This window comes from Coregonus clupeaformis, unplaced genomic scaffold (genome assembly GCF_020615455.1).
Source record: "Coregonus clupeaformis isolate EN_2021a unplaced genomic scaffold, ASM2061545v1 scaf1105, whole genome shotgun sequence".
In the NCBI taxonomy this organism is placed as follows: Eukaryota; Metazoa; Chordata; class Actinopteri; order Salmoniformes; family Salmonidae; genus Coregonus; species Coregonus clupeaformis.
The window spans coordinates 103,193-175,281 of record NW_025534559.1 but is presented as its reverse complement, the minus strand read 5'-3'; the positions used below and the strand labels follow the sequence as shown (position 1 = coordinate 175,281).

The 72,089-nt window shown below is 42.1% G+C and overlaps 1 long non-coding RNA gene across 1 annotated transcript; it reads right to left on the bottom strand.

Annotated features, from left to right (window-relative positions):
- Positions 1–31,476: 31,476 nt before the first annotated feature.
- On the bottom strand, positions 31,477–41,346 carry LOC123486293. Its single transcript, XR_006659326.1, has 2 exons — positions 41,301–41,346; positions 31,477–33,152 (listed from the first exon to the last, which is right to left on the bottom strand). It is a non-coding gene; the product is annotated as an uncharacterized LOC123486293 (long non-coding RNA).
- Positions 41,347–72,089: the final 30,743 nt, after the last annotated feature.

Here is a 72,089-nt window from a genome sequence, read left to right as displayed (position 1 = left end):
GGGCGGTGCACAATTGGCCCAGCGTCGTCCAGGGTAGGGGAGGGAATGGCCAGCAGGGATGTAGCTCAGTTGGTAGAGCATGGGTTGTGGGTTCGATTCCCACGGGGGGCCAGTATGAAAAATTAAAGAATTATGTATGCACTCACTAACTGTAAGTTGCTCTGGATAAGAGCGTCTGCTAAATGACTAAAAATGTAAAATGTAAATGGTTCTACGTTGTGAAATTCATTAAAATACTCATACAACAATGTTAAAACATTGTGACATTATTTAATTGATATCATGAAACAACTCCTTCATGTATGTACTTTCTGATGTTTAATCAGAGTTATTTTACCAGCGTATCTCTTGCCACATTGATCACAGCTATAAGGTTTCTCTCTAGTGTGTGTTCTCAAATGTACCATCAGGTTGCTTGATGCACTAAAACTCTTCCCACATTGATCACAGCTATAAGGTTTCTCTCTCCAGTGTGCGTTCTCAAATGTACCATCAGGCTGCTTGATCGACTAAAACTCTTCCCACATTGATCACAGCTATAAGGCTTCTCTCCAGTGTGTGTTCTCAAATGTGCCATCAGGTTGCTTGAATCACTAAAACTCTTCCCACATTGATCACAGCTATAAGATTTCTCTCCAGTGTGCGTTCTCAAATGTACCTTCAGGCTGCTTGAATCACTAAAACTCTTCCCACATTGATCACAGCTATAAGGTTTCTCTCTAGTGTGTGTTCTCAAATGTACCATCAGGTTGCTTGATCGACTAAAACGCTTCCCACATTGATCACAGCTATAAGGTTTCTCTCCTGTGTGTGTTCTCTGATGTTCTATCAGGCAGCTTGATTGAGTAAAACTCTTCCCGCATTGATCACAGCTATAAGGTTTCTCTCCTGTGTGTGTTCTCTGGTGACTAGTCAGATGGCTAGATGTAGTAAAACTTTTCCCGCATTGATTACAGCTATAAGGTTTCTCTCCTGTATGGATTCTCATATGTCTTTTAAGGTCTGCTGAAGAGTTGAATATCTTCCCACAGTCAGAGCAGCAGTGAGATTTCTTCCCTGTGGGTTTCCGCTGGTGTTTCTTGAGGTGTTCTGATCTGGAGGGACTCTTCTCTGCCTCCTCAGCTTCATGATGTTGTTGAGGCTCCCCAGAGGATCCACGATAGTCACGTCTCTCTTCTGTGTGAACGACAAAGTCAGACAGATGGTTAAAGGCCCACAACAGCAGAAATACTGTTTATTTGAGATAAAAGGTGATGCCCAGAGCGTACCCATGAAGCTGTACAACAATTGACATCTGTTAAATTATTTGACAATTGTCTTAAGACAGTCAAGGGAGCAATAATAGTAATATTTTGTCTTGTTTTCACATTAGTAGTAACATCGATGATTGTAGGCTAGAAATATTAATACGCACAAAACATATCAACAAAATCATCCACTGTGAAAGTTGATACTTGCAGGCCCTTCGTAGGCTATGAGCAGCACTTCGTTAAATTGATCAAATCAGTTATTGTTTTCTTGATCAAACCGTGAGCAACACCTGTCAAACTAATTTCTCTCAAAACACAGGGATGTCGATTCCCACGGGACTAGTATTACCAGAGGACCTTGGAGTTCGCCAAAAAACAGTAGGTTATTCTGGCTTGAATTGTTACTCTCCTGCCATGTAAAAATGACTGCCATGGCAGATTCAGACGGGACTAAAATTACAGATGTGGTGTTTTGTGCTTGTGCATATAATTACATTCAGAACCGCGGACAGCGACAGTATCCAAAGCGGGAGAAAGTACATTTGTTATAAAATAATATTAGATTTATTAGTGTTGCATCATTTTTTTGTACATAATATAACCATATAAAATTTATGTATCACATGTCTTAGAGCGATGGACTGTGCCATCACCGTGGCCTCCACAAAGTCTTGTGCACCAGCTGTTCCGGACGACTGTATGATCACTCTCTCCTTAGCCGATGTGAGTAAGACCTTTAACCCCTGTAAATCTAAGCCGTTGGGGGAGGTGGAGGGGGGCTAAACTGACATATGGAATTGTTTTAAGATGGTCGTACTATGGATTACTTCAATTACTTAGATTGAAGCAAATTTGCGTCAATTGACTCCAAGGGGTTAAACAGGTTAATCTTCACAGACAGATTACCAGGACGCGTACTCAGAGCATGCACTGACCAGCTGGCAAGAGTCTTCACTGACATTTTAAAACGTCTCCCTGACCGCGTCTGTAATACCTACATGTTTCAAGCAGAGGCATTAATATGGAGTTGTTCCCCCCTTTTCTGCTATAACAACCTCAACTCTTCTAGGAATGCTTTCCACTAGATGTTGGAACATTGCTGCGGGGACTTGCTTCCATTCAGCCACAAGAGCTTTAGTGAGGTCGGGCACTGACGTTGGGCGATTAGGCCTGGCTCGCAGTCGACCTTCCAATTCATCCCAAAGGTGTTCGATGGGGTTGAGGTCAGGGCTCTGTGCAGGCAAGTCAAGTTCTTCCACACCGATCTCGACAAACCATTTCTGTTTGGACTTTTGCTTTACGCATGAGCAGGGGCATTGTCATGCTGAAACAGGAAAGGGCCTTCCCAAGCTGTTGCCACAAAGTTGGAAGCACAGAATCGTCTAGAATGTCACTGTATGCTGTAGCGTTAAGATTTCCCTTCACTGGAACTAAGGGGACCGAACCATGAATAACAGCCCCAGGCCATTATTCCTCCTCCACCAAACATTACAGTTGGCACTATGCATTGGGGCAAGTAGTGTTCTCCGGGCGTCCGCTAAACCCAGATTCGTCCGTCGGAATGATCGCTCAAGAGAACGCCTTTCTACTGCTCCAGAGTCCAATGGCAGCGAGCTTTACACCACTCCAGCCGACACTTGGCATTAAGCATGGTGATCTGGGCCTTGTGTGCGGCTGCTCGGCCATGGAAACCCATTTCATGAAGCTCCCGACTAACAGTTATTCTGCTGACGTTGCTTCCAGAGGCAGTTTGGAACGCGCTTCCAGCACTTCGGCGGACCCGTTCTGCTTAGAGCTTGTGTGGCCTACCACTTCGCGCTTCAGCCGTTGTTGCTCCTAGCATCTCTGTCGACAAAACAGCCTATCGACCAAACAATCGACCAGTCGACTAGGTCAGCCCTAATAAAAATGAAAATACATTTGCAGAATATTATACAATGACTTATCAACAGCTCCAACAATTTCACCCCCCCACAGGAAAGCCTCACTGGCAGATATAGAAAGACCCATAAACTGTATAGCCATTGATTCTTTAAGAATATAACTTTTAAATGCCTCAAATGTTTCAACTGTCTTACCCCATTAGAAACCAAAACATGAGCTCATATAACGCCACTGTTTGTAAACAAACACTGTATTGCCTCAATTTGGTTAAAACGGTGATTTTGACCTTATGGATGGCCAGTCCTTGTATTCATAGTGTAGTGAATTCCAGCGGTAGCCCTGAGCTGGACTCAAACCTGGGTCCAGAGACTGTCAAGCCTTATAACTGTTATACCAAGATGTCTGAACTTCTTGATGAGGTCGCTAGGTTTTGGGTTAAGGTTGCTACAATAGCTTTCTCTATGAATTTGAGAGTGGTTACATTTCTCCAGCCCCCATCCCTCCGCTGTTTACAAAACCAAGTCTAAGGGCAGCCATTTTGTTGCTGTTTAAATCCTAGGTTGTCCTTTTAAAAAAGCCACATCAGTCAATCAACCAATCTGCAGTTCAAACAATAACAAAGCTGTCATTCCACCACTGTTTTGGTAATAAGATGATGATGGGGCTGGAGAAATGTAACTACTCTCAAATTCATAGACAGACCTATGGATGCAAGGACTGACCATCCATGATATCACCATTATAGTTTTAACCATGTTGAGGCGATACAGTGTTGGTTTACATTTACATTGTTTCTAAACATTGGAGTAAAAGCTTACTTTAGGTTCTGATGGGGTACGACAGTTGAACTAAGCTCATGAGGCATGTGTTATATTCTTCAAAAATCAATGGCTATATATAAATAATTTAAAAGTCCAAATATGGATGTAGCAACTGCAGATTTCCACTTTAACACCACACATCAGCTCAACAACTGCAGAGTTTGTGCCTCTGTTTTTAAGACAGTACTTACTAGTGTTAATCAGGGCCCGGTTTCTCAAAACCATCTTACTGCTAAGTTCATCATTAGAACCATTGGATGCCTTAAGGTGCCTTTGGGAAACCGGAACCAGATATCCAGTTTCCTCCTCTTCTTCCTCCTCCTTTTCGATGTGACAGTCATCTCCTCCTCCTCCTCTTTCACTCCAAACACGGAGCCTCCTCTTCTTTCACTGTAACATCCTCCTCCTCTTTCCTCTGAACGCGTCTTCCTCTTCTTTCACTGTAACGTCTTTCTCTTCTTCTTTCTACGGTAACAGCCTCACCCTCTACTTGTTTTTGTATTGCGCAACATCCTCCTCTTCCTCCTCCTCTTTCACTAGAGCTTCTTTCTCCGTCCAGCAGACCTCCTCTTCTTTAGCAGGAGGAGAGTAGCTTAAGTGAGCTCATGGTCGGGGATGTTAGCTAGCTAGGCTAGTGCTAACTTAACCAGCCAGCTAGCTGACCAATAACAACAACATCGTAAATATTAAATTAAATGGGATAACTAACTAGACGACAGAAGTGGGTTTAAAACACAGTGGCTAATATACACGAAAGCGTCTAAAGAGCTTTATTGGTTCGGCTATTTTGTCTAGCAAGCTACCGAGGTGTCTGACTAACTGTTGCTGCTGTTGAAAGAAGCGTCCCGTCCACTAGATTATACGTCACACTAGCAGCATAGCCTTAAAGTCCCACATCGCCATCTGCTGACTGGAGTGGGTAACGCAGTTAGGAGGAGCTCAGTCAGAGTGACCATCGGGTTCTTGGTCACCTCCCCTGACCAAGGCCCTTCTTCCCGATTGCTCAGTTTGGCTGAGGCTGCCAGCTCTAGGAAGAATCTTGGTGGTTCCAAACTTCTTCCATTTAAGAATGATGGAGGCCACTCTGTTCTTGGGGACCTTCAATGCTGCAGACATTTTTTGGTAACCTTCCCCAGATCTGTGCCTTGACACAATCCTGTCTCGGAGCTCTACGGACAATTCCTTTGACCTCATGGCTTGGTTTTCGCTCTGACATGCACTGTCAACTGTGGGATGTTATATAGACAGGATGTGTGCCTTTCCAAATCATGTCAAATCAATGGAATTTACCACAGGTGGACTCCAATCAAGTTGTTGAAACATCTCAAGGATGATCAATGGAAGCAGGATGCACCTGAGCTCAATTTCGAGTGTCATAGAAAAGGTCTGAATACTTATGTAAATAAGGTATCTCTGTTTTTTTTTTAATTTGCAAAACCTTCTAACAACATGTTTTTGCTTTGTCATTATGGGATGTTGTGTTTAGATTTATCAGAATAAACAAATCAAAAATGCGTTTTAGAATAAGGCTGTAACAAAATGTGGAAAAAGTCAAGGGGTCTGAATACTTTCCGAATGCACTGTATTATTGTCAGCCTATAACATGACATTATCTATTATTATAGAGCTCTGATCAGCCTATAAACATGACATTATCTATTATTATAGAGCTCTGATCAGCCTATAAACATGACATTATCTATTATTATAGAGCTCTGATCAGCCTATAAACATGACATGATCTATTATTATAGAGCTCTGATCAGCCTATAAACATGACATTATCTATTATTATAGAGCTCTGATCAGCCTATAAACATGACATGATCTATTATTATAGAGCTCTGATCAGCCTATAAACATGACATGATCTATTATTATAGAGCTCTGATCAGCCTATAAACATGACATTATCTATTATTATAGAGCTCTGATCAGCCTAAAACATGACATTATCTATTATTATAGAGCTCTGCTCAGCCTAAAAACATGACATGATCTATTATTAAAGAGCTTTGATCAGCCTAAAACATGACATTATCTATTATTATGAGCTCTGATCAGACTAAAACATGACATTATCTATTATTATAGAGCTCTGATCAGCCTATAAACATGACATTATCTATTATTATAGAGCTCTGATCAGCCTATAAACATGACATGATCTATTATTATAGAGCTCTGATCAGCCTATAAACATGACATGATCTATTATTATAGAGCTCTGATCAGCCTATAAACATGACATGATCTATTATTATAGAGCTCTGATCAGCCTATAAACATGACATTATCTATTATTATAGAGCTCTGATCAGCCTATAAACATGACATGATCTATTATTATAGAGCTCTGATCAGCCTATAAACATGACATGATCTATTATTATAGAGCTCTGATCAGCCTATAAACATGACATTATCTATTATTATAGAGCTCTGATCAGCCTATAAACATGACATTATCTATTATTATAGAGCTCTGATCAGCCTAAAACATGACATTATCTATTATTATAGAGCTCTGCTCAGCCTAAAAACATGACATGATCTATTATAAAGAGCTTTGATCAGCCTAAAACATGACATTATCTATTATTATGAGCTCTGATCAGACTAAAACATGACATTATCTATTATTTAGAGCTCTGATCAGCTATAAACATGACATTATCTATTATTATAGAGCTCTGATCAGCCTATAAACATGACATTATCTATTATTATAGAGCTCTGATCAGCCTATAAACATGACATTATCTATTATTTTAGAGCTCTGATCAGCCTATAAACATGACATTATCTATTATTATAGAGCTCTGATCAGCCTAAAACATGACATTATCTATTATTATAGAGCTCTGCTCAGCCTAAAAACATGACATGATCTATTATTAAAGAGCTTTGATCAGCCTAAAACATGACATTATCTATTATTATAGAGCTCTGATCAGACTAAAACATGACATTATCTATTATTATAGAGCTCTGATCAGCCTATAAACATGACATTATCTATTATTATAGAGCTCTGATCAGCCTATAAACATGACATTATCTATTATTATAGAGCTCTGATCAGCCTATAAACATGACATGATCTATTATAGAGCTCTGATCAGCCTATAAACATGACATGATCTATTATTATAGAGCTCTGAAGTCAGCCTATAAACATGACATGATCTATTATTATAGAGCTCTGATCAGCCTATAAACATGACATTATCTATTATTATAGAGCTCTGATCAGCCTATAAACATGACATGATCTATTATTATAGAGCTCTGATCAGCCTATAAACATGACATTATCTATTATTATAGAGCTCTGATCAGCCTATAAACATGACATTATCTATTATTATAGAGCTCTGATCAGCCTAAAACATGACATTATCTATTATTATAGAGCTCTGCTCAGCCTAAAAACATGACATTATCTATTATTAAAGAGCTTTGATCAGCCTAAAACATGACATTATCTATTATTATAGAGCTCTGATCAGCCTATAAACATGACATGATCTATTATTATAGAGCTCTGATCAGCCTATAAACATGACATGATCTATTATTATAGAGCTCTGATCAGCCTATAAACATGACATTATCTATTATTAGAGCTCTGATCAGCCTATAAACATGACATGATCTATTATTATAGAGCTCTGATCAGCCTATAAACATGACATTATCTATTATTATAGAGCTCTGATCAGCCTATAAACATGACATTATCTATTATTATAGAGCTCTGATCAGCCTAAAACATGACATTATCTATTATTATAGAGCTCTGCTCAGCCTAAAAACATGACATTATCTATTATTAAAGAGCTTTGATCAGCCTAAAACATGACATTATCTATTATTATAGAGCTCTGATCAGACTAAAACATGACATTATCTATTATTATAGAGCTCTGCTCAGCCTATAAACATGACATTATCTATTATTATAGAGCTCTGATCAGCCTATAAACATGACATTATCTATTATTAAAGATCTCTGATCAGCCTAAAACATGACATTATCTATTATTATAGAGCTCTGCTCAGCCTATAAACATGACATTATCTATTATTATAGAGCTCTGCTCAGCCTATAAACATGATCTATTATTATAGAGCTCTGATCAGCCTATAAACATGACATTATCTATTATTATAGAGCTCTGATCAGCCTAAAACATGACATTATCTATTATTATAGAGCTCTGATCAGCCTAAAACATGACATTATCTATTATTATAGAGCTCTGATCAGCCTATAAACATGACATTATCTATTATTATAGAGCTCTGATCAGCCTAAAACATGACATTCCATGAGAGCAAGATTAGATTTAAAGCTCTACATCATCTCAAGTTTATTTTGTATTATTTTGTGAAGACTGACCTCAGGTATATTGTGGGATATAGTCTGGATTAAACCTCATAGGAAGACGGTTTTATCATGTTCTCAACTGGCTTACCTGGTTAAATAAAGGTGAAATAAATAAATAAAATAAAAAATGTGGAGGTTTCATTCAGGTCGCTGTTTAGCTAAATTATATGTCTGTCTTTGGCAGGAGAGAGACCAGACTCTCACTCTGACAGCGGGAAGAGTCCTTCCGGGGAACCAGACCCAGAGACGGCCAAACCAGAGAGACGACATCAGTGCTCCCACTGTGAAAAGAGTTTTACTCATTTAGGGAGTCTGAAAATGCACGAGAGAATACATACAGGAGAAAGGCCTTACCACTGCTCCCACTGTGGAAATAGTATTACTCAGTTAGGGGCCCTGGTTGGGCATGAGAGAACACACACAGGAGAGAAGCCTTATCACTGTTCCCACTGTGGAAAGAGTTTTACTCATTTAGGGAGTCTGAAAATGCACGAGAGAATACATACAGGAGAAAAGCCTTACCACTGCTCCCACTGTGGAAAGAGTTTTACTCAGTTAGGGGCCCTGGTTGGGCATGAGAGAACACACAGGAGAGAAGCCTTATCACTGTTCCCACTGTGGAAAGTGTTTTATGTGGTATGGGAGCCTGAATGAGCATGAGAGGACACACACAGGAGAAAAGCCCTACCAATGTTCCCAGTGTGAAAAGAGTTTTTACCCATCAAGGGAGCCTGAAAGTGCATGAAAGAATACACACAGGAGAAAAGCCCTACCAATGTTCCCAGTGTGAAAAGAGTTTTACCCGATCATGGGGCCTGAAAAAGCATGAGAGAACACACACAGGAGAAAAGCCCTACCAACATACTAAAACAAAGGAGGAGAAGACATACCACTGCTCTCATTGTGGAAAGACATTTTCCCAGTCAGAGGACCTGAAATCCCATGAGAGAATAGAGAGGCTGTGTTCTGACTTGTGTTTTTGATAAAAAATGCTAGCTAGTTTCGTCAACAACAACAACAGCTAGTCAGCCACTTTGGTAGCTTGCTAGACAACATAGCCGAAACATTATAGCTGTTGGGATTATTTCGGTGTATATTAGTCACTGTGTTTAAGAAAATATATGTTGTATAGATAGCTACCCCCATTTATTTCATATGTAAGTTACTAATCAGCTGGCTGAATAGCTAGAATAGCCTAACACTAGGCTAGTAGCTCATCTTAACTAGCTAACATCCTCCTATCTGGCTAAGTAACACTAGGCTAATGCTAACAAGCTAGCTAACATCCTCCTATCTGGCTAAGTAACACTAGGCTAATGCTAACAAGCTAGCTAACATCCTCCTATCTGGCTAAGTAACACTAGTCTAATGCTAACTAGCTAGCGAACATCCTCCTATCTGGCTAAGTAACACTAGGCTAATGCTAACTAGCTAGCTAACATCCCCCGACCTGAGCTCACTAAGCTTCTCCCCTCCTGCTAAAGAAGAGGAGGTCTGCTGGATGGAGAAAGAGGGTCTGTGGCTGAACATTGTTGTGAAAGAGGAGAAGGAAGAGGAGGATGTCACAGTGAAAGAAGAAGAAGAAGAGAGGGAAAGAGGAGGATGCCAGTTCTTGGAGTGAAGGAGGAGGGAGAGATAACTGTCATGTTGGAAGAGGAGAAGGAAACAGTACTTACTTGAGGGAGTGTGCAATTGGCATGCTGACTGCAGGAATGTCCACCAGAGAGGCTGTTGCCAGAGAATTTAATGTCAATTTCTCGACCATAAGCCGATCCCACAGACCACGTGTAACCACACCAGCCCAGGACATCCACATCCGGCTTGTTCACTTAAGGGATCGTCTGAGATCAGCCGCCCGAACAGCTGATGAAACTGAGGAGTATTTCTGTCTGTAATAAAGTCCTTTTGTGTGGAAAAAACTCATTCTGATTGGCTGGACCTGGCTCCCCAGTGGGTGGACCTATGCCCTCCCAGGCCCACCGCATAGCTGCACCCCTCCCCAGTCATGTGAAATCCATAGATTAGGGCCTTATCCATTTATTTCAATTGACTGATTTCCTTATATATATATTAACTGTAACTCAGTAAAATCTTTGAAATTGTTGCATGTTGCATTTATATTTTTTTCAGTGTACTTTTTTATGAGAAAATGTGCAAGAATTGAAGGTGCCAACAAATGTTATAGTCATCATAAGAGTATTTTGCTGTCATAATACAAACAAATCTGCTCCTCCTCGATTAACTTCACTATTTTCAGCTTCTGCCCACCATTTAATAACACAACCACACCACAGATAGAACAATGAGCCAGATATTTCACCTGATGTATAAATGTTAAGCATCCGGTTGACGTTTCCACTCACTACCAAATATGGTGATGAGAGGAAGCCCAGTGGCGGGAGAAGATGGAGAGTCGAGTGAGACATTCTGCACATTTTCTCCTCGATTAAACATTTAATCTCAATACAGTTTGATGTTTCCAAAACTTGAATCTATAATAAACACAGTGGTCTAGGTTTTGTAGACTTTACCCGTTGCCACTGTAAAAAAAATAAAAAATAATAATAAAGGCGAATTGCCTGCCGTTCTGTACTTTTTTGGACTCTGATCTGGATTATTGACCTCTGCCTGCCCTAACACTGCCTGCCGTTCTGTACTTTTTGGACTCTGATCTGGATTATTGACCTCTGCCTGCCCTGAGACTGCCTGCCGTTCTGTACTTTTTGGACTCTGATCTGGATTACTGATCTCTGCCTGCCCTTGACCTGTTGTTTACCTGCCCCCTGATTTCGTAATAACCTTTTGTTACTTCGACAATGTCAACATCTGGGTCTTCTCCTGAAACCTGATACAGTGAATGGGAGTATATTTAGGTGGTTTAAATTATTAACTTTCCTGCTAACCTTCTAAAAGTTGACGGTGCCAAAATCTTGCCAATGCATTCATTATTCTACGAACTATGACTGAGTGTGGGAGACATGTTTTCCATAATGTACAGTACCAGTCAAAAGTTTGGACACCTATTCATTCAAGGGTTTTTTCTTTATTTTTACTATTTTATTTACATTGTAGAATAATAGTGAAGATGTCAAAACTATGAAATAACACATATGGAATCATGTTGTAACCAAAAAAGTGTTAAACGAAGTCGGGGAGAAGGGCCTTGGTCAGGGAGGACACCAAGAAAACAATGGTCACTCTGACAGAGTTCCTCTGTGGAGATGGGAGAACCTTCCAGAAGGACAACCATCTCTGCAGTACTCCACCAATCAGGCCTTTATGGTAGGGTGGCCAGACGGAAGCCAATCCTCAGTAAAAAGGCACATGACAGCCCACCTTGGAGTTTGCCAAATGGCACCTAAAGGACTCTCAGACCATGAGAAACAAGATTATCTGGGCTGATGAAACCAAGATTGAACTCTTTGGCCTGAATGTGAAATGTCACTTCTGGGGAAACCAGGCACCATCCCTACAGTGATGCATGGTGGTGGCAGCATCATGCTGTGGGGATATTTTTCAGCGACAGGGACCGGGAGACTAGTCAGGATCGAAGGAAAGATGAACGGAGCAAAGTACAGAGAGATCCTTGATGAAAACCTGCTCCAGAGCACTCAGGACCTCAGACTGGGGCGAAGGTTCACCTTCCAACAGGACAACGACCCTAAGCACACAGCCAAGACAACGCAGGAGCGGCTTCGGGACAAGTCTCTGAATGTCCTTGAGTAGCCCAGCCAGAGTCCGGACTTGAATCCGATCAAACATCTCTTGAGAGACCTGAAAATAGCTGTGCAGTGACGCTCCCCATCCAACCTGACAGAGCTTGAGAGGATCTGCAGAGAAGAATGGGAGAAACTCCCCAAATACAGGTGTGCCAAGCATGTAGCTTCATACCCAAGAAGACTTGAGGCTGTAATCGCTGCCAAAGGTGCTTCAACAAAGTACTGAGTAAAGGGGTCTGAATGCTTATGTACATTTCATATTTCAGTTTGTATTTGTTATACATTTGCCAAAATTCTAAAAACCGTACCTCTCCCAGAATCCCATAGGCTCCTCTGGACCATACCTCTCCCAGAACCCATAGGCTCCTCTGGACCATACCTCTCGCAGAACCCCATAGGCTCCTCCTGGACCGTACCTCTCCCAGAACCCATAGGCTCCTCTGGACCGTACCTCTCCCAGAACCCATAAGCTCCTCTGGACCATACCTCTCCCGGAACCCCATAGGCTCCTCTGGACCGTACCTCTCCCAGAACCCATAGGCTCCTCTGGACCGTACCTCTCCCAGAACCCATAGGCTCCTCTGGACCATACCTCTCCCAGAACCCCATAGGCTCCTCTGGACCGTACCTCTCCCAGAACCCATAGGTTCCTCTGGACCGTATATATGAAGCGATGTATGTAGAAAAAGTTATTCAAGCAACCTTTTCAGCGAGCGGTTGATTGGACTGGCAGTGGGACGAAGTGCACACTGTTGTTCACCGGTTAGTCTATATTTCAGTCTACATGTTCAGATGAACTCCTGGCTAGCTCTTGCCGCTAGCTAGCTGTATCATTCATCCTACTTTACTATCAACTGGCCAGCTGCATCTATCATTCATCCTACTTCGCTATCAACTGGCCAGCTGCATCATTCATCCTACTTTACTATCAACTGGCCAGCTGTATCATTCATCCTACTTTACTATCCAGCTGCATCATTCATCCTACTTTACTATCAACTGGCTGGCTGCATCATTCATCCTACTTTACTATCAACTGGCCAGCTGTATCATTCATCTACTTTACTATCCAGCTGCATCATTCATCCTACTTTACAATCAACTGGCTGGCTGCATCATTCATCCTACTTTACTATCAACTGGCCAGCTGTATCTATCATTCATCCTACTTTACTGATCAACAGGCTAGCTGCATCTATCATTCATCCTACTTTACTATCAACTAGCCAGCTGTATCATTCATCCTTCTTTACTATCAACTGGCCAGCTGCATCTATCATTCATCCTACTTTACTATCAACTGGCTAGCTGTATCTATCATTCATCCTACTTTACTATCAACTGGCTAGCTGTATCTATCATTCATCCTACTTTACTATCAACTGGCTAGCTGTATCTATCATTCATCCTACTTTACTATCAACTGGCAAGCTGTATCTATCATTCATCCTACTTTACTATCAACTGGCCAGCTGCATCATTCATCCTACTTTACTATCAACTGGCCAGATGTATCTATTATTCATCCTACTTTACTATCAACTGGCTAGCTGCATCATTCATACTACTTTACTATCAACTGGCCAGCTGTATCTATCATTTATCCTACTTTACTATCAACTGGCCAGCTGCATCATTCATTCTACTTTACTATCAACTGGCCAGCTGCATCATTCATTCTACTTTACTATCAACTGGCCAGCTGCATCATTCATTCTACTTTACTATCAACTGGCCAGCTGCATCATTCATCCTACTTTACTATCAACTGGCTAGCTGTATCTATCATTCATCTACTACTATCAACTTTGGCTAGCTGTATCTATCATTCATCCTACTTTACTATCAACTGTGCTTTGTATCTATCATTCAATCTACTTTACTATTCTGGCTACGTTTCATCTATCATTCATCCTACTTTCACTATCAACTGGCAAGCTGTATCTATCATTCATCCTACTTTACTATCAACTGGCCAGCTGCATCATTCATCCTACTTTACTATCAACGGCCAGATGTATCTATTATTCATCCTACTTTACTATCAACTGGGGCTAGCTGACTTCATTCATACTACTTTACTATCACTTTGGCCAGCTGTAAATCTATCATGTCTACTTTACTATCAACTGGGCCAGCTGCATCATTCAATTCTACTTTACTATCAACTGGCCAGCTGTATTATTCATTCTACTTTACTATCAACTAGCCAGCTGCATCATTCATTCTACTTTACTATCAACTGGCCAGCTGCATCATTCATTCTACTTTACTATCAACTGGCTAGCTGCATCATTCATCCTACTTTACTATCAACTGGCCAGCTGCATCATTCATTCTATTTTTACTATCAACGCCATGGCTGCATATTCATTCTACTTTTACTATCAACTGGCCAGCTGCATCATTCATCATACTTTACTATCACTTTGGCCAGCTGCATCATTCATTTTACTTTACTATCCAACTGGCCAGCTGTATCTATCATTTCTTATCCTACTTTACTATCAACTGGCCAGCTGCATCATTCATCCTACTTTACTATCTTTAACTGGCCAGCTGTATATATCATTCATCCTACTTTACTATCAACTGGCCAAGCTGTATCATTCATCCTACTTCTTACTATCAACTGGCCAGCGTATCATTCATTCTACTTTACTATCAACTGGCCCAGCTGCATCATTCATTCTACTTTTACTATCAACTGGCCAGCTGCATCATTCATTATACTTTTTACTATCAACTGGCCAGCTGCATCATTCATTCTACTTTACTATCAACTGGCCAGCTGCATCATTCATCCTACTTTACTATCAACTGGCCAGCTGCATCATTCATCCTACTTTACTATCAACTGGCCAGCTGCATCAAGGGTCTTTAGATGCCAGGGGGGAGAAAAATATCTAATATCAGAGAGCTCTTACCCAACTCTGTGGAAACCCAAGGGGCCTCCAGAGTTATCCAAGCCTGAGACTGGGTTTGGTCATTTGTAAGTCTAAATTGAATTAATGATGATAGACACATTGCAGTTTCTGAATGACATCAACAGAGCCAAGCTCAAATTCAAGGTACAGTACAGAAGCTATAAGGATATGGATGGATCTCAATAGTCTGAACCCAAGGATATGGATGCATCTCAATAGTCTGAACCCAAGGTTATGGATGCATCTCAATAGTCTGAACCCGAGGTTATGGGGGCATCTCAATAGTCTGAACCCAAGGTTATGGATGCATCTCAATAGTCTGAACCCAAGGATATGGATGCATCTCAATAGTCTGAACCCAAGGTTATGGGTGCATCTCAATAGTCTGAACCCAAGGTTATGGGTGCATCTCAATAGTCTGAACACAAGGTTATGGATGCATCTCAATAGTCTGAACCCAAGGTTATGGATGCATCTCAATAGTCTGAACCCAAGGTTATGGATGGATCTCAATAGTCTGAACCCAAGGTTATGGGTGCATCTCAATAGTCTGAACCCAAGGATATGGATGCATCTCAATAGTCTGAACCCAAGGTTATGGATGCATCTCAATAGTCTGAACCCAAGGATATGGATGCATCTCAATAGTCTGAACCCAAGGTTATGGATGCATCTCAATAGTCTGAACCCAAGGTTATAGGATGCATCTCAATATTCTGAACCCAAGGATATGGATGCATCTCAATAGTCTGAACCCAAGGTTAAGGATGCATCTCAATATTCTGAACCCAAGGTTATGGGTGCATCTCAATAGTCTGAACCCAAGGTAGATAGGCCGTTGGATAGGTAAGAGATAGCAGGAACATAATCAAACCAGACTCAGAGCTGGATAGGTAAGAGATAGCAGGAACATAATCAAACCAGACTCAGAGCTGGATAGGTAAGAGATAGCAGGAACATAATCAAACCAGACTCAGAGCTGGATAGGTAAGAGATAGCAGGAACATAATCAAACCAGACTCAGCGCTGGATAGGTAAGAGATAGCAGGAACATAATCAAACCAGACTCAGAGCTGGATAGGTAAGAGATAGCAGGAACATAATCAAACCAGACTCAGCGCTGGATAGGTAAGAGATAGCAGGAACATAATCAAACCAGATTCAGAGCTTGATAGGTAAGAGATAGCAGGAACATAATCAAACCAGACTCAGAGCTGGATAGGTAAGAGATAGCAGGAACATAATCAAACCAGACTCAGAGCTGGATAGGTAAGAGATAGCAGGAACATAATCAAACCAGACTCAGAGCTGGATAGGTAAGAGATAGCAGGAACATAATCAAACCAGACTCAGAGCTGGATAGAATAAGTGTTCTTCCTAACCAGTCCCTCAACAGCTCTCTGACTGAGCTCCACCCTCACTGGGTCTTCAGAGGAGAGGAAGGCTGAGGAGGGATGGAAGGATGAATGGATCACACAGGACACCAGATAAGACCCCTCCCCAGTTCTTTAGCCAGAGAGCTGTTGAGGGACTGGTTAGGAAGAACACTTCTACAGCCAGAGAGGTGTTGAGGGACTGGTTAGGAAGAACACTTCTACAGCCAGAGAGTTGTTGAGGGACTGGTTAGGAAGAACACTTCTACAGCCAGAGAGGTGTTGAGGGACTGGTTAGGAAGAACACTTCTACAACCAGAGAGGGGTCTTATCTGGTGTCCTGTGTGATTTTAAGTATAATCCCTCTAATTCTCCTCTCTCTTTCTTTCTGAGGACCTGAGCCCTAGGACCATGCCTCAGGACTACCTGGCCTGATGACTCCTTGCTGTCCCCAGTCCACCTGGTCGTGCTGCCGCTCCAGTTTCAACTCTTCTGCCTGCGGCTATGGAACCATGACCTGTTCACCAGACGTGATCCTTTGTCCCGGACCTGCTGATTTCAACCCTCTCTCTACCGCACCTGCTGTTTTGACCTCAGAATGCTCAACTCCTGAGGTACTGACCTGTTGCACCCTCTACAACCACTGTGATTATTATTTGACCCTGCTGGTCATCTATGAACATTTGAACATCTTGAAGAAGGATCTGGCCTTAATGGCCATGTACTCTTATCTCCACCCGACACAGCCAGAAGAGGACTGGCCACCCCTCAGAACCTGGTTCCTCTCTAGGTTTCTTCCTAGGTGTCTGCCTTTCTAGGGAGTTTTTCCTAGCCACCGTGCTTCTACATCTGCATTGCTGCTGTTTGGGGTTTTAGGCTGGGTTTCTGTATAGCACTTTGTGACATCTGCTGATGTAAAAAGGGCTTTATAAATACATTTGATATGAGGCCGCAGATGCTTTGTGTTTTATATAATATGACAAAATGTGTTTCTTTCTGTGTTGCAGGGGCAGTCAAGAAATGGAACAGCAAGGCCACAGAACATGGTGTTGAATTCTAACTTGAAATGACCTTATTCATGTTAACATATTAGTACTGGAGGTATGGAAATCTACTGAGTGAGATGTAGAAAAGTTTAGATTCTGTCAGAACATGTTATTGTTAAATCTCATGTATCCTCTGGAGAGGAGAAGGGCCACGGTCTGGTTTCAGTCGACAGATAAGTAGGACAGCCGTGAGTTGGGGATTTTTTATGAATTTATTAGCAAATTATGGTGGAAAATAAGTATTTGGTCAATAACAAAAGTTTCTCAATACTTTGTTATATACCCTTTGTTGGCAATGACACAGGTCAAATGTTTTCTCTAAGTCTTCACAAGGTTTTCACACTGTTGCTGGTATTTTGGCCCATTCCTCCATGCAGATCTCCTATAGAGCAGTGATGTTTTGGGGCTGTCGCTGGGCAACACGGACTTTCAACTCCCTCCAAAGATTTTCTATGGGGTTGAGATCTGGAGACTGGCTATGCCACTCCAGGACCTTGAAATGCTTCTTACGAAGCCACTCCTTCGTTGCCCGGGCCGGTGTGTTTGGGATCATTGTCATGCTGAAAGACCCAGCCACGTTTCATCTTCAATGCCCTTGCTGATGGAAGGAGGTTTTCACTCAAAATCTCACGATACATGGCCCCATTCATTCTTCCCTTTACACGGATCAGTTGTCCTGGTCCCTTTGCAGAAAAACAGCCCCAAAGCATGATGTTTCCACCCCCATGCTTCACAGTAGGTATGGTGTTCTTTGGATGCAACTCAGCATTCTTTGTCCTCCAAACACGACGAGTTGAATTTTTACCAAAAAGTTCATTTTTTGGTTTCATCTGACCATATGAGATTCTCCCAATCCTCTTCTGGATCATCCAAATGCACTCTAGCAAACTTCAGACGGGCCTGGACATGTACTGGCTTAAGCAGGGGGGACACGTCTGGCACTGCAGGATTTGAGTCCCTGGCGGCGTAGTGTGTTACTGATGGTAGGCTTTGTTACTTTGGTCCCAGCTCTCTGCAGGTCATTCACTATGTCCCCCCGTGTGGTTCTGGGATTTTTGCTCACCGTTCTTGTGATCATTTTGACCCCACGGGGTGAGATCTTGCGTGGAGCCCCAGATCGAGGGAGATTATCAGTGGGCTTGTATGTCTTCCATTTCCTAATAATTGCTCCCACAGTTGATTTCTTCAAACCAAGCTGCTTACCTATTGCAGATTCAGTCTTCCCAGCCTGGTGCAGGTCTACAATTTTGTTTCTGGTGTCCTTTGACAGCTCTTTGGTCTTGGCCATAGTGGAGTTTGGAGTGTGACTGTTTGAGGTTGTGGACAGGTGTCTTTTATACTGATAACAAGTTCAAACAGGTGCCATTAATACAGGTAACGAGTGGAGGACAGAGGAGCCTCTTAAAGAAGAAGTTACAGGTCTGTGAGAGCCAGAAATCTTGCTTGTTTGTAGGTGACCAAATACTTATTTTCCACCATAATTTGCAAATAAATTCATTAAAAATCCTACAATGTGATTTTCTGGATTATTTTTCCTCAATTTGTCTGTCATAGTTGACGTGTACCTATGATGAAAATTACAGGCCTCTCTCATCTTTTTAAGTGGGAGAACTTGCACAATTGGTGGCTGACTAAATACTTTTTTCCCCCACTGTATATGTGTTTGTGTGTTTTTTTTTACATTTTGTTTTGTACATTTTACATTTTAGTCATTTAGCAGACACTCTTATCCAGAGCGACTTACAGTTAGTGAGATGCATACATTTTTTCATACTGGCCCCCCATGGGAAACGAACCCACAACCCTGGCGTTGCAAGCGCCATGCTCTACCAACTGAGCTACACGGTCTTTTCAGCTATTTGACCCAGTGGGTGAATAAACTTGGTTTGAGTGTTTTACTCTGTCCGTCAGAACCTAACAATGGCATACGCAGAGCTGTGGGAGACCACCTCAAGCATTCCCCTGGTAAAGCCCAGGGTGGTGTTTACCACGATACCACGCCTTCAGCAGGCTTGAAAGGTGGGATTCATCTGTTTTGATCCATTCGTTTGTTTCAGTAGTTTAATCCTATTGTTGATTTCAAAATTTTTCATTTTCAACAAAAATGTCCTGGATTTGGTTGAAAACTGATACTGAAGTTACATACTATTTTGACCAAGATATGTGTTGATTTTGCACCATATTGGTCTGTCATTGGGTTCATTTGTTTTGCAATATGTTCAATTCAAATCAAGCTTTATTTATATAGCACATTTCAGACATTGATGCGACACAATGCGCTTCACAGGAAATAACTAATAAAAACAATGAAAATAAAAACTGAAATATTTACACAACAATCGCAAGGATAAAAAAACTAAAGAATAACAATAAAAGCTGAAAGACTAAAGAGCATCTAAGGAAATAACATTGGTTAAAACAGTAAGAATATGATGTAATATCCAGCCCAAAATATAAGCTGGTTTTACTACACTGTTTATAAACAATATAATTGTGCAAAAAAAAAAAAAATCTGTTAATCACATAAATTATTATGATTACTAAATGTTACATGAAATGGAAATATTATGAAATATCAAAACCGAATGTACACCCCCTTTGTTAATATGTATTGGCAATAATTCATTTCCAATAGGGAGGCATGGAATAGTTAAAAATGTATATTTTGTCAGACTGGATGTTTGAAATATGAGTAGGTGATTTGAGTCATGCTTCTTCAGTAGTGGAATAAAGACAATTAGCACTTGAATGTTGTAAAGAAATACTGGAGTGATGTAAGATTGTTAATAAAACAGTTCATAGACGCATTTGTTATCCTGCGTCAATGTTTATAGGCTGCAAGTACGTTGAAATGAAGTTGTTTTCAAGTCGTTGAAACAACGACCTAAAAATACATATTATTAACTTTAACTTTCAACCAAAACCAAACGTAGATTGGACCTCGAGCATAGTCTTCTTTTCAGAGTCTTTTCAACTATATTTTGCAAGGTGGGATACTGCCCAATGTCAAAACACAGTTTCAACATGTCCAAATCAATAACCAATATGCAGAAACAGTTTGTGATAAATGGAAAACCTAAACATAAAATGTACTATCAACACAAACATGTTCCACAATAGTAATCACAATACTTGATTTTTTTTTACGACCACCTTATTAACTGCACAAGCACCAAAAACACAGTTGTTTTGACAAGTGGCAATAAATCACTAATATCGATTAGGGGGGAAAAATCAGGTTGTACGTGCTGTTGAAACTAACACAACAAAAAAATACACATGGAAACGGGCGATATATTTTACTTCACTGGTTAGAGGACAACCTGCAGAAGACAGCAGCTACATTTTGGAGTGATGCATTTAAATTTAGCGGTCCCCAAAACGAAGAGAAACGCAACACTTATTTGTCATCACTCATATCGATATCACGTTGAAATCAATTGCGCGAGGGGGGAGATGAGGTTGCACGTCCTGTTAAAACTAACAGCTCAAAACCACACGGAATCTGGGAATAATGTGTACATCACTGGTCAGAGGACAATTTCTAGAAAACAGCTAGCTACATTTAGAAGTGTTGCATTTTGATTCAAGTGGGTCGCCAACGTGGTAAGTGTAACACAACTCATTTCAGAGCCTGGATTTTCCCCCTGATGAGGCTAATATCCATATCACGCTGAAATCTATAGAACAGGGGGAAAACGGTTGGGCGGCGCACAATTGGCCCAGCGTCGTCCAGGGTAGGGGAGGGAATGGCCAGCAGGGATGTAGCTCAGTTGGTAAAGCATGGCGTTTGCAATGCCAGGGGTGTGGGTTCGATTCCCACGGGGGGCCAGTATGAAAAATAAACAAATAATGTATGCACTTACTAACTGTAAGTTGCTCTGGATAAGAGCGTCTGCTAAATGACTAAAAATGTAAAATGTAAATGGTTCTACATTGTGAAATTCATTAAAATACTCATACAACAATGTTAAAACATTGTGACATTATTTAATTGATATCATGAAACAACTCCTTCATGTATGTACTTTCTGATGTTTAATCAGAGTTCTTTTACCAGCGTATCTCTTGCCACATTGATCACAGCTATAAGATTTCTCTCTAGTGTGTGTTCTCAAATGTACCATCAGGTTGCTTGATTGACTAAAACTCTTCCCACATTGATCACAGCTATAAGATTTCTCTCTAGTGTGTGTTCTCAAATGTACCATCAGGTTGCTTGATTGACCAAAACTCTTCCCACATTGATCACAGCTATAAGATTTCTCTCCAGTGTGCGTTCTCAAATGTGCCATCAGGTTGCTTGAATCACTAAAACTCTTCCCACATTGATCACAGCTATAAGGTTTCTCTCCTGTGTGTGTTCTCTGATGTACTATCAGGCAGCTTGATTGAGTAAAACTCTTCCTGCATTGATCACAGCTATAAGGTTTCTCTCCTGTGTGTGTTCTCTGATGTACAATCAGGCAGCTTGAGTGAGTAAAACTCTTCCCGCATTGATCACAGCTATAAGGTTTCTCTCCTGTGTGTGTTCTCTGATGTACAATCAGGCAGCTTGAGTGAGTAAAACTCTTCCCGCATTGATTACAGCTATAAGTTTCTTTCCTGTGTGTGTTCTCTGATGTACTATCAGGCAGCTTGATGTAGTAAAACTCTTCCCGCATTGATCACAGCTATAAGGTTTCTCTCCTGTGTGTGTTCTCTGATGTACTATCAGGCAGCTTGATGTAGTAAAACTCTTCCCGCATTGATTACAGCTATAAGGTTTCTCTCCTGTATGGATTCTCATATGTCTTTTAAAGTCTGATGAAGAGTTGAATATCTTCCCACAGTCAGAGCAGCAGTGAGATTTCTTCCCTGTGGGTTTCCGCTGGTGTTTCTTGAGGTGTTCTGATCTGGAGGGACTCTTCTCTGACTCCTCAGCTTCATGATGTTGTTGAGGCTCCCCAGAGGATCCACGATAGTCACGTCTCTCTTCTGTGTGAACGACAAAGTCAGACAGATGGTATCATTTTTTTGTACATAATATAACCATATACAATTTATGTATCACATGTCTTAGAGCGATGGACTGTGCCATCTCCGTGGCCTCCACAAAGTCTTGTGCACCAGCTGTTCCGGACGACTGTATGATCACTCTCTCCTTAGCCGATGTGAGTAAGACCTTTAACCCCTGTAAATCTAAGCCGTTGGGGGAGGGGGGCTAAACTGACATATGGAATTGTTTTAAAATGGTCGTACTATGGATTACTTAAATTACTTAGATTGAAGCAAATTTGCGTCAATTGACTCCAAGGGGTTAAACAGGTTAATCTTCACAGACAGATTACCAGGACGCGTACTCAAGAGCATGCACTGACCAGCTGGCAAGAGTCTTCACTGACATTTTAAAACGTCTCCCTGACCGCGTCTGTAATACCTACATGTTTCAAGCAGAGGCATTAATATGGAGTTGGTCCCCCTTTGCTGCTATAACAGCCTCCACTCTTCTAGGAAGGCTTTCCACTAGATGTTGGAACATTGCTGCGGGGACTTGCTTCCATTCAGCCACAAGAGCTTTAGTGAGGTCGGGCACTGACGTTGGGCGATTAGGCCTGGCTCTGCAGCTCGGCCTTCCAATTCATTCCAAATGTGTTTGATGGGGTTGAGGTCAGGGCTCTGTGCAGGCAAGTCGAAGTTCTTCCACACCGATCTCGACAAACCATTTATTTTTGGACTGTGCTTACGCACAGGGGCATTGTCATGCTGAAACAGGAAAGGGCCTTCCCCAAACTGTTGCCACAAAGTTGGAAGCACAGAATCGTCTAGAATGTCACTGTATGCTGTAGCGTTAAGATTTCCCTTGGCATTGCGCATGGTGATCTGGGCCTTGTGTGCGGCTGCTCGGCCATGGAAACCCATTTCATGAAGCTCCCGACTAACAGTTATTCTGCTGACGTTGCTTCCAGAGGCAGTTTGGAACGCGCTTCAGCACTCGGCGGGCCCGTTCTGTGAGCTTGTGTGGCCTACCACTTCGCGCTTCATTCGTTGTTGCTCCTAGCATCTCTGTCGACAAAACAGCCTATCGACCAAACAATCGACCAGTCGACTAGGGTCAGCCCTAATAAAAATGAAAATACATTTGCAGAATATTATACAATGACTTATCAACAGCTCCAACAATTTGACCCACAGGAAAGCCTCACTGGCAGATATAGAAAGACCCATAAACTGGATAGCCATTGATTCTTTAAGAATACTAACTTTTAAATGCCTCAAATGTTTTCAACTGAATTTGAGAGTGGTTACATTTCTCCAGCCCCCATCCCTCAGCTGTTTACCAAACCAAGTCTAAGGGCAGCCATTTTGTTGCTGTTTAAATCCTAGGTTGTCCTTTAAAGCTACATCAATCAATCAACCAATCTGCAGTTCAAACAATAACAAAGCTGTAATTCTGCCACTGTTTTGGTAATAAGATGATGATGGGGCTGGAGAAATGTAACTACTCACATTAATAATAATATAATAATAATAATAATAATAATAATATGCCATTTAGCAGACGCTTTTATCCAAAGCGACTTACAGTCATGCGTGCGATACATTTTTGTGTATGGGTGGTCCCGGGGATCGAACCCACTATCTTGGCATTACAAGCGCAGTGCTCTACCAGCTGAGCTACAGAGGACCTATGGATGCGAGGACATAGTTTTAACTTTGAGGCGATACAGTGTTGGTTTACATTTACATTGTTTCTAAACATTGGAGTAAAAAAATCTTACTTTAGGTCCTGATGGGGTACGACAGTTGACTAAGCTCATGAGGCATGTGTTATATTCTTCAAGAATCAATGGCTATATATAAATAATTTAAAAGTCCAAATATGGATGTAGCAACTGCAGATTTCACCTTTAACACCACACATCAGTTCAACAACTGCAGAGTTTGTGCCTCTGTTTTTAAGACAGTACTTACTAGTGTTAATCAGGGCCCGGTTTCTCAAAACCATCTTACTGCTAAGTTCATCATTAGAACCATTGGATGCCTTAAGATGCCTTTGGGAAACCGGAACCAGATATCCAGTTTCCTCCTCTTCTTCCTCCTCCTTTTTCGATGTGACAGTCATCTCCTCCTCCTCCTCCTCTTTCACTCCAAAAACGGGAGCCTCCTCAAAAACGGTAACAGCCTCACCCTCTACTTGTTTTTGTATTGTAACATCCTCCTCCTCTTTCACTCTGAACGCGTCTTCCTCTTCTTTCACTGTAACATCCTCCTCCTCTTTCACTCTGAACGCAACTTCCTCTTCTTTCACTGTAACGTCTTTCTCTTCTTCTTTCACGGTAACAGCTTCACCCTCTACTTGTTTTTGTATTGTAACATCCTCCTCTTCCTCCTCCTCTTTCACTAGAGCTTCTTTCTCCGTCCAGCAGACCTCCTCTTCTTTAGCAGGAGGAGAGTAGCTTAGTGAGCTCATGGTCGGGGATGTTAGCTAGCTAGGCTAGTGCTAACTTAACCAGCCAGCTAGCTGACCAATAACAACAACATCGTAAATATTAAATTAAATGGGATAACTAACTAGACGACAGAAGTGGGTTTAAAACACAGTGGCTAATATACACGAAAGCGTCTAAAGAGCTTTATTGGTTCGGCTATTTTGTCTAGCAAGCTACCGAGGTGTCTGACTAACTGTTGCTGCTGTTGAAAGAAGCGTTAAAGACTTAGTAACTTAATTGTAGTCACGATCTGGTTACCTATTAAGTACAAACAGTTATGTTTTTGTTTTGTTTTCAGGATTGGGTTACCTACAGTTATGTTTTTGCGTTATTACATATTTATTAACTTATTTCCGGATATCTTCTAAACTACCCACAATGCACGATTTTGCAATGTCAAATTGATCTACTCTGTGCTACTGAGTTCCTATGCTAGCTCGGTAGCTATCTCAAGCTGACTAATGTTAGCCACACCTCATGCTCTTCTCAGACTGTGTGGCAAAAGACTTTTATAACTAACCCAAGATAGACCAGAGCCTGTCGTTTCCAATGGGAGCAAATTAATCATAGTGGGCAGAACAAGCAAGGAGGTGGGCAGAGCCAAGCAGGAGCAAGAGAGGTCCTATTGGCCCGTTCTAGAATCTATTTGCATATTTCCTTTAGGGAACGCCTATGCTGTGATGTCTGCAATAACTAAATTCACCCTTGAACTCCACAATGCAATTTTTTTGAAAACTTTGGCAAAGGGTAAAGTCTACAAAACGTAGTCCACTCTGTTTGTTACAGATTGTAGCTATGGAAACAGAAAACTGTATTGAGATCAAACGTTTCATCAATGAGAAAATTAGCAGAATGTCTTCAGAATCCATCTGGCTACTTCCTCTCCCACTGGGCTTCCTCTCATCACCATATTTGGTAGTGAGTGGAAACAACAGGATGCTTCACATTTATACATCAGGTGAAATATCTGGCTCATTGTTCTATCTGTGGTGTGGTTGTGTTATTAAATGATGGGCAGAAGCTGAAAATAGTTCATTTAATTGATCCCAGTCGAGGAAGAACATTATTTTTTGTATATGACAGTAAAATATTGTTATGACTATAACATTTGTTGTCACCTTCAATTCTTGCACATTTTCTCATAAAAAATATATTTCAACTGCTCATGCAACATTGCCGAACTCCTAAACTCGGAACCAATCAGAGGTCCCGTACATAACCCTCGTGATCAAGGCAGCCAATGGCCTGCTTCTATCTACGATGTAACTACAGTCTGATGAAGAGAAACAGATATATCTAGCTCCCGAAGACTGAAATAAGATAAATATAAAGTTTCGAGTGCACTTGAAATATCCAGCATGCAATACGAATTGTCTTGATAGAATGAAGAGGTAACTCCATGGACCATTTATCAAATGTATTGAAAGCTAGTCAATGTTACAGTTTGAATAGCCTAGCCAGCTACTGTAAATGTCAATGTGTGTTTTATTATCTAGTGCTCTCTCTGTCAGTGAATTACATTTTGAGTCATGTTTTGGCATGATTATATATCTCATTTCAAGTAACTAGCTGCAGGCTTAAAGAAACATTCCAATCATATACTTTGCACAGAAACCCAAATAAAAGCATGTATATAGAAAGATGTGTGTGTCATGTCTGCTAGAATGGAGGTTTAAAACCATAGCTGCATATTAGCCAATACATATGGCATAGCCTACACATATAGCATACCTTGCAGTACAATTTACTCTAAACCGACAGTCGGCAGGGCCAAGGGACCGCAAACCCGTGGAGAGACGGCTGGGGAAGGGCCGACCCGTCACCGATGACCCCCGGTAGATGGAGACCAACGGAGGTGTTTTGAGTGTGGCGCCCGGGGGCACATTGCCTGGAATTGCCCTGCTCGAGAGGAATCGAATGCCATCAGCTAGCACCGGAGGCCTTGAACTATGTCACATCCTGACCATGAATCAACTGCACCCATGGTCCCGGTGAAGGTTGACAGACATGACACGGAAGCGCTATTAGACTCCGGAAGCATGGTTACGCTCGTAACCACGAGCCAGCTGAACCAGGAGACCGAACGAAAAAAAAAGAAGATACGAGCCGGCCGAAGAAGAGAGCGGGTACGACCCCTCGCCTGTACGGCCAGGACGCCACCGGTTAACCAACCTGACTCTACGGGTCCGGAGTCGGAGTCGGAGGGGGGAGCCGGAACCCGAACCCCTGGGGAACCACTGGAGGAGTAGCCCAGCCTCCCCTTCCCGATTTCGAGGGGCCAGTCGAGACCCCAGTTTGGGGCCAACTGAGGGGACAATTCGGGGACGGCCCAGTGGGGGATCCGAATTGAAAGCTGCCGCAGCCCAAGCGATAGCCGGTGGACGGACAGCTACTTCCGGGGGTGAGTGACTGCCGATATTTCCAAATTAAGAATAACCTTTTGTATCAGGTTCGCGCCAACAGGGGGAACTTTGAGAGGTATTGTTGCTGACCCGACGGTACGTAGGAACAGTTCTTCAGCTGGGCCACACCCACCTGTTGGGGGCGCACCTGGGAATGGAGAAGACCCGGGAACAGGTCGCCGCCCGGTTCCACTGGCCCGGGATGAGGAGGGCCGTGGAAGACTACTGTCGCGGCTGCCCGGAGTGTCAACTCACTGCCCCGAAAGCACACTTCCGAAACTCTCTGGTCCCCCTGCCGATCATCGGGGTGCCCTTTGAACGCATCGCCATGGACATAGTGGGACCCCTGGTAAAGACTGCACGAGGACACAGGTACATCTTGGTAATAGTAGACTATGCCACCCGGTATCCCGCGGCCATTCCCCTATGGGCGGCGGTATCCAAGGGAATCGCCCGAGAGCTGTTCCACCTCTTTAGCCGGGTGGGCATCCCAAACGAGATCCTGACAGACCAAGTTACAGAGTTTATGTCCCGCCTCATGAAAGAGTTGTGTGCCCTCATGCAGATCAAGCAGATCCGGACCTCCGTTTTTCACCCGCAGACGGATGGGCTCGTCGAGCGCTTTAACAAAACGCTCAAACAGATGCTGTGGAAGGTCATCGAGCAGGACGGGAAGAACTGGGACCAGCTGCTACCCCACCTAATGTTCTCAATCCGAGAAGTACCCCCAATCCTCCACTGGGTTTTCCCCGTTTGAACTCCTCTACGGGAGAAGACGACGTTCTCGACACCAGATGGTCTCTACCAGTACCGGGTGCTCCCGTTCGGTCTCCACGGAGCCCCGCCCACATTCAAGCGACTGATGAACAGAGTGCTTCGACCCCACCAGCAATATGCAGCGGCCTATCTGGACGATATCACCCACAGCCAAGGTTGGGAGGAGCGCCTGATGCGCCTCCAGGCGGTGCTGGACGTGCTCAGACAAGCCTGGTTGACCGCAAAACCCCAAGAAATGCAAGCTAGCGTTTGAGGAGGTGGAGTACCTGGGGGTATATGATCGGACGGGGGAAACGTCAAGCCCCAGGAGAGGAAGGTTCACGCGGTACGAGACTGGCCCGTTCCAATGCACCAAGACACAGGTCAAGTCCTTCCTGGGACTTGCAGGATACTATAGCCGGTTTATCCCTAACTTTGCGGCTATAGCTTCCCCCCCTCACCGATCTGACCAAGGCCCGCCTCCCGAAAACAGTGAAATGGGGACGGAACGAGACAGAAGCGGCGTTCAGCCGTCTGAAGGAAGCGCTGTGCTCCTATCCGATTCTCGTAACACCCGCGTACAGCAGGTCAGCCACCAGGGGAAGACTCGTCGAGGCCTGGTAACAGATGGAGTATACGTCACGAGGCGGTGGCTCCATCTGCTGGACTCTGAAATCTAAGGTTTAGGCATTAGGGTTAGCAGTGTGGTTACGGTTAGGGTGGGTTAGCAGTGTGGTTACGGTTAGGGTGGGTTAGCAGTGTGGTTAAGGTTAGGGTTATTTAAGGTAAGAGTTAGGCATTAGGGTTAGCAGTGTGGTTAAGGTTATTTAAGGTAAGAGTTAGCAGTGTGGTTAAGGTTAGGGTTATTTAAGGTAAGAGTTAGTCATTAGGGATAGCAGTGTGGTTAAGGTTAGGGTTATTTAAGGTAAGAGTTAGGCATTAGGGTTAGCAGTGTGGTTAAGGTTAGCATTATTTAAGGTAAGGTTTAGGCATTAGGGTTAGCAGTGTGGTTAAGGTTAGCATTATTTAAGGTGAGAGTTAGGCATTAGGGTTAGCAGTGTGGTTAAGGTTAGGGTTATTTAAGGTAAGAGTTAGTCATTAGGGTTAGCGGTGTGGTTAAGGTTAGGGTTATTTAAGGTAAGAGTTAGCAGTGTGGTTAAGGTTAGGGTTATTTAAGGTAAGGTTTAGGCATTAGGGTTAGCAGTGTGGTTAAGGTTAGGGTTATTTAAGGTAAGAGTTAGCAGTGTGGTTAAGGTTAGGGTTATTTAAGGTAAGGTTTAGGCATTAGGGTTAGCAGTGTGGTTAAGGTTAGCATTATTTAAGGTGAGAGTTAGGCATTAGGGTTAGCAGTGTGGTTAAGGTTAGGGTTATTTAAGGTAAGAGTTAGCAGTGTGGTTAAGGTTAGGGTTATTTAAGGTAAGGCATTAGGGTTAGCAGTGTGGTTACGTTAGCATTATTTAAGGTGAGAGTTAGGCATTAGGGTTAGCAGTGTGGTTAAGGTTAGGGTTATTTAAGGTAAGAGTTAGCAGTGTGGTTAAGGTTAGGGTTATTTAAGGTAAGGCATTAGGGTTAGCAGTGTGGTTACGGTTAGCATTATTTAAGGTGAGAGTTAGGCATTAGGGTTAGCAGTATGGTTAAGGTTAGGGTTATTTAAGGTAAGAGTTAGGCATTAGGGTTAGCAGTGTGGTTAAGGTTAGGGTTATTTAAGGTAAGAGTTAGGCATTAGGGTTAGCAGTGTGGTTAAGGTTAGGGTTATTTAAGGTAAGAGTTAGCAGTGTGGTTAAGGTTAGGGTTATTTAAGGTAAGAGTTAGAAGTGTGGTTAAGGTTAGGGCTATTTAAGGTAAGGTTTAGGCATTAGGGTTAGCAGTGTGGTTAAGGTTAGGTTTATTTAAGGTAAGAGTTAGGCATTAGGGTTAGCAGTGTGGTTAAGGTTAGAATTATTTAAGGTGAGAGTTAGGCATTAGGGTTAGCAGTGTGGTTAAGGTTAGGGTTATTTAAGGTAAGAGTTAGCAGTGTGGTTAAGGCTAGGGTTATTTAAGGTTAGGTTTAGGCATTAGGGTTAGCAGTGTGGTTAAAGTTAAATCTGATTTTATGACTGTGGTACTAACCTGTGCCTCTTGTAATCTAAAAGTAATCAGATTTGCGTTACTGAGTTTTGGTAATCCAAAAGCTCCGTTACTGATTACAATTCTGGACAGGTAACTGTAACATATTACATTTAGAAAGTAACCTATCCAACCCAATTGGATATCACGAAAAAAATTAAATAATAATAATAAAACATGTAAAAAGGATCTCTCTGTACTTTGGTCCGTTCATCTTTCCTCGATCCTGACTAGTCTCCCAGTCCCTGCCACTGAAAAACATCGCCACAGCACGATGCTGCCACCACCATGCTTCACCGTAGGAATGGTGCCAGGTTTCCTCCAGACATGACGCTTGGTTTCATCAGACCAGAGAATCTTGTTTCTCATGGTCTGAGAGTCCTTTAAGTGCCTTTTGGCAAACTCCAAGCGGGCTGTCATGTGCCTTTTACTGAGGAGTGGCTTCCGTCTGGCCACTTTACCATAAAGGCCTGATTGGTGGAGTGCTGCAGAGATGGTTGTCCTTCTGGAAAGTTCTCCCATCTCCACAGAGGAACTCTGGAGCTCTGTCAGAGTCACCATCGGGTTCTTGGTCACCTCCCTGACCAAGGCCCTTCTCCCCCGATTGCTCAGTTTGGCCGGGCGTCCACCTCTAGGAAGAGTCCTGGTGGTTCCAAACTTCTTCCATTTAAGAATGATGGAGGTCACGGTGTTCTTGGGGACCTTCAATGCTACAGAAATGTTTTGGTACCATTCCCCAGATCTGTGCCTCGACACAATCCTGTTTTGGAGCTCTACTGACAATCCCTTCGACCTCATGGCTTGGTTTTTGCTCTGACATGCACTGTCAACTGTGGGACCTTACATAGACAGGTGTGTGCCTTTCCAAATCATGGCAAAACAATTTAATTGACCACAGGTGGACTCCAATCAAGTTGTAGAAACAACTCAAGGATGATCAATGGAAACAGGATGCACCGGAGCTCAATTTCGAGTCTAATAGCAAAGGGTCAGAATACGTATGTAAATAAGGTGTTTCTGTTTTTTAAATAGAGTTTAGCAGGCTTGAAAAGTTGATCGGTTTGATCCATTTGTTCATTTCAGATTTTAGTAGTTGAATCCTTTGAAAAATGTTTAAATCAACAATACGTCATTTTCAACCAAAATGCACTGGAATGGTTGAAAAGTGATAAACTTACGTACCATGCACAATTTTGACATAGTGTTAGATATACTGAATTGATACTGTTTTCATACTAAGATGGACCAAGATATGTGTTGCTTTTACACATATTTGTTCATTGGAGTCTGTTGATCGGTCAGTCATTGGGTTCATTTGTTTTAAAAATATGTTCAAATCAAATCAAGCTTTATTTATATAGCACATTTCAGACATGGATGCAAAGCAATGGCTTCACAAATTTATAAAAACTATGAAAATAAAAACAAATATTTACTACACAACAAACAGTGGATAAAAAACTAAAGAATAACAATAAAAGCTGAAAGACTAAAGAGCATCTAAGGAAATAACATTGGTTAAAACAGTAAGAATATGATGTAATATCCAGCCCAAAATATAAGCTAGTTTTACTACATTGTTTGTAAACAATATAAATTGTACCAAAAAATTGTCAGTAGGTTGCATAAATAATTATGATTACTAAATGTTACATGAAATGTAAATATGATGAAATATCAAAACCGAACGTACACCCCCTTTAATGTGTCCAAATCAATACCCGAAAACAGTTAGTGATATAATGAAAACCTAAACCTAAAATCTACAGAAACATAATAGTAATCATATTACTTGTATTTATTTAAATATTTGTTTTAAACAACCACCTTATAAAACCTCACAATCACCAAAAACCGCTGTTGTTTTGACAAGTGGATTTTTCCCCTGATGAGGCTAATATCCATATCACGCTGAAATCAATAGAACAGGGGGCAAACGTTTAAGGTTCTACATTGGGACATTATTCATTAAAATACTCCTCCTACAATGTTAAAAACATTCTACACTGTGACATTATTTTATTGATATCATGAAACAACTCCTTCATGTATGTATTTTCTGATGTTCATTCAGAGATACACTGGTAAAGTATCTCTTTCCACATTGATCACAGCTATAAGATTTCTCTCCTGTGTGTGTTCTCTGGTGTGATATCAGGATGTTTGGCTAGGTAAAACTCTTCCCACATTGATTACAGCTATAAGGTTTCTCTCTTGTGTGTCCGCTGGTGAATAGTCAGATGGCTAGATGAAGTAAAACTTTTCCCACATTGATCACAGCTATAAGGTTTCTCTCCTGTGTGTGTTCTCTGGTGTATAGTCAGACTGCTAGATGTAACAAATCTCTTCTCACATTGATCACAGCTATAAGGTCTCTCTCCAGTGTGTGTTCTCTGATGAACCTTCAGGCAGCTTGAGTGAGTAAAACTCTTCCCACATTGGTTACAGCTATAAAGTTTCTCTCCAGTGTGAATTCTCTTGTGTAATTGTAATGTATATAATTTTGAAAAACTCTTCCCACAGTCAGAGCAGCTATGAAGCTTCTCTCCAGTGTGAATTCTTTGGTGTGATTGTAATGTATATAATTTCGAAAAGGTCTTCCCACAGACAGCGCAACTATAAGGTTTCTCCCCTGTGTGTGTTCTCTGGTGTGTTTTCAGGCTGCTTGGAACATTAAAACTCTTCCCACATTGATCACAGCTATAAGGTTTCTCCCCTGTGTGGATTCTCTCATGTCTTTTGAGGTCTGCTGAAGAAGTGAATATCTTCCCACAGTCAGAGCAGCAGTGAGCTGTATCGCCTGTGTGAATTCTCTGGTGTACTTTTAGTGAATCTGATCTTGAGTAACTCTTCCCACAGTCAGAGCAGCGGTGAGATTTCTTCCCTGTGGGTTTCCGCTGGTGTTTCTTGAGGTGTTCTGATCTGGAGGGACTCTTCTCTGCCTCCTCAGCTTCATGATGTTGTTGAGGCTCCGCAGAGGATCCACAATAGTCACGTCTCTCCCTGTGTGAACGACAAAGTCAGACAGATGGTTAAAGTCCCACAACAGCAGAAACCCACTTTTTAATGAATGTTTAAATGCTTTTACAAACTTATTTGACAATTGTCATAATAAGACAGTCAGTGAACAACAACAGTCATATTTAATCGTATTATTTTTACTTTAGTAGTAAAGTTGATGATCCTAGGCTAGAAATACGTTACTACAGTTGCAGAAACTCTAAGCAGTGGCAATGCACCAGACCACTTTTGGTCACCACTTTTGGCCCCTTTCTGTGTTTGCTAAAATTGGGGCATGAGGGCGATACACATGCAATTTGGTTGCAGAAACTCCTCCCTGAGAATACAGAAACCGCTAGTTATGGATGTAGTATATCTGCACTCCTCCATTCTAATAACCTCTAGTTATGGATGTAGTATATCTGAACTCCTCCATGCTAATAACCTCTAGTTATGGATGTAGTATATCTGAACTCCTCCATGCTAATAACCTCTAGTTATGGATGTAGTATATCTGAACTCCTCCATGCTAATAACCTCTAGTTATGGATGTAGTATATCTGAACTCCTCCCTGCTAATAACCTCTAGTTATGGATGTAGTATATCTGAACTCCTCCATGCTAATAACCTCTAGTTATGGATGTAGTATATCTGAACTCCTCCATGCTAATAACCTCTAGTTATGGATGTAGTATATCTGAACTCCTCCATGCTAATAACCTCTAGTTATGGATGTAGTATATCTGAACTCCTCCATGCTAATAACCTCTAGTTATGGATGTAGTATATCTGAACTCCTCCATGCTAATAACCTCTAGTTATGGATGTAGTATATCTGAACTCCTCCATGCTAATACTGAAACCGCTAGTTATGGATGTAGTATATCTGAACTCCTCCATGCTAATAACCTCTAGTTATGGATGTAGTATATCTGAACTCCTCCATGCTAATAACCTCTAGTTATGGATGTAGTATATCTGAACTCCTCCATGCTAATAACCTCTAGTTATGGATGTAGTATATCTGAACTCCTCCATGCTAATACCTCTAGTTATGGATGTAGTATATCTGAACTCCTCCATGCTAATACCTCTAGTTATGGATGTAGTATATCTGAACTCCTCCATGCTAATACTGAAACCGCTAGTTATGGATGTAGTATATCTGAACTCCTCCATGCTAATAACCTCTAGTTATGGATGTAGTATATCTGAACTCCTCCATGCTAATAACCTCTAGTTATGGATGTAGTATATCTGAACTCCTCCATGCTAATAACCTCTAGTTATGGATGTAGTATATCTGAACTCCTCCATGCTAATAACCGCTAGTTATGGATGTAGTATATCTGAACTCCTCCCTGCTAATACAGAAACCTCTAGTTATGGATGTAGTATATCTGCATGGAGCAACAATGGTGAGCGAAGATTTTAGTTTTTCACAACGTATTCTGAATATTACAGCGCACTATCAGTGGAAGATCAGGAGTGCTACTCAAGGAAACTCACATTAAGCTGTGTGTCGATATTCACTAATTCACCACCGTGGGGAAAACTCAGGGGAGTTCTCAGAGGCTGACAGCAACAATAGCCTCCATTTACAGGTTGCTTATGAGTGCATTTCACACTACTTTAGGATTATAATTGTAAGGCTCGTTTGAATGTCCTGCTTAATATAATGTTTGTGCCATCGTCTCAAATCAACTGCTTTATACTTTAAAAAACACTTCAACTTCAACCAGTAAAATGCTCTTTGGCTAGCTTCGCTACCAGTCTGTTAATGAGCGTTAGCATTCAAGCTAACAAGTGCTGCATCCAAAATAGATATTTTACAACTATCACAACTAAATATTATCTTAGTGACTGTTAAAGCAATAATCAAAACAATTTTAAGCCTATGAGAACCCCAAAAATAGTTTTTATTTAGAAGTAATAACCTGGTAAATCTAGGATGTTGAATGGTCCCAGATGATGAACAGCAGTTTATTTAGAAGTTATAAACTGGTAAATATAGGATGTTGAATGGTCCCAGATGATGAACAGCAGTTTATTTAGAAGTAATAACCTGGTAAATCTAGGATGTTGAATGGTCCCAGATGATGAACACAGTTTATTTAGAAGTAATAACCTGGTAAATCTAGGATGTTGAATGGTCCCAGATGATGAACAGCAGTTTATTTAGAAGTAATAACCTGGTAAATCTAGGATGTTGAATGGTCCCAGATGATGAACAGCAGTTTATTTAGAAGTAATAACCTGGTAAATCTAGGATGTTGAATGGTCCCAGATGGTGAACAGCAGTTTATTTAGAAGTAATAACCTGGTAAATCTAGGATGTTGAATGGTCCCAGATGGTGAACATCAGTTGTTTTCCCCCACGGTGGCCGTTGTACTTGTTTATGACGTGACTCTGAGTCATCAGGTTGCCATGGGCTGCATGGGGTGTTTTAGTTTCACTCTGGGTTGAGTAGACAAACAGAGAGGGGACAGAGTCTCTCCTATTTCAGTGGCTGATAATACAGGGGGCGATCCAGGATTGGTTCATCCATTTTAGTTTTAAACTAATGCTATACTGTATATGAGTCTCTCTATTAATAAAGAGGACAATGTGTGACATTGGGATCACATTTCTAAATGATTTGAAACAAAAGTAAAAACACATTTCATGCAGTTCCACATGTGAACCTACAGGGACAAAATACTAAATACACTGAGTGTACAAAACATTATGAACACCTGCTCTTTCCATGACAGACTGACTAGGTGAATCCAGGTGAAAGCTATGATCCCTTATTGATGCCACTTGTTAAATCCACTCCAATCAGTGTAGATGAAAGGGAGGAGACAGGTTAATAGGAGGTATCCATATTGTCATACCTTCATGTAAAATCCCATAGAGAATGCTAACTTAGCTAACGAGCGCATTGCAAACATTTTATAGTCTCTGACCTAAACTATTTGGAGGACAGACATCCCAGCTCATAAAGCTATATAAGTAACTAAACTATTTGGAGGACAGACATCCCAGCTCATAAAGCTATATAAGTAACTAAACTATTTGGAGGACAGACATCCCAGATCATAAAGCTATATAGGTAACTAAACTATTTGGAGGACAGACATCCCAGCTCATAAAGCTATCTAAGTAATATTAGCCAGCAAGGCTCTTGGTCCAGGAGGACGGATTCTCTGCAGTTGATCTTGGAAGCAGCTACCCACTAAAGCTAACTAGCTACTAAATCAAGTCAACCAAATGGACAACTGCAGAGTATTTAGCACGTTTTAGACAGTTGACTTTAGTTATAAAGATATCTAGCTGGCAAAAACATTTAGTTGTGAATTCCCTCCTGTAACTAGATCACCAGGTGCACAACAGTGAGTGACTCAGAAGGCTCCGGTCTCTAGTTGGTGTGAACCAGCACCACATGCTGCAACAACAGTGAGTGACTCAGAAGGCTCCGGTCTCTAGTTGGTGTGAACCAGCACCACATGCTGCAACAACAGTGAGTGACTCCAGAAGGCTCCGGCCTCTGGGGTTGGTGTGGAACCAGCACCACATGCTGCAACAACAGTGAGTGACTCAGAGAAGGCTCCGGGTCCTGAGTTGTGAACCAGCACCACATGCTGCAACAACAGTGAGTGACTCAGAAGGCTCCGGGTCTCTAGTTGGTGTGAACCAGCACCACATGCTGCAACAACAGTGAGTGACACTCAGAAGGCTCCAGTCTCTAGTTGCCCTGTGAACCAGCACCACATGCTGCAACAACAGTGAGTGACCTCCAGAAGGCTCCGGCCCCTAGTTGCTGTGAACCAGCACCACATGCTGCAACAACAGTGGAGCATGACTCAGAAGGCTCCGGTCTCTAGTTGCTTGAACCAGCACCACATGCTGCAACAAACAGTGAGTGACTCAGGAAGGCTCCGGTCTCTAGTTGCTGTGAACCAGCACCACATGCTGCAACAACAGTGAGTGACCTTCAGAAGGCTCCGTGTCTCTAGTTGGTGTGAACCAGCACCACATGCTGCAACAACAGTGAGTGACTCCAGAAGGCTCCGGTTTCTAGTTGGTGTGAACCAGCACCACATGCTGCAACAACAGTGAGTGACTCAGAAGGCTCCGGGTCTCTAGTTGTGAACCAGCACCACATGCTGCAACAACAGTGAGTGACTCAGAAGGCTCCGGTCTCTAGTTGGTGTGAACCAGCACCACATGACTGGGAACTACCGGTAAGCTACATAATGACATCAAGTGACAATCTTCTTTATCTCTCCTAACATATTGCACAATTCAGGGTTTGTATGGTCATGAAAAACCTGGAAAAAAGTCATGGAATTTTAGGGAAATTATCAATTTTATTTAGGACGTTTAAAAAAAAACTATTTTATCAATCAAATAAAAAAAATCAACCTATCAGCCAGGATGGGAATTACAGTGAAGAGCGTCTGTGTTTTGCAAGCATCACCTGTGTGTGTGCGCAAGACGAGTTGGCCGTTGCTCAAGGCCAGAGAGACAGTCGAATAGCAGCAGCAGGTAGGCCTAGTCTATAAAATGTGACAGAGAACAGACTAACTAGGTAGCCAATTCAATACTTGTTTTGTATATACTTCCAGTTGATTTGGGCATCCAATGTATGGGACATTGCAACTCAATAAATGCTAGTCAGCCTGCAAAGTAAATACTTCTAAGGTGGCTAAGATAAATATGACTAAACTAGAAAAGGTATATTTCCTGAAGACAATTTGTGGGCTTGCTTCATCTGAATAAAAAGATTTGTAGCCTACCATAGCCATTTGACCTTTGATATATTTAATGAGCTGGTACATGGGATCAGAGAGCAGCCTCCCATGGTGTCGATACCACATTACGCTTACTTTTCTATGCGTACATAGACAATTATTGGTCATGGAAATCTGGTTAAAAGTAACGGAAACGTCATGAAATTCCATCTGTCAAAATGTGTATGAACCCTGACAATTCGACTGCAGGTATTTACTTAAAAAGCAGCTACAAATATTCAAATGTATTTTTAAAAAAACTTCAAAGGAATAGTTTCAACGGTATTGACGGTTATCAGTTTCCCCCCAAAAAATATTACATTCATTCAAAAGCGGATGTTCTTCCAAACATTTCTGCTTGTTTAGTTCCTTACCGCGTGTAATAAGCTTGACTACTTATTGGAAAAGTGTGAAATGAGAAGCACATCAATTCTGGATCTGACCGTCATTCACCAGGTGTATTCATTTCAGTTTGTATTAAAGAAACGCCATGCATCGACCACTATCAGTTTACTGCGAAATGAGGTGACGATGTCACTATTATGAGATCTTTGAGCTATTCTAGGTGGAAAATCTATCTGAAGAGTTGTCAGGTGTTTAATTGAAGTCTCCAACTATTATAAGCCATGCATTTGTATACTTGTTTTGCAGCTCAGTAAGCTTATCAGCAAAATCCGAAAAATAAAAGGTATTGTTTGAGGTGTGAGAATTGTACCCATACACAGTGCATATAATTAAACAAGCATTCTAGTTTAGAGATCAATATAACCCATCTCCCATCTTTGGACGCAGAAGACTCTGAAATATCGCCTCTACAATTATGAAGCAATATCATAGTACCAGCTGACTGGTTAGATCCGTGACTATAATAAACGTTGAATCTCCAAAACGTTGAATCTGAATTGCAGGAGTGAGTCTCCTGGAGTAGAATGAAATCTGCATTAATGTGTTTACAAAAAATATATTTAAAAAACGGTGCTTTTCTTTTAGTTATGTCTCGTAAACCCCAGGCATTTGGAGATACAACATTTAGTGCGTCGAGTTCAACGTTTTGCAGAACCTCTAGCAGGTAGTTTAGCGGTTAAGAGAGCGTTGGGCCACTAACCGAAAGGTCACTGGTTCGAATCCCCGAGCAGACTAAGTGACAAATCTGTTGATGTGTCCTTGAGCAAGGCACTTAACCCTAATTGCTCTTGTAAATGGCTCTGCATAAGAGCGTCTGCTAAAGGACAAAAAAATATATATAACCAAAATACAGTGGTATGAATAACTGGATAAATATAGCCTGTATATACTGAACAAAAATATAAACACAACTTGCAACAATTTTGATGATTTTAGTGAGTTACAGTTTATATATAAGGAAATCAGTCAATTGAAATAAATTCATTAGGCCCTAATCTATGGATTTCACGACTGGGAACACATATGCTTCTGTTGGTCACAAATACCTTAAAAAAAAAAAATAGTGGCGTGGATCAGAAAACCAAGTCAGTATCTGGTGTGACCACCATTTGCCTCACACAGCACGACACATCTTCGCATAGAGTTAATCAGGCTGTTGATTGTGGCCTGTGGAATGTTCCCCCACTCCTCTTCAATGTCTGTGCAAAGTTGCTGGATATTGTCAGGAACACGCTGTCATACACTGCGATCCAGAACATCCCAAACATGCTCAATGGGTGACATATCTGGTGAATATGCAGGCCATGGAAGAACTGGACCATTTTCAGCTTCCAGGAATTGTGTAAAGATCCTTGCGACATGGGGCCGTGATTTATCATGCTGAAACATGGAGGCGATGGAGGTGATGGAGGCGGATGAATGGAGTGACAATGGGCCTCAAGATCTCGTCACGCTATCTCTTTGCATTCAAATTGCCATCGATAAAATGCAATTGTGTTTGTTGTCCGTAGCTTATGCCTGCCCATACCATAACCCCACCATGGGGCACTCTGTTCACAACGTTGACATCAGCAAACCGCTGGCCCACCTGACTCCATACCGGGATGCATCCGTGAAGAGCACACTTCTCCAGTGTGCCAGTGGCCATCGAAGGTGCGCATTGGCCCACTGAAGTCGGTTATGACACCGAACTGCAGTCAGGTCAAGACCCTGGTGAGGTCGACGAGCACGCAAATGAGCTTCCCTGAGACGATTTCTGACAGTTTGTGAAGAACTTCTTCGGTTGTGCAAACCCACAGTTTCATCAGCTATCCGGGTGGCTGGTCTCAGATGATCCCGCAGGTCAAGAAGCAAGATGTGGAAGTCCTGGGCTGGCGTGGTTACATATGGTCTGAGGTTGTGAGACCGGTTGGATGAACTGCCAAATTCTCTAAAAAAGATGTTGGAGGCAGCTTATGGTAGAGAAATGAACATTAAATTATCTGGCAACAGCTCTGGTGGACATTCCTGCAGTCAGCATGCCAATTGCGCGCACCTTCAAAACTTGAGACATCTGTGGCATTGTGTTGTGTGACAAAACTGCACATTTTAGAGTGGCCTCTGAGACCTGATGAGAGCTGATGAAACAGTGGACTATTTATGTCTGTAAAAAGCTATTTTGTGCGGAAAAACCCATGGTGGCCCCTCTGCCCAATCATGTGAAATCCATAGATTAGTGCCTAATTTATTTATTTCAATTGACTGATTTTCTTATATGAACTGTAACTCAGTAAAATCGTTGAAATTGTTGCATGTTGCGTTTACATTTTGTAAACACAACATGCAACAATTTCAACGATTTTACTGATGTGGAGGTCCTGGGCTGTAAGTCAGTCAGTCCTCTCAAGTCAGATTGAGACGTTCACTTGTAGTCATGGCAATCGATCTTGTTTCCATCAATAAATGCAAAAGGACCGCTGAAAGACGCTCTCTTCCCCTCTTCTCTAGCCTTTCTTTTTTTTTGTTTTAAGGGAAGGGGTTCCATCCTCCCAGGTCGATGGCCTGGTGTAGGATCGTTTAGGACCAAATTAGTAGGATGGGCTGGTGGGGGATCGTTTAGGGCCAAAGTATTGGGATGGCCTGGTGGGGGATCGTTTAGGGCCAAAGTAGTGGGATGAGCTGGTGGGTTTTTAGTGTATAGTTGCAGGGTTAGATGGTGGTGCAATTTCAATTCTTCCCATTTCCCCTTTTTTTTTGTGACCAAATTGTGCAAAACCACACTCCGACCTGCGGAAGGCAGCAATACAGCGTCTAGTCTGACGAAGAGTCACATGAAGAAGAATAAGGGTTCACAAGACAAAGACTTGGACCTGATTGTAAAAAAAAAAGATATGGCCGTTTTGATAGTGGGAGTGTGACTGTTACCCCACGACCTGGCCCTTTAGTTCAACAACTGCAGTGTAGTGCTTCTGTTTTAAGACAGTACTTACTGGTGTTAATCAGATCCCCAATCTCCTCCTCTTCTTCCAATACATCAGTTATCTCTCCCTCCTCCTTCACTCCAAAATCTGAATCCTCCTCTTCTTTCACTGTAACATCCTCCTCTTCCTCCTCTTCTTTAACGACAACGTTCAGCCACACACCCTCTTTCTCCGTCCAGTAGACCTCCTCTTCTTTAGCAGGAGGAGAGTAGCTTAGTGAGCTCATGGTCGGGGATGTTAGCTAGCTAGGCTAGTGATAACTTAACCAGCCAGGTAACTACGTTAGCTGACTAATAACAACAACGAAAATATGAAATTAAATGGGATAACTAGCTAGACGACAGAAATACGTTCAAAACACAGTGGATAATATATATGACAGCGTCTAAAGAGCTTCAATGTTTCGGCTAGCAAGCTACCGAGGTGGCTGACCGTTTCCATTGAACTATAAAAGAACATGGCTGACGAGCTGGGTTGTCACTAGTTACCACAGCCACAAAGTAAACATTGGCTATCGTAAAAATTCACGAAAACAAACATTTCCTTTTTTTGTCTTCATTTAAGGCTACGGTTAGGCATAAGGTTAGCAATGTGGTTAAGGTTAGGTTTAAAAATAAGATTTTAAGAACAGACGTTGTAGAAATGGGCGGGATTTAGCCATAATTATGTCTTTGTGACTGTGGTAACTAGTGACGACAGACTAGCTGTTGTTGTTGAAAGAAGCGTCCAGTTCACTTCCACGTCACACTCTGGCAGACTTGCCTGAAAGACCCACAGCGCCATCTGCTGACTGGAGTTTGAAACGCAGTTGAGATAATGTTTTATTTTATTTTCAGACGAAGTTAAAACAATTTCAACACTGTGGACTCATAGCAGTTCTCTACGGAACAGTACAACAACAAAATACGTTTTTAACTACTATTTTTAAAAAATCATTATTATATCAGTTAAAAATAGCTTATTATTTTGCGTTCCCTCGCAAAAAAGTGAACTAGCTACTAACCTAGTCCCCAATCAAAAATCAAATCAAATGTATTTGTCACATACACATGGTTAGCAGATGTTATTGCGAGTGTAGCGAAATGCTTGTGCTTTGTCGTATATGATGAATGGTGGCAATTATTGCTGTCAACAAAGAGTCCGTTATGCTGCATCATGTTAGAAGTTTTATTCATACCACGAGGTTACAGCATAAATTACAGACACGCGTTGTCCGGAGAACGACTCGTCAGATTGTTATGGCCGTTCTAACGTCTCACCGTTTAACCCCTATTTATAAACACTGCTGCCCCCTCTTCTGGCCAATCACCAGTCTCCCCTTTACAACCCACCTCCTATCTGTGGTATGTGGTATTACACCTAAAACATTCCCTCTTGATACTACCATAAACAACATTCCTTCAGTTCCATTTAAAAACATTTAACACCATCGTATTGTCAATACACTACAGCTTCTAGTTCAGTCAGTGCAGCAATATCTAGCAAGTAATATCTAACAGTTACACAACAAAAACCTAATACACACAAATCTAAGTAAAGGAATGGAATAAGAACATGTAAATATATGGATGAGCAATGTCATTATCAGAGCGGCATAGGCTAAGATGCAATAGATAGTATAGAATACAGTATATACATATGAGATGAGTAATGCAAGATATGTAGCGGCGGCAGGTAGCTTAGTGGGTAAGAGCGTTGTGCCAGTAACCGAAAGGTCGCTGGTTCTAATCCCCGAGCCGACTAGGTGAAAAATCTGTCGATGTGCCCTTAAGCAAGGCACTTAACCCTAATTGCTCCTGTAAGTCGCTCTGGATATGTCGTCTGGTAAGTCGTCTGCTAAATGACGTAAATGTAGAAATGTAGAAAAATGTAAACATTACTAAGATATTATAGAATACAGTATATACATATGAGATGGGTAATGCAAGATATGCAAACATTATTAAGATAGTATAGAATACAGTATATACATATGAGATGGGTAAAGCAAGATATGTAAACATTATTAAGGTGGCATTATTAAAGTGACTAGTGTTCCATTTCTTAAAGTGGCCAGTGATTTCAATAGGCAGCAGCAGCCTCTAATGTGCTAGTGATGGCTATTTAACAGTCTGATGGCCTTGAGATAGAAGCTGTTTTTCAGTCTCTCGGTCCCAGCTTTGATGCACCTGTACTGACCTCACCCTTCTGGATGATAGCGGGGGGAACAGGCAGTGGCTCGGGTGGTAGCTGTCCTTGATGATCTTTTTGGCCTTCCTGTGACATCGGGTGCTGTAGGTGTCTTGGAGGGCTGGTAGTTTGCCCCCTGGTGATACATTGTGCAGACCGCACCACCTTCTGGAGAGCCCTGCGGTTGCGGGCGGTGCAGTTGCCGTACCAGGCGGTGATAACAGCCCGAGAGGATGCTCTCAATTGTGCATCTGTAAAAGTTTGTGAGGGTTTTAGGTTGCCAAGCCAAATTTCTTCAGCCTCCTGAGGTTGAAGAGACGCTGTTGCGCCTTCTTCACCACACTGTCAATCCTGACATGTTGCATGTTAAGAAGGTGGACTTTGTAGCGTTTATTGCACTGGTTATCAACTGCACAGCGCAAACAGAGAGGAAATCTGCGAAAATAGGGGCATCATTGTGACATCATTGTGATATCATTGTGACATCACAGTGCGTTTATTGGGACTCCCTCTCTCTCTCTCTCTCTCTCTCTCTCCCTCTCTCTCTCTCTCTCAGGGGGCTCAGGGATTTTACTGCAGAGGCATTACAAGGAATCCGCTCTCTCTCTCTCCCTCTCCCTCTCCCTCTCTCTCTCTCTCAGGGGGCTCAGGGATTTTACTGCAGAGGCATTACAAGGAATCCGCTCTCTCTCTCTCCCTCTCCCTCTCTCTCTCTCTCTCTCTCTCCCTCTCCCTCTCTCTCTCTCAGGGGGCTCAGGGATTTTACTGCAGAGGCATTACAAGGAATCCGCTCTCTCTCTCCCTCTCCCTCTCTCTCTCTCCCTCTCCCTCTCCCTCTCCCTCTCTCTCCCTCTCTCTCTCTCTCCCTCTCCCTCTCCCTCTCTCTCCCTCAGGGGACTCAGGGATTTTACTGCAGAGGCATTACAAGGAATCCTGTCTCTCTCTCTCTCTCTCTCTCTCTCTCTCTCCCTCTCTCTTTGACCCTCTCTCTCCCTCTCTCTTTGACCCTCTCTCTCTGACCCTCTCTCTCCCTCTCCCTCTCCCTCTCTCTCTCAGGGGGCTCAGGGATTTTACTGCAGAGGCATTACAAGGAATCCTGCCGATTAATGCTCCGACCTCACAGGCACCTGAGCCTGTTTAGGGATGTGATTTTAACTGTGACTGAAGGAGGTGGGGTGGTTATTATTGATTCATTTATTGTATTTTCTATGATGTTGGGTCCCACCAATAGGGACACAACACCTTAAATAATAATAATAATAATAATAATAATAATAATAATAATAATAATAATAATAATAATAAGAGTCTCTGGGAACTAGATGAGCTATTAACTAGTCAACTATTATTACCTAGTAAACTACTATTAACTAGTCAACAATTATTACCTAGTAAACTACTATTAACTAGTAAACTACTATTAACTAGTCAACTATTATTACCTAGAAAACTACTATTAACTAGTCAACTATTATTACCTAGTAAACTACTATTAACTAGTAAACTACTATTAACTAGTAAACTGGGTGGCAGGTAGCTTAGTGGTTAAGAGCGTTGTGCCAGTAACCGAAAGGTCACTGGTTCTAATCCCCGAGCCGACTAGGTGAAAAATCTGTCGATGTGCCCTTGAGCAAGGCACTTAACCCTAATTGCTCCTGTAAGTCGCTCTGGATAAGAGCGTCTGCTAAATGACTAAAAATGTTTTTTTAAAAAGTTAACTATTATTAACTAGTAAACTACTATTAACTAGTCAACTATTATTACCTAGTAAACTACTATTAACTAGTCAAATATTATTACCTAGTCAACTATTATTAACTAGTCAACTATTATTACTTAGTAAACTACTATTAACTAGTAAACTACTATTAACTAGTCAACTATTATTACCTAGTAAACTACTATTAACTAGTAAACTATTATTAACTAGTCAACAATTATTACCTAGTAATCTACTATTAACTAGTAAACTATTATTACCTAGTAAACTACAATTAACTAGTAAACTATTATTAACTAGTCAACTACTATTAACTAGTAAACTACTATTAACTAGTAAACTATTATTACCTAGAAAACTACTATTAACTAGTAAACTAGCTAATCTAGAGCTACCTTCACAACCAAGAGGATATAAACAAACAGCTTTAGGTAAGTGTCCTTTTTTACTTGTAATTTCACATTTGGAAGGTGCATTGAAACAAATAGCTAGCTAGCTAGATTATATCATTTCTAGCACAGCAAACTAGCTAGCTAGCTATATGAATGATGCACTGAAATACAGTGGCTTGCGAAAGTATTCACCCCCCTTGGCATTTTTCCAATTTTGTTGCCTTACAATCTGGAATTAAAATTGATTTTTTTTTGGGGGGGGGTTGTATCATTTGATTTACACAACATGCCTACCACTTGGAAGATGCAAAATATTTTTATTGTGAAACAAACAAGAAATAAGACAAAAAAACTGAAAACTTGAGCGTGCATAACTATTCACCCCCCCACCCAAAGTCAATACTTTGTAGAGCCACCTTTTGCAGCATTTACAGCTGCAAGTCTATTTGGGTATGTCTCAATAAGCTTGGCACATCTAGCCACTGGGATTTCTGCCCATTCTTCAAGGCAAAACTGCTCCAGCTCCTTCAAGTTGGATGGGTTCCGCTGGTGTACAGCAATCTTTAAGTCATACCACAGAATCTTAATTGGATTGAGGTCTGGGCTTTGACTAGGACATTCCAAGACATTTAAATGTTTCCCCTTAAACCACTCAAGTGTTGCTTTAGCAGTATGCTTAGGGAAATTGTCCTGCTGGAAGGTGAACCTCCGTCCCAGTCTCAAATCTCTGGAAGACTGAAACAGTTTCCCCTCAAGAATTTCCCTGTATTTAGAGCCATCTATCATTCCTTCAATTCTGACAAGTTTCCCAGTCCCTGCCGATGAAAAACATCCCAACAGCATGATGCTGCCACCATTTTGTTTGCTTATTTTTTCTTTAAGCAATGGCTTTTTTCTGGCCACTCTTCCGTAAAGCCCAGCTCTGTGGAGTGTACGGCTTAAAGTGGTCATATGGACAAATACTCCAATCTCCGCTGTGGAGCTTTGCCTGGTCCGTGTGTTTTGGTGGGCGGCCATTTCTTGGCAGGTTTGTTGTGGTGCCATATTCTTTCAATTTTTTTATAATGGATTTAATGGTGCTCCATGGGATGTTCAAAGTTTCTGATATTTTTTATAACCCAACCCCTGATCTGTACTTCGCCACAACTTTGTCCCTGACCTGTTTGGAGAGCTCCTTGGTCTTCATGGTGCCGCTTGCTTGGTGGTGCCCCTTGCTTAGTGGTGTTAGTGGTGTTGCAGACTCTGGGGCCTTTCAGAACAAGTGTATTTATACTGAGATCATGTGAAAAATCATGTGACACTTAGATTGCACACAGGTGGACTTTATATTAACTAATTATGTGACTTCTGTAATTGTGGTGTGAAGCCAGATCTTATTTAGGGGCTTCATAGCAAAGGGGGTGAATACATGTGCACACACCACTTTTCCGTTATTTATTTTTTTGAAACAAGTAATTTTTTTTCATTTGACTTCCCCAATTTCAACAATTTTGTGTATGTCCATTACATGAAATCCAAATAAAAATCAATTTAAATTACAGGTTGTAATGCAACAAAATATGAAAAACGCCAAGGGGGATGAATACGTTTGCAAGGCACTGTACGTAATTTTCAACAAAAAATGCACTGGATTGGTTGAAATGTGATAATAAACTGACGTAGTGGAAGATACTGAATTGATACTGTTTTCATACTAAGATGGACCAAGGTATGTGTTGCTTTTACACATATTTGTTCATTGGTTTTGCAAGAGTCTGTTGATCGGTCGGTCATTGGGTTAATTTGTTTTGCAATATGTTCAAATCAAATCAAGCTTTATTTATACAGCACATTTCAGACATGGATGGAAAGCAATGGCTTCAGAAATTAATTTAAAAAACAAAAAAACTGAAATATTTACTAGACAACAAACATAAGAGATTCAAAAAACTAAAGAATATCAATAAAAACTGAAAGACTAAAGAGCATCTAAGGAAATAACATTGGTTAAAACAGTAAGAATATGATGTAATATCCAGCCCAAAATATAAGCTGGTTTTACTACACTGTTTATAAACAATATAATTGTAAAAACAAATTGTCAGTTGGTTGCATAAATAAGTATTATTACTAAATGTTACATGAAATGTAAATATGATGAAATATCAACACTAAATGTACACCCCTTTGTTAATAATTCACTTAATGGTGAGGCATGGAATAATAACAAGGACCTGAAAAATACGTATTTTCAACTTTCACTTTCAACCAAAACAGAACGTAGATTGGACATCGGGCATAGTCTTCTTTCCAATGTATTTTCAATGACATTTTGCTAGGTGGGATAGCACAATGTCAAAACAGTTAATGTGTCCAAATCAATAACCAATATGCAGAAACAGTTTGTGATACAGTTGAAGTCGGAAGTTTACATACACTTAGGTTGGAGTCATTAAAACTCGTTTTTCAACCACTCCACAAATGTCTTGTTAACAAACTATAGTTTTGGCAAGTTGGTTAGGACATCTACTTTGTGCATGACACAAGTAATTTTTCTAACAATTGTTTACAGACAGATTATTTCACTTATAATTCACTGTATCACAATTCCAGTGGGTCAGAAGTGTACATACACTAAGTTGACTGTGCCTTTAAACAGCTTGGAAAATTCCAGGAAATGATGTCATGGCTTTAGAAGCTTCTGATAGGCTAATTGACATAATTTGAGTCAATTGGAGGTGTACCTGTGGATGTATTTCAAGGCCTACCTTCAAACTCAGTGCCTCTTTGCTTGACATCACGGGAGATATCTTTTACCTCACTGGTTAGAGGACAACCTGCAAAAGACAGTCAGCTACATTTTGGAGTGATGCATTTAAATTCAGCGGTCCCCAAAACGAAGAGAAACGCAACACTTATTTGTCATCACTCATATAGATATCACGTTGAAATCAATTGCTTGAGAGGGGGGATATGAGGTTGCACGTCCTGTTAAAACTAACAGCTCAAAAACCACACGGAATCTGGGAATAATGTGTACATCACTGGTCAGAGGACAATTTGTAGAAAACAGCTAGCTACATTTAGAAGTGTTGCATTTTGATTCAAGTGGGTCGCCAACGTGGTAAGTGTAACACAACTCATTTCAGAGCCTGGATTTTCCCCCTGATGAGGCTAATATCCATATCACGCTGAAATCAATAGAACAGGGGCAAATGTTAAGGGTCTACATTGTGACATTATTAATTAAAATACTCCTTCTACAATGTTAAAAACATTCTACATTGTGACATTATTTCATTGATATGAAACAACTCCTTAATGTATGTCATTTCTGACGTTAAATCAGAGATCTTTTACCAGAGTATCTCTTTCCATATTGACCACAGCTGAAAGATGTATCTCCTGTGTGTGTCCGTTGGTGCATAGTCAGACTGCTAGATGTAACAAAACTCTTCCCACATTGATCACAGAAAGGCTTCACTACTGTGTGTGTTTTTAAATGTATGGACGAAACAAAACTCTTTCCAATGAGCTATATATATAGTTTCTCTCCTGTGTGAATTCTCTGGTGTGATTGCAATGAAGATGAGTTTCTCTCATGTGTGTGTTTTTAGGTGTGCTACCAGGCTGCTTGAGTGAGCAAAACGTTTCCCACATTGACTACAGCTATAAGGTTTCTCTCCTGTGTGTGTTCTCTGGTGTGATTTTAAATTTCCTGAGATAACAAAACTCTTTCCACAGTCAGAGCAATGGAAAGGTTTCTCTCCTGTGTGCGTTCTCTGGTGGATAGTCAGCTGGCTAGGTGAAGTAAAACTCTTCCTACATTGATCACAGCTATAAACTTTCTCTGCAGTGTGTATTCTCTGGTGTACTTTTAGTGAATCTAATCTTGAGTAACTCTTCCCACAGTCAGAGCAGCAGTGAGATGTCTCTCCTGTGTGAATTCTCTGGTGTACTTTTAGTGAATCTGATCTTGAGTAACTTTTCCCACAGTCAGAGCAGCGGTGAGATTTCTTCCTGTGGGTTTCCGCTGGTGTTTCTTGAGGTGTTCTGATGTGGAGAGACTCTTCTCTGCCTCCTCAGCTTCATGATGTTGTTGAGGCTCCCCAGAGGATCCACGATAGTCACGTCTCCCTCCTGTGTGAACAACAAAGTCAGACAGATGGTTAAAGACCCACAACAGCAGAAATACTGTTTATTTGAGCTAAAAGGTGATGCCCATGATGTTGTACAACAATGTATATCTGTAATGAATGTTTAACGATTTGACGATTTACGTCTGTAATTAATGTTTACATGCTTTTACAAACGTATTTGACAATTGTCTTAATAAGACAGTCAAGTGAACAACAATAGCCATATTTTGTCTTATATTTTTCACATTAGTGGATACATACACTATTACAGTTGAAGAAACCTTAGGCAATGCGCCAGACCACTTTTGCTCACCAATTATAGGCCCCTTTGAGTGCTACTCACATTAAGCTCTGTGTCGATATTCACTAATTCACCACCGTGGGGAAAACTCAGGGGAGTTCTCGTAGGCTGCCAGCAACAATAGCCTCCATTTACAGGTTGCTTATGACTGCATTTCCCACTACTTTAGGATTATAATTGTAAGGCTCGTTTGAACGTCCTGCTTAATATAATGTTTGTGCCATCGTCTCAAATCAACTGCTTTATACCTTAAAAAACACTTAAACTTCAACCAGTAAAATGCTCTTTGGCTAGCTTTGCTACCAGCCTGTTAATGAGCGTTAGCATTCAAGCTAACAAGTGCTGCATCCAAAATAGGTATTTTGCAACTATGTTGGATTCTAACTTGAATGTACCTATTCATGTTAACATACCAGAACTTATTGATTACTTTACATGTATGAGGAATGTATGTGTTGTGGTCAATGGAGGGTGAGATAAGAACTAGGTGTATGGAAAGTTACTGAGTGAGACACAGAAGTGTAGTGAAGAAGGGGGGGAGTGCAGAATGTTTACATTCTGTCAAACATGTTATTGTTCAATCTCATGGCTCCTATGGAGCGAGGCAAAGGGCAAAGGGCAAAGGGCAGCAGTCTGGTTTCAGTCCCTGATAAGGTAGGACAGCCCTGGATTAGGGAGGAGTGAGGAATCTGACCCGAGGTCAGGTCAGATATAATATAATATATAATATGCCATTTAGCAGACGCTTTTATCCAAAAGCGACTTACAGTCATGCGTGCATACATTTTTGTGTATGGGTGGTCCCGGGATCGAACCCACTACCCTGGCGTTACCAGGATTGATGAGATGGTCCTCTGTAGCTCAGCTGGTAGAGCACGGCGCTTGTAACGCAAGGGTAGTGGTTCGATCCCCGGGATCACCCATACACAAAAATGTATGCACGCATGACTGTAAGAGAATTCCTCACTCCTCCCTAATCCAGGGCTGTCTTACCTTATTCTACCAGCTGAGCTACAGAGGACCATCTCATCAATCCTGGTGACCCAAAGGACCATAGCACTACCACAACTAATCTTCTCATCAATCCTGGTCCTGGTGACCCAGATGAAGTGACAAGGAACAGTCCTGTTCCACAGACGCCCACGAAGGTTCTAGCAGGAGGCGGGGCCATGACTACACCAGTGAGAGGAAACCAATGAAGTTCCTGACCATCAACAAAGATGTATTGGCTGTCTAGATGTGCAAGGAGTTCCTGACCATCAACAAATATGTATTGGCTGTCTAGATGTGCAAGGAGTTCCTGACCATCAACAAAGATGTATTGGCTGTCTAGATGTGCAAGGAGTTCCTGACCATCAACAAAGATGTATTGGCTGTCTAGATGTGCAAGGAGTTCCTGACCATCAACAAAGATGTATTGGCTGTCTAGATGAGGAAGGAGTTCCTGACCATCAACAAAGATGTATTGGCTGTCTAGATGAGGAGGAGTTGACTCTGACTAGTAGGAAGGTATACATATGTGTGCTTGTGTAATCATGTTGTTGTCTTTGCAGCTGTATGACCCAGTCATGTTGTTGTCTTTGCAGCTGTATGACCCAGTCATGTTGTTGTCTTTGCAGCTGTATGACCCAGTCATGTTGTTGTCTTTGCAGCTGTATGACCCAGTCATGTTGTTGTCTTTGCAGCTGTATGACCCAGTCATGTTGTTGTCTTTGCAGCTGTATGACCCAGTCATGTTGTTGTCTTTGCAGCTGTATGACCCAGTCATGTTGTTGTCTTTGCAGCTGTATGACCCAGTCATGTTGTTGTCTTTGCAGCTGTATGACCCAGTCATGTTGTTGTCTTTGCAGCTGTATGACCCAGTCATGTTGTTGTCTTTGCAGCTGTTTGACCCAGTCATGTTGTTGTCTTTGCAGCTGTATGACCCAGTGGGTGAATAAACTTGGTTTGAGGTTTTTCTAGTCGTCCGTGAGTTTTGACTCTGTTTGTTCAGAACCCAACAATACTTTAAAAAACACTTCAACTTCAACCAGTAAAATGCTCTTTGGCTAGCTTTGCTACCAGCCTGTTAATGAGCGTTAGCATTCAAGCTAACGTGCTGCATCCAAAATAGTTATTTTGCAACTATCACAACTAAATATTATCTTAGTAACTGTTCAAGCAATAATCAAAATAACAATTGAATGGTCCCAGATGGTGAACAGCAGTTTATTTAGAAGTAATAACCTGGTAAATCTAAGATGTTGAATGGTCCCAGATGATGAACAGCAGTTTATTTAGAAGTAATAACCTGGTAAATCTAAGATGGTGAATGGTCCCAGATGGTGAACATCAGTTGTTTTCCCCCACGGTGGCCGTTGTACTTGTTTATGACGTGACTCTGAGTCATCAGGTTGCCATGGGCTGCATGGGGTGTTTTGGTTTCACTCTGGGTTGAGTAGAGAAACAGAGGAGGGGACAGAGTCTCTCCTATTTCAGTGGCTGATAATACAGGGGGCGATCCAGGATTGGTCCATCCATTTTAGTTTTAAAACTAATGCTATACTGTATATGAGTCTCTCTATTAATAAAGAGGACAATGTGTGACATTGTGAATTTACAGCGACTAAATACTAAATACACTGAGTGTACAAAACATTATGAACACCTGCTCTTTCCATGACATAGACTGACCAGGTGAATCCAGGTGAAAACAATGATCCTTATTGATGTCACTTGTTTAAGCTCATAAAGTTATGCAAGTAACTAAACTATTTGGAGGACAGACATCCCAGATCATAAAGCTATCTAAGTAACTAAACTATTTGGAGGACAGACATCCCAGCTCATAAAGCTATAAGTAACTAAACTATTTGGAGGACAGACATCCCAGCTCATAAAGCTATATAAGTAACTAAACTATTTGGAGGACAGACATCCCAGCTCATAAAGCTATACAAGTAACTAAACTATTTGGAGGACAGACATCCCAGCTCATAAAGTTATGCAAGTAACTAAACTATTTGGAGGACAGACATCCCAGCTCATAAAGCTATATAAGTAACTAAACTATTTGGAGGACAGACATCCCAGCTCATAAAGTCATACAAGTAACTAAACTATTTGGAGGACAGACATCCCAGCTCATAAAGCTATAAAAGTAACTCAAAGAAATGCTACTCACAGTTTGCTGCACGCACAAATATTAAACAGCAAGGCTCTTGATCCAGGAGGGGTTTCTCTGCTGTTCCCAAGCAAAGCTTGATTTTGGAAGAAGCTAACCACTTAGCTAGATAGCTACTAAATTACACTGAACAACATGCAACAATTTCTAAGATTTTATTGAGTTACAGTTCATAGGAAATCAGTCAATTGAAATAAATTCATTAGGCCCTAATCTATGGATTTCCCCACTGGGAAGCCATGCCCGGCCAATCAGAATGTGTTTTCCCCCAGAAAAGGGCTTTATTACAGACAGAAATACCCCCTGATAAAGAAGCCGGATGTGGAGGTCCTGGGCTGGCGTAGTCTGTGGTTGTGAGGCCGGTTGGACATACTGCCAAATTCTCTCAAATGACGTTGGAGGTGGCTTATTGTAGAGAAATGAACATTAAATTCTCTGGTAACAGCTGTGGTGGAAATTCCTGCTGTCAGCATGCCAATTGCACGCTCCTTCAAAACCTGAGACATCTGTGGCATTGTGTTGTGTGACAAAACTGCACATTTCAATGTCCCCAGAACAAGGTGCACCTTTAGAAACATTTAGAGAATTTGGCGAATACGTCCAACCAGCTTCACAACCACAGACCACGTGTAACCACACCAGGACCTCCACAACCACAGACCATGTGTAACCACACCAGGACCTCCACAACCACAGACCACGTGTAACCACACCAGGACCTCCACAGACCATGTGTAACCACGGCAGGACCTCCACAACCACAGACCACGTGTAACCACACCAGGACCTCCACAACCACAGACCACGTGTAACCACACCAGGACCTCCACAACCACAGACCACGTGTAACCACGGCAGGACCTCCACAACCACAGACCACGTGTAACCACGCCAGGACCTCCACATCCAGCTTCTTCACCTGCGGGATCGTCTTAGAGACCAGCGACCCGGACAGCTGATGAAACTGTGGGTAGAAGAAGAAGTTCTGCACAAACTTCCTTTTATTGTCAGATCCAGAATGTTTCTCATTTCTCCCCCACTTTTACAGTAAAAAAAGATATATATCGCCATTACACGCAGTAAGGAACTAAACAAGCAACATTTTTTGAAAAGAAGATGGGCTTTTGAATAAATTATATTTTTTGAGAAAAATTGAAACTATTTATTTGAAGTTTTTTAACAAATGTTAATATTTCTTTGCTACTTTTTCAGTAAATACCTGTAGTCAAATTGTCAGGGTTCATACACATTTTGACAGATGGAATTTCATGATGTTCATGATGTAAAAATGTAAATGTAAATGTTTCCATGACTTTTAACCAGATATCCATGACCAACAATCATCTCTATGTACGCATAGAAAAGTAAGCGTAATGTGGTATCGACACCATGGGAGGCTGCTCTCTGATCCCATGTACCAGCTCATTAAATATATCAAAGGTCATTGTAGAATGTTGCGTTTATATTTTTGTTCAGTATAATTTCAGTGTCCCGGATTTACATTTACTATGTTACGTCTAGTCTATGAGACCGGGCTGTAAAACGAGGTAGTTGTGATCAATATGATGAACCCGTTTTCACAACATTTACGAACCTGGTGATATAAAACAGCGTGAACCTAATAATGACAATCGACTTACTCATGAGAAAATGTAGCAAACTGTTAGCGTTTTCATTTGACTTAGCAAGAGTAGAACCACATGGATTTCAATTCATTGTAGCAATATACCTGAGAGCACAGCGTGTAAGTCAGTCAGTCCTCTCAAGTCAGATTGAGACGTTCACTTGTAGTCATGGCAATCGATCTTGTTTCCATCAATAAATGTAAAAGTACCGCTGAAAGATGCGCTCTTCCTTTTTGGTTTTGGGGGAAGGGGTTCCATCCTCCCAGGTCGATGGCCTGGTGTAGGATCGTTTAGGACCAAAGTAGTGGGATGGCCTGGTGGGGGATCGTTTAGGGCCAAAGTATTGGGATGGCCTGGTGTAGGATCGTTTAGGGCCAAAGTATTGGGATGGCCTGGTGTAGGATCGTTTTGGGCCAAAGTATTGGGATGGCCTGGTGTAGGATCGTTTTGGGCCAAAGTAGTGGGATGGCCTGGTGGGGGATCGTTTAGGGCCAAAGTATTGGGATGGCCTGGTGTAGGATCCTTTAGGGCCAAAGTAGTGGGATGAGCTGGTGGGTTTTGGGGGATAGTGTATAGGTGTAGGGTTAGATGGTGGTGCAATTTAAGTTTTTCCCATTACCCCCTTTTTTTTTGGGCGACCAAAATGTGCAAAACCGCAATCCGATCTGCGACAGGCAGCAATACAGCGTCTAGTCTGACGAAGAATAAGGGTTCACAAGACCAAGCTTTATTTTATTTTATTTGATAGTGGGAGTGTGACTCCGTTACCCCACGACCCTGCCCTTTACTTCAACAACTGCAGTGTTGTGCTTCTGTTTTAAGACAGTACTTACTGGTGTTAATCAGATCTCCAATCTCCTCTTCTTCTTCCAATATGACAGTTATCTCTCCCTCCTCCTTCACTCCAAGAACGGTATCCTCCTCTTCTTTCTTTGCTGTGACATCCTCCTCTTCCTTCTCCTCTTTCACGACAACGTTCAGCCACAGACCCTCTTTCTCCGTCCAGCAGACCTCCTCTTCTTTAGCAGGAGGAGAGTAGCTTAGTGAGCTCATGGTCGGGGATGTTAGCTAGCTAGGCTAGTGCTAACTTAACCAGCCAGGTAGCTACGTTAGCTGACTAATAACAACAACGTAAATATGTAATTAAATGGGATAACTAGCTAGACGAAAGAAGTCAGTTCTAAACACAGTGGATAATATATGACAGCGTCTAAAGATCTTCAATGTTTCGGCTAGCAAGCTACCGAGGTGGCTGACCGTTTCCATTGAACTATAAAAGAACATGGCTGACGAGTTGGGTTGTCACTAGTTACCACAGCCACAAAGTAAACATTGGCTATCGTAAAAATTCATGAAAACAAAAAATTTACTTTTTGGTCTTAATTTAGGTTAGGGTTAGGCATAATCTTAGCAGTGTGGTTAAGGTTAAGTAAAAAAAATCAGATTTTAAGAAGATACGTTTTAGAAATGGGCGGTGTTTTGCCATAATTATGACTTTGTGACTGTGTTAACTAGTGACGACCGACGAGCTGTTGTTGTTGAAAGAAGCGTTCCTTCCGCTTTCACCACAGATAGAACAATGAAATGGACGTTTCACCGGATGTATAAATGTGAAGCATCCGCTTGGCGTTTCCGCTAGTGAGAGGAAGCCCATTGGCTTACGGGGGGCCAGTATGAAAAATGTATGCACTCACTAACTGTAAGTCGCTCTGGATAAGAGCGTCTGCTAAATGACTAAAATGTGTTTAAAATTTTTTTTAAAAAATAAAAGATGGTACGAGATGGATTTTGGCCGAAATTCTGCACATTTTCTCATTGATGAAACATTTGATCTTAATACAATTTTCTGTTCCCAAAACTAGAATATGTTACGAACAGAGTGGACTATGTTTAGAAGGAGTGCAAAGGCAAATAGCATTATTGCACACGAGCACTTCACATAGTAGGCGCTCCCCTAACGGAAATATGCACGTGTATAATATAACGCGACAAAAGGATCTCGCTAGCTCGTGCTTGGCTCTGCCCACATCCTTCGTTGTTCTGCCCACTATGACTCATTTGTTCCGGTTTGAAACGACCATGTCTACTTTGGGTTAGTTATAAAAAATATTTGCTATTACGTCACACTGTTGCAGACTTGCATGAAAGACCCACATCGCCATCTGCTGAATGGAGTGTGTAACGCAGTTGAGGGATTTTTTTTAAAAATTACCAAACAGTTAGTAATTTTCAATTATTGGTTTTATTTTATTTTCAAGAATAATATTATATGACCCTCGTTGACCCCCCTCTCTCTCTCCCTCTCTCTTTGACCCTCTATCTCCCTCTCTCTTTGACCCTCTCTCTAGACCCTCTCTCTCCCTCCCTCTTTGACCCTCTGTCCCTCTCTCTCTTTGACCCTCTCTCTCCCTCTCGCTCGCTCTCTCTGTCTCTCTGTCTCTCTGTCTCTCTCTCTCTCTCTCTCTCTCTCTCTCTCTCTCTCTCTCTCTCTCTCTCTCTCTCTCTCTCTCTCTCTCTCTCTCTCTCTCTCTCTCTCTCTCTCTCCCTCTCCCTCTCTCTCTCTCTCTCTCTCCCTCTCTCTTTGACCCTCTCTCTCCCTCTCTCTTTGACCCTCTCTCTCTGACCCTCTCTCTCCCTCTCCCTCTCCCTCTCTCCCTCAGGGGGCTCAGGGATTTTACTGCAGAGGCATTACAAGGAATCCTGTCGATTAATTCTCCGTCCTCACAGGCACCTGAGCATGTTTAGGGATGTGATTTGAACTGTGACTGAAGGAGGTGGTTTTATTTATTAATTTATTGTATTTTCTATGATGTCGGGTCCCACCAATTGGTGTATTTGCATTTGTGTTTATTTGTATTTGTTAGCGGTTATGGTATTTGTATTTTGTATTTATTAGGGATCCCCATTAGCTGCTGCCTTGGCAGCAGCTACTCTTCCTGGGGTCCAAACATATTAAAGCACTTACATTACATATAAAACAAAAGATAAAACAGTACATCATATAACATCATTACACCACTACCTATCTACAATACAAAAACGTATAATACCACCATACAACAATACCACAATGTGTGCGTATGCATGTGTCTGTACCTTTGTGTGTCTCTTCACAGTCCCCGTTGTTCCATAAGGTGTATTTTTACCTGTTTTTAAAATATGATTCTACTGCTTGCATCAGTTACTTGATGTGGAATAGAGTTCCATGTAGTCATGGCTATATGTAGTACTGTGCGCCTCCCATAGTCTGTTCTGGACTTGTGGGCTGTGAAGAGACCTCTGGTGGCATGTCTTGTGGGGTATGCATGGGTGTCCGAGCTGTGTGCTAGTGGTTTAAACAGACAGCTCGGTACATCCAGCTTGTCAACACCTCTTACAAAAACAAGGAGTGATGAAGTCAATCTCTCTTCCACTTTGAGCCATGACAGATTGACATGCATGTCATTAATGTTAGCTCTCCGTGTACTTTTAAGGGCCAGCCGTGCTGCCCTGTTCTGAGCCAACTGCAATTTTCCCAAGTCCCTCTTTGTGGCACTTGACCACACTACTGAACACTAGTCCAGGTGCGACAAAACTATGGCCTGTAGGACCTGCCTTGTTCACAATGTTGTTAAGAAGGCAGAGCAGCGCTTTATTATGGACAGACTTCTCCCCATCTTAGCTACTGTTGTATCAATATGTTTTGACTATGACAGTTTACAATTCAGGGTTACTCCAAGCATTTTAGTCACCTCAACTTACTCAATTTCCACATTATTCATTATGAGATGTAGTTGAGATTTAGAGTCTAGTGAATGATTTGTTCCAAATACAATGCTTTTAGTTAATGGAAATATATAGGACTAACTTATTCCTTGCTACCCATTCCGAAACTAACTGCAGCTCTTTGTTAAGTGTTGCAATTATTTCAGTTGCTGTAGTAGCTGACGTGTGCCTTGCAAAAGTATTCATCCCCCTTGGTGTTTTTCCTATTTTGTTGCATTACAACCTGTAATTTAAATTGATTTTTATTTGGATTTCATATAATGGACATACACAAAATAGTCCAAATTGGTGAAGTGGAATGAAATAAATAACTTGTTTCAAAAAATTCTACAAAATAAATAACTGAAAAGTGGTGCGTGCATATGTATTCACCCCCTTTGCTATGAAGCCCCTAAATAAGATCTGGTGCAACCAATTACCTTCAGAAGTCACATAATTAGTTAAATAAAGTCCACCTGTGTGCAATCTAAATGTCACATGATCTGTCACATGATCTCAGTATAAATACACCTGTTCCTGAAAGGCACCAGAGTCTGCAACACCACTAAGCAAGGGGCACCACCAAGCAAGCAGCACCATGAAGATCAAGGAGCTCTCCAAACAGGTCAGGGACAAAGTTGTGGAGAAGTACAGATCAGGGTTGGGTTATAAAAAAATATCAGAAACTTTGAACATCCCACAGAGCACCATTAAATCCATTATTAAAAAATTGAAAGAATATGGCAACACAACAAACCTGCCAAGAGATGGCTGCCCACCAAAACTCACGGACCAGGCAAGGAGGGCATTGATCAGAGGCAACAAAGAGACCCAAGATAACCCTGAAGGAGCTGCAAAGCTCCACAGTGGAGATTGGAGTATCTGTCCATAGGACCACTTTAAGCCTTACACTCCACAGAGCTGGGCTTTACGGAAGAGTGGCCAGAAAAAGCCATTGTTTAAAGAAAAAAATAAGCAAACATGTTTGGTGTTCGCCAAAAGGCATGAGGGAGACTCCTCAAACATATGGAAGAAGGTACTCTGGTCAGATGAGACTAAAATTGAGCTTTTTGGCCATCAAGGAAAACGCTATGTCTGGCGCAAACCCAACACCTCTCATCACCCGAGAACACCATCCCCACAGTGAAGCATGGTGGTGGCAGCATCATGCTGTGGGGAAGTTTTTCATCGGCAGGGACTGGGAAACTGGTCAGAATTGAAGGAATGATGGATGGCACTAAATACAGGGAAAATCTTCCAGAGATTTGAGACTGGGACGGAGATTCACCTTCTAGCAGGACAAAGACCCTAAGCATACTGCTAAAGCAACACTCGAGTGGTTTAAGGGGAAACATTTAAATGTCTTTGAATGGCCTAGTCAAAGCCCAGACCTCAATCCAATTGAGAATCTGTGGTATGACTTAAAGATTGCTGTACACAAGCGGAACCCATCCAACTTGAAGGAGCTGGAGCAGTTTTGCCTTGAAGAATGGGCAGAAATCCCAGTGGCTAGATGTGCCAAGCTTATAGAGGCATACACCAAGAGACCTGCAGCTGTAATTGCTGCAAAAGGTGTCTCTAGAAAGTGTTGACTTTGGGGGTTGAATAGTTATGCACGCTCAAGTTGTATGTTTTTTTGTCTTATTACTTGTTTGTTTCACAAGAAAACATATTTTGCGTCTTCAAAGTGGTAGGCATGTTGGGTAAATCAAATGATACAAACCCCCCCCAAAAATCCATTTTAATTCCAGGTTGTAAGGCAACAAAATAGGAAAAATGCCAAGGGGGGTGAATACTTTCGCAAGCCACTTGTTGAGTCATCCGCATACATAGACACACAGGCTTTACTCAAACACCATTTGATCAAACACCATATCTGGTCAAACACCATTTGATCAAACACCATATCTGGTCAAACACCATTTGATCAAACACCATATCTGGTCAAACACCATTTGATCAAACACCATATCTGGTCAAACACCATTTTTTCAAGAAGTTTACTAAGGGTTGGTAACAGGCTGATTGGTCGGCTATTTGAGCCAGTAAAGGAGGCTTTACTATTATTAGATAGCGGAATTACTTTTGCTTCCCTCCAGGCCTGAGGGCACACACTTTCTAGTAGGTGTCACGCCCTGGCTCTGGGGACTCTAGTATGTTGAGCCAGGGTGTGAGTTTTCATGTGTGTTGGTTCTAGTTGTTGTATATCTATGTTGGCCAGGGTGGCTCCCAATCAGAGACGGCTGTAGCTCGTTGTCTCTGATTGGGAGTCATACTTAGGTAGCCGTTAGGCATTCATTCATTGTGGTTTCTTGTTCGTTTGTGTTTGACCATTGACTGTCACGTTATCGTTTTGTTGTTTTGATCGTGTGATCATTATATAAATAAATATGTTCGCATTCAACGCTGCGCCTTGGTCCTCCTCTCTCACCGACGAGCGTGACAGAAGAAACCACCAAGACTGGACCAAGCAGCGTGTCCAGGAGCCATCGCCAGGGAGATCTCTAGCAGATCTCCTTCGCCTCCTCGACTGGGTCAAGCCGGGTGAGGAAGAGAAGGGCTTGACATGGAAGCAGAAGGGCGAAAGGCTGGCGAGGGACATGGAGACCTGGTCCACGGGTAGGAGAGACGGCCAGAAATTTTTTAGGGGGGGGCTAACGCCGTGGACGACGGGCCAGCAGGAGACCGCGGCAGAGCGGCCCAGCGGGTTGGCAGAGGAGGCTGCCAGGTTACGGGGACCACTGGTCGAAGAGGGGGTGGAAGGTGTAGAGGCACGGCGAGAGGTACTGGGGTGTGTTACCAGTCCGGTCCGGCCCATTCCAGATCCCTGCGTAGGACCAGTGGTGTGTGTCCCCAGTACGGTCCGGCCTGTTCCTGCTCCCCGCACCAAGTCAGTGGTGCGCTTCGTCAGCCCGGCTCTGCCCGTTCCTGCTCCCCGCACCAAGTCAGTGGTGCGCTTCGTCAGCCCGGCTCGGGCCGTTCCTCCTCCCCACACCAAGCCAGTGGTGTGCGTCGTCAGTCCGGCACAGCCCGTGTCTGTTCCACTGGTGCCTGGTTCAGCACGGGTCAGCTGCTTCACGCCGGAGCTAGAGCAATCCGCTCCACCAGTGTGCAGTCCAGCTCCGGTCAGCAGGGCCAGACCGGACCAGGGGTACTTTGGGGGGTTAGAGAGCGAGTGGGGATCATGCCCGGAGCCGGATCCGCCGCCAAGGCGGAGTGCCCACCCGGTCCCTCCCCTGTGGTATTTGGTTGGCGCGGTCGGAGTCCGCGCCTTTAGGGGGGGGTACTGTCACGCCCTGGCTCTGGGGACTCTAGTATGTTAAGCCAGGGTGTGAGTTTTCATGTGTGTTGGTTCTAGTTGTTGTATATCTATGTTGGCCAGGGTGGCTCCCAATCAGAGACGGCTGTAGCTCGTTGTCTCTGATTGGGAGTCATACTTAGGTAGCCGTTAGGCATTCATTCATTGTGGTTTCTTGTTCGTGTTGGTTTGTGTTTGACCATTGACTGTCACGTTATCGTTTTGTTGTTTTGATCGTGTGATCATTATATAAATAAATATGTTCGCATTCAACGCTGCGCCTTGGTCCTCCTCTCTCACCGACGAGCGTGACAGTAGGCTTAAATTGAATGTATGGCAAATAGGAATGGCAATATCGTCCGCTGTTATCCTCAGTAATTTTCCATCCAAGTTCTCAGACCCTGGTGGCTTGTCATTGCTGATAGACAACAATCATTTTTTCACCTCTTCCACACTCACTTTACGGATTTCAAAAGAACAATTCTTGTCTTTCATAATTTGGTCAGATATACTTGGATGTGTAGTGTCAGCGTTTGTTGCTGGCATGTCATACCTACATTTGCTAATCTTGCCAATGAAAAAAATCATTAAAGTAGTTGTCAATATCAGTGGGTTTTGTGATGAATGAGCCATCTGATTGCCTTTTTTCCTATCATTCTTTATATCATTTATTTTTGTTTCATAGTATATTTAACTTTTATTTGTATTTAGTTTAGTCACATGATTTCTTAATTTGCAGTACGTTTGCCAATCAGTGTGGCTGCCAGACTTATTTGCCATTCCTTTTGCCTCATCCCTCTAAACCATAACATTTTTAAATTCCTCATCAATCCGAGGGGATTTAACAGTTTTTACAGTCAATTTATTAATGGGTGCATGCTTATTAGTAACTGGAATAAGCAATTTCTTCAAATGTGTCAAGTGCAGCGTCTGGTTGCTCCTCATTACACACCACAGACCTGCAAATATTATTTACATCATCAACATATGAATCACTACAAAACGTATTATATGACTTCTTATACACTATATTAGGCCCAGCCTTTGGAACTTTGGTTTTCCTAGATATGGCTACTATATTGTGATCACTACATCCGATGGATTTGGATACTGCTTTAAATACAATTTCTGCAGCATTAGTAAAGATGTGATCAATACATGTTGATGATTTCACTCCTGTGCTGTTTGTAACTACCCTGGTAGGTTGACTGATAACCTGAACCAGGTTGCAGGCACTGGTTACAGTTTGAGTGGGCAGCTTGATGAGAGCCAGTCAATATATAAAATCGGCCAGAAAATATACTTCTCTGTTAATATCACATACATTATCAAGCATTTCACAAATATTATCTATAAAAGTGATTCCAGCAGAGCGACAGTAATATTTTAGCCAGATGTGTAATGCCAGTAGCCTGCTGAATCTTTCACACCTGCGGCCCAACGATGGTACAGGACCTGAAATGATTGGCCGTGTTTTTGGAGTCTTTTAACACTAAAATCAGTTATTTAAAACAGCCGTGTGATGTCCTGTACTCGTGCTCCTGGGTAGCACAGGGTTTGGTCTGCCATAACACCTCTGCCACACCACCTGTTATGGTCTGCCGTAACACCTTCTTAAAGAAGAAGAAGAAGTCTATGGGAACTAGATGAGCTATTATTAACTAGCTAGCTAGCTAATCCCTTCACAATTAAGAGGACATAAACAAACAGCTTTTAGGCCAAGTGTCCTTTATGTCTTGTAATTTCACATTTGGACTGAAACAACTAGCTAGCTAGCATGATTATATAATGTCTATCACAGCCAACTAGCTAGCTAGCATGATTATATCATGTCTACCACAGCCAACTAGCTAGCTAGCATGATTATATAATGTCTATCACAGCCAACTAGCTAGCTAGCATGATTATATCATGTCTATCACAGCCAACTAGCTAGCTAGCATGATTATATAATGTCTATCACAGCCAACTAGCTAGCTAGCATGATTATATCATGTCTATCACAGCCAACTAGCTAGCTAGCATGATTATATCATGTCTATCACAGCCAACTAGCTAGCTAGCATGATTATATAATGTCTATCACAGCCAACTAGCTAGCTAGCATGATTATATCATGTCTACCACAGCCAACTAGCTAGCTAGCATGATTATATCATGTCTACCACAGCCAACTAGCTATCTAGCATGATTATATCATGTATATCACAGCCAACTAGCTAGCTAGCATGATTATATCATGTCTATCACAGCCTACTAGCTAGCTAGCATGATTATATCATGTCTATCACAGCCAACTAGCTAGCTAGCATGATTATATCATGTCTATCACAGCCAACTAGCTAGCTAGCTATATGAATGATGCACTGAAATTAGCTACTCTCAAGGGACCACTATTGGTCGCTAGCTAGCGAGGACATGAAATGATGGCAAAGTTGTCCCTTTTCAGGTTTAGAAGAAGTGACTGCTAAATGCTAACTCCCGTTCGTTTAAGCTGGTTAGCATAGCTAGCATACAGAAATCATTTTTTTTATTATTTTTTTTTTTTATGGTCATTTGGCAGACGCTCTTATCCAGAGCGACTTACAGGAGCAATTAGGGTTAAGTGCCTTGCTCAAGGGCACATCGACATATTTTTCACCTAGTCGGCTCGGGGATTAGAACCAGCGACCTTTCGGTTACTGGCACAACGCTCTTAACCACTAAGCTACCTGCCGCCCCAGGTATGGTAGTCAGTCGTTTTTAACTGTAATGCAGTTGATTGGTAACGATGACATGAACATGTGTTGGGGTTGACATCCATACAAGCGTTATACTCAAAACAATTTTTTTAGGGGGTAGACTAGCTTTAATATTGCAGATAGATTGTGGCTTCAATCAGTGTAATTGTCTACATCATTTCCAATCCCCCATATTTTTTTGTTTGTAAATATATATAATATATATATATATATAGATTTAAATATATATATATATATATATATATATATATATATATATATATATATATATATATATTTTCCTTTATTATTTTCCCCAAACCCTACCACCCCTCCCCTAATTGGAGTAAACGAATGAACAACAACACTTAGGCTTCTACTTCCAGCTTATTCATAATACATACATTTTACGGACAGTATATTTTACAAAAGTTATCTTTTGTTTGTTTTTAGTCCCATCCTTCAGCTACCCTCAACTACTCCCATCTGTCTCTGAACACCATCCAGTTTATATTTCTATTTGCCATATATTTTTCAACTGTGCTGTGATGTAGACACATTTTGCTTGGGGTGAATGAGGAGACTCAGGATCTTTTCCCCCACGGCCCTTCACTACGTGTTTCCATGGCAATTCCATTGTTTTGGTCGAGTTCCATTGACCTCTTTACCGCATCTATGAATAGCAACATTTGTTTTGCAGTTGTCTAAATTGCCCAGCTCTCAGACCTGTGTCTGTCTGTCTGTCTGTCTGTCTGTCTGTCTGTCTGTCTGTCTGCTAGCTTGTCTGCCTGTCTGTCTGTCTGTCTGCTATCATGTCTGTCTGTTATCCTGTCTGTCTGTCTGTCTGTCTGTCTGTCTGCTAGCTTGTCTGCCTGTCTGTCTGTCTGTCTGCTATCATGTCTGTCTGTTATCCTGCCTGCCTGTCTGTCTGTCTGTCTGTCTGTCTGTCTGCTATCATGTCTGTCTGTTATCCTGCCTGCCTGTCTGTCTGCCTGTCTGTCTGTCTGTCTGTCTGTCTGTCTGTCTGCTAGCCTGTCTGCCAGCTTGCCTGTCTAGGAGTTTCAGATGTGCCTGGAGGAGTGGTGCTGGCTAACTGGAGTGCAACTTTACTGGAGCACATGTAGTATGAAGGTAAATTAATGTCATAAGTGTACAATCATGTAAAGTATGAGTTGCCATGTAAAGTATGAGTTGCCATGTAAAGTATGAGTTGCCATGTAAAGTATGAATTGGCATGTAAAGTATGAGTTGCACATGTAAAGTATGAGTTGCACATGTAAAGTATGAGTTGCAGTGTAAAGTATTAGTTGCCGTGTAAAGTATGAGTTGCACATGTAAAGTATGAGTTGCCATGTAAAATATGAGTTGCACATGTAAAGTATGAGTTGCACATGTAAAGTATGAGTTGTCATGTAAAGTATGAATTGCCATGTAAAGTATGAGTTGCCATGTAAAGTATGAGTTGCCATGTAAAGTATGAGTTGCACATGTAAAGTATGAGTTGCCATGTAAAGTATGAATTGCACATGTAAAGTATGAGTTGCCATGTAAAGTATGAGTTGCCATGTAAAATATGAATTGCCATGTAAAGTATGAGTTGCACATGTAAAGTATGAGTTGCACATGTAAAGTATAAGTTGCACATGTAAAGTATGAGTTGCCATGTAAAGTATGAGTTGCACATGTAAAGTATGAGTTGCCATGTAAAGTATGAGTTGCCATGTAAAGTATGAGTTGCACATGTAAAGTATGAGTTGCCATGTAAAGTATGAGTTGCACGTGTAAAGTATGAGTTGCCATGTAAAATATGAGTTGCCATGTAAGGTATGAGTTGCCATGTAAAGTATGAGTTGCCATGTAAAGTATGAGTTGCACATACTAGGGGGCTAGGGTCAGCTTGTCTTATCTGGACCCAGTGCAGACAGATCTAGTGATATGGACTGGTGGGACCTGACCCTTGATCAGCACTCCTGGTGTAATGTGTATCTTAGCCCCTTCACTAATGCCCCCTTGCAGCTTCTACACATCAACATGCATCTTCAAACCCGTCTAGACTTTGAGGGTGATGTGGTTGGCCATTTTTTTCCCCCAGTGAGATATTGATTGTCCCTTCCCTTCCCCTCCCCCAAACCATTTTATCTCCCTCCCTCTCTTGGTTGCAGACTTCTTCCTGGTTAACCTGATCCTGTGGGTGGAGGGCTTCTTGGCAGCCATCCCCTTCACCACGCTGGTGGCCATCTTGGCTTTGTGGTTTGTGTCCCTCACCATCGTGGGCGCCTAGACTACTTCAGCTTCATGAGGCCTGTGAGTTTCACCTATCAATCGCACTGTCTGCATGAATAACTCTTTCAGGTCATCTTACATCATGTGAGTTTCACCTGTGTGTTTCATGTGGTTCCATAGAGAACTGCTATGAGTCAACTGTGTTGGGGGTGTGTTGTGTAAGGGATAGAGAGGGGTCAAATAGAGGGGGTCAAAGAGAGAGGGTCAAAGAGAGTGGGAGAGAGAGGGTCAAAGAGAGAGGGAGAGAGAGTGTCAAATAGAGAGGGAGAGAGAGGGTCTGAGAGAGAGGGAGAGAGAGAGGGAGAGAGACGGTTAAATAGTGAGAGGGAGGGAGAGGGGGTCAAAGAGAGAGGGAGAGAGAGGCTCAAAGAGGGAGAGGCTCAAAGAGAGAGGGAGAGAGAGGGTCAAAGAGGGAGAGACTCAAAGAGAGAGGGAGAGAGGGGGTCAAAGAGAGAGAGAGAGAGGGAGATGGAGAGGGTTAAAGAGAGAGGGAGGGAGGGTGAAAGAGAGAGAGGGAGAGAGAGGGTCAAAGAAAGACGTTCAGTGAGAGACAAAGGGGATGACATTAAGGAGATTCAGATGGAATCCCAGCCTAAATGTTTCAAATGAACAATTAGAACTTTGAGGTTCCCTCTATATACGTTTCATATAATGTGATATAATAATATTATTGAAAATAAAATAAAACCAGTCTTTGAAAATTTACTTTTTTGTCTGAAAATAAAATTAAACATTATCTCAACTGCGTTTCAAACTCCAGTCAGCAGATGGCGCTGTGGGTCTTTCAGGCAAGTCTGCCAGAGTGTGACGTGGAAGTGAACTGGACGCTTCTTTCAACAACAACAGCTAGTCTGTCGTCACTAGTTACCACAGTCACAAAGTCATAATTATGGCTAAACCCCGCCTATTTCTACAACGTCTGTTCTTAAAATCGGACTTAAAATCTAACCTTAACCGCATTGCTAACCTTATGCCTAACCCTGACCTTAAATGAAGACAAAAAAGGAAATGTTTGTTTTCATGAATTTTTACGATAGCCAATGTTAGCTTTGTGGCTGTGGTAACAAGTGACAACCCAGTCATGTTATTTTATAGTTCAATGACAATGGTCAGCCACCTCGGTAGCTTGATGGCCGAAACATTGAAGATCTTTAGACGCTTTCGTGTATATTAGCCACTGTGTTTTAAACCCACTTCTGTCGTCTAGTTAGTTATCCCATTTAATTTCATATTTACGTTGTTGTTATTAGTCAGCTAACGTAGCTACCTGGCTGGTTAAGTTAGCACTAGCCTAGCTAGCTAACATCCCCGACCATGAGCTCACTAAGCTACTCTCCTCCTGCTAAAGAAGAGGAGGTCTGCTGGACGGAGAAAGAGGGTCTGTGGCTGAACGTTGTCGTGAAAGAGGAGAAGGAAGAGGAGGATGTCACAGCAAAGAAAGAAGGGGAGGAAGTTACAGTGAAGGAAGAGGAGGAAGTTACAGTGAAGGAAGAGGAGGAAGTTACAGTGAAGGAAGAGGAGGAAGTTACAGTGAAGGAAGAGGAGGAAGTTACAGTGAAGGAAGATGAGGCTGTTACAGTGAAGGAAGAGGAGGATACCGTTCTTGGAGTGAAGGAGGAGGGAGAGATAACTGTCATATTGGAAGAAGAGGAGGAGATTGGAGATCTGATTAACACAAGTAAGTCCTGTCTTAAAAACAGAAGCACAACACTGCAGTTGTTGAACTAAAGGACAAGGTCGTGGGGGTAACGGAGTCACACTCCCACTATCAAATAAAATAAAATCAAGCTTTATTTATACAGCACATTTCAGACAAGCTAAAAAGGTGTGTTTTTAAGAGCTATTTTAAAAATGTCCACAGTTTCGGCCCCCCTCAGGTTCTCTGGCTATTCCAGAGGCTGGGGGCATAGTAACTAAAGGCTGCCTCTCCATGCCCCAGAGGCTGGGGGCATAGTAACTAAAGGCTGCCTCTCCATGCCCCAGAGGCTGGGGGCATAGTAACTAAAGGCTGCCTCTCCATGCCCCAGAGGCTGGAGGCATAGTAACTAAAGGCTGCCTCTCCATGCCCCAGAGGCTGGGGGCATAGTAACTAAAGGCTGCCTCTCCATGCCCCAGAGGCTGGGGGCATAGTAACTAAAGGCTGCCTCTCCATGCCCCAGAGGCTGGGGGCATAGTAACTAAAGGCTGCCTCTCCATGCCCCAGAGGCTGGGGGCATAGTAACTAAAGGCTGCCTCTCCATGCCCCAGAGGCTGGGGGCATAGTAACTAAAGGCTGCCTCTCCATGCCCCAGAAGGCTGCCTCTCCATGCCCCAGAGGCTGGGGGCATAGTAACTAAAGGCTGCCTCTCCATGCCCCAGAGGCTGGGGGCATAGTAACTAAAGGCTGCCTCTCCATCCCCCAGAGGCTGGGGGCATAGTAACTAAAGGCTGCCTCTCCATGCCCCAGAGGCTGGGGGCATAGTAACTAAAGGCTGCCTCTCCATGCCCCAGAGGCTGGGGGCATAGTAACTAAAGGCTGCCTCTCCATGCCCCAGAGGCTGGGGGCATAGTAACTAAAGGCTGCCTCTCCATGCCCCAGAGGCTGGAGGCATAGTAACTAAAGGCTGCCTCTCCATGCCCCAGAGGCTGGGGGCATAGTAACTAAAGGCTGCCTCTCCATGCCCCAGAGGCTGGGGGGCATAGTAACTAAAGGCTGCCTCTCCATGCCCCAGAGGCTGGGGTCATAGTAACTAAAGGCTGCCTCTCCATGCCCCAGAGGCTGGGGGCATAGTAACTAAAGGCTGCCTCTCCATGCCCCAGAGGCTGGGGGCATAGTAACTAAAGGCTGCCTCTCCATGCCCCAGAGGCTGGGGGCATAGTAACTAAAGGCTGCCTCTCCATGCCCCAGAGGCTGGGGGCATAGTAACTAAAGGCTGCCTCTCCATGCCCCAGAGGCTGGGGGCATAGTAACTAAAGGCTGCCTCTCCATGCCCCCAGAGGCTGGGGGCATAGTAACTAAAGGCTGCCTCTCCATGCCCCAGAGGCTGGGGGCATAGTAACTAAAGGCTGCCTCTCCATGCCTTAAATTGCACCACCATCTAACCCTGCACCTATACACTAAAAACCCACCAGGCCATCCCAATACTTTGGCCCTAAACGATCCTACACCAGGCCATCCCAATACTTTGGTCCTAAACGATCCTACACCAGGCCATCCCAATACTTTGGTCCTAAACGATCCCCCACCAGGCCATCCCAATATTTTGGTCCTAAACGATCCTAAACCAGGCCATCCCAATACTTTGGCCCTAAACGATCCTACACCAGGCCATCCCAATACTTTGGCCCTAAACGATCCCCCACCAGGCCATCCCACTACTTTGGTCCTAAACGATCCCCCACCAGGCCATCCCAATACTTTGGCCCTAAACGATCCTACACCAGGCCATCCCAATACTTTGGCCCTAAACGATCCCCCACCAGGCCATCCCACTACTTTGGTCCTAAACGATCCCCCACCAGGCCATCCCAATACTTTGGTCCTAAACGATCCTACACCAGGCCATCCCAATACTTTGGCCCTAAACGATCCTACACCAGGCCATCCCAATACTTTGGCCCTAAACGATCCTACACCAGGCCATCCCACTACTTTGGCCCTAAACGATCCCCCACCAGGCCATCCCAATACTTTGGCCCTAAACGATCCCCCCACCAGGCCATCCCAATACTTTGGCCCTAAACGATCCTACACCAGGCCATCCCAATACTTTGGCCCTAAACGATCCTACACCAGGCCATCCCACTACTTTGGCCCTAAACGATCCCCCACCAGGCCATCCCAATACTTTGGCCCTAAACGATCCCCCACCAGGCCATCCCAATACTTTGGCCCTAAACGATCCCCCACCAGGCCATCGACCTGGGAGGATGGAACCCCTTCCCTTAAAACAAAAAAGAACGGCTAGAGAAGAGGGGAAGAGAGCGTCTTTCAGCGGTCCTTTTGCATTTATTGATGGAAAGAAGATCGATTGCCATGACTACAAGTGAACGTCTCAATCTGACTTGAGAGGACTGACTGACTTACACGCTGTGTTCTCAGGTATATTGCTACAATGAATTGAAGTCGATGTGGTCCTACTCTTTCTAAGTCAAATGAAAACGCTAACAGTTTGCTAAATTTTCTCATGAGTAAGTCGATTGTCATTATTAGATTCACACTGTTTTATATCACCAGGTTCGTAAATGTTGTGAAAACGGGTTCATCATATTGATCACAACTACCTCGTTTTACAGCCTGGTCTCATAGACTAGACGTAACATAGTAAATGTAAATGTTGTGAAAACGGGTTCATCATATTGATCACAACTACCTCGTTTTACATCCTGGTCTCATAGACTAGACGTAACATAGTAAATGTAAATCCGGACACTGAAATTATATACTTAACACTGGAATCTCCCTTAAACATTTCTGAATATATACACTACCAGTCAAAAGTTTGGCCAAGAGTGTGCAAAGCTGTCATCAAGGCAAAGGGTGGCTATTTGAAGATAATCAAATATAAAATATTTTTTGATTTGTTTAACACTTTTTTGGTTAGTACATGATTCCATATGTGTTATGTCATAGTTTTGATGTCTTCACTATTATTCTACAATGTAAAAAAATAGTATTTCTGTAGTGCTTTGATCAGTCTCTATACTTCGACATCCCATGAAAGCAACATTATTATTTTAAAAAACATGATTTGAAGCTTTACATCATTAACAAAAATTGTTATATGGTTTTTAGTTAAAGTAAGACAGACTGATATGATTGAAATATCTATGGTACCACATCATATAACTTATATTATTACAACCAACTCATGTCTGATTTCAAATGATGAAGAGGACAGAATCAAGACAGGGATCATTTTGATCTGGATTAAATGTTCTATAGAAACTGGCCACAGGTTATTGAAGCAATAAGGCATGACAACCTGTGGATTATTGTGAATAACACACAACTAAGGGCTGATCTATTGTGCCCTATGAACTGAAAATTGACAAAATAGTTCCAATTCATAAAGCTGACACAGGCACACATCATTCTACTGAATTAGGTACTGATTAGGTGATCACATTAACCAAATCTTATTTAACGAGGAAAAGTATAAAAACCACTGCTGTGGTTATCACTATCCTCTTGCAATAGAATCAGCTGGATGACAAAAACAGTGCTAATAGTACCTCAAAAGTAATATTAATCAAAAAATAACTATTGACCATGCCACATTTTTG